Source organism: Vicugna pacos, chromosome 1 (assembly GCF_048564905.1).
Source record: "Vicugna pacos chromosome 1, VicPac4, whole genome shotgun sequence".
Lineage (NCBI taxonomy): Eukaryota > Metazoa > Chordata > Mammalia > Artiodactyla > Camelidae > Vicugna > Vicugna pacos.
Genome location: NC_132987.1, coordinates 101,258,385 through 101,330,473, shown reverse-complemented (window position 1 = coordinate 101,330,473; position 72,089 = coordinate 101,258,385). Strand labels below are relative to the sequence as shown.

At 33.7% G+C, this 72,089-nt stretch overlaps 1 non-coding gene across 1 annotated transcript; it reads right to left on the bottom strand.

Moving 5' to 3' along the window:
* Positions 1 to 32,171: 32,171 nt before the first annotated feature.
* Positions 32,172 to 32,244, bottom strand: TRNAP-AGG (transfer RNA proline (anticodon AGG)). Its single transcript has one exon. It is a non-coding gene; the product is annotated as a tRNA-Pro (tRNA).
* Positions 32,245 to 72,089: the final 39,845 nt, after the last annotated feature.

Sequence of the window (72,089 nt, the reverse complement as noted above, 5' to 3'; positions counted from 1 at the left end):
TGAAATTTTTCTCACTTCAAATTCAGATAAAGCATTTTCAAAGAACAATAATCAAAAAAGGCATATTGTCTGTTTTCTTTGTAGAATACAGGACTACCGTTTGTTTTTTATACAACTCTATTGCATAGGAAAAGCTCAGCAAACACAGAAATCAATCAAGAAAACTCCACAATCTATAATATGTCTTCGTTTTACTTCTTCAAATTACTTTGGTGTTAAATTTAAAATTCTATTCCTATTTTTTCTGCTCTAAATTTTCTAAAATAACTTATTTTCAAATCAACATCAAAGAGAGTAGAACTTACACCAGTATTTCTTTGTTTCATCTGCCTTGAGAAAAATCTCAACAATTAATGATGTAATGCTTAACAGTCCCCTTTCTTAACCTGTTTTCAGCTCAGCAGCTTTTCACTGAAAGCTCCAGTTCAGTCATAGCAGGCATCTATTTCCCTGGAATTGACTATACCGAAAGCATTCTTTTAATAAATTAAACGTACTGGGCTCTGAAACTCAAATCATCTACTTAATATAGTCATGAGTCTGTTTTCTTTTCTCCAGCAATATTACAACATAATTAGATCCATGAATTCCAGTTTGTGAGCTCTATTTCATAGTCTCCTCACATTAAAAAGGGCAATGTTTAGTTTTATCTTATGAATTCTGTTACCATTCCCAAGTGCCAGAGCAAAAAGGATAGTAAACTTGACTAAAAGACACTGTCCTTTGAGATGAGTAAATGCTGGTCTCCTTGCCACAGTGTCTGCACGAATGCCCTGTTCATTTTGAGAACTTTCTGTATTTGCTTTGCTCCGGTTAGTTGGCATACTCTATCCCCTGTAAGAAAGTCATTGCTATGATTAGAGTTTATGCACTTGATGCCAAAACTAGCAACCAAAAAGTTAAAAATTAAAATATTTTGGTGGGTTATGTTTTCTTTTGTTTTGGGCTATAGGATTAAAAGAAATGGCCAGTTTAACTGAAGTGTTGATGAAGTACATTGTGTGGTCTGAAGTACTGTGGTCTGGTACCACCCAGTCAGAGCACTTACTAGAATACTTAGAATCTCAGGCTTGTCTGTATTCCTGACTCCCACGCACATTTCCTACACAGTATCTCTCTTCTTCACAAAGCAAAAGTAATTCATAGCAGTATGAGATGAAAGCACTGGAAAAATTTGAAGATGGGAGCTATCACTTCTCTGAGAAGTAGAAAAAGATTCTAATAATCAGGACCCTCCCAAAGGTAAAGATATAAATAATCCTCCAAATCGGTACTGAGAATTGTAAGAGACAGAACTTATATGTTGAAAATACTATCTCAAATTTCATCTACGATAGCTTCATAGATGATGAAAATGGTGGAAGTGGGGCAAAAGTATCAAGGAAGTTTCACAGTGTTGTTCATGCATGCTTATTGCAAGCAGACAAAAGAACTCTATTGCTATCAGGTCTAATCATTAGATGCAATTACGAAGTTTTAGAGGATGAAGAGAAGGGGTGACAGAAAAAGAGACTATGAGACTATGTAAAAAAGAGGTAAATTAAAAGAGAACAGAGATCAAAGAAAATAATGAAACCAGGAGACAGACTGATTAAAAAGAGAAATGCTGTTAACAAAGAAACCAAAAAAGCTAGCAACACATAGCACTTAGGTTTGTTTCAAATGGGAGCAAAAGCAAAAAAATTGAGGTTTGAACTGTTGAAAAGCCAACCTATGAGGCTTAGGATTTAATTTCAAACTCAGCTTTTCTCCATTTTTCTAGCATGGAGGTTTTCTTTTTTCCTTTTTAAAAAACAGTCTTTGATCTTTTGCCTTAACGAGTCCAGTCAATATGTAAAGAATCAAAATTGTGAGTGCTAATGCCCCTATTTTGTTAAACCAAGTATTAAACATTGTGCTATTTGTGTGGTCTGAAGACTATTGGAATAGTACTTTGTGTGACTGAGGTGTTTGAAGATGCTGGAAACAAAATGGCTAACCAGGAAGCCAAAGTAATTTTTTTTTTTTGCCAGAAAAACACTTATTTGTTTTAGATGAAGCAAGCTGAATAATATAAAAACATCAATTCTCTCCAATAGAAAGTTAATTGACAATTACATTTAAGTCAATGTCATTAATTAATGTGGATCCTGATAATTCGATATATGCTCTGAGAATATTATCTATGCTACTTTTCACTCTAATTTCACTTAATGCAATAACTATACTTTCTTTGAGTCCACAATCATAAATTAATAACACTTCAAAAAATTTAAATTCTATCTAGACTAGAGCATTAGCAAGTGTATTTCAGAGAAGTGCTTAAAAAGAACTTAAAAATTAAATTACTGATAGATTTCCTGCAGATAGTGTTGTAATTGGACCTACCACTGGTTATTAAAAGGACTATCATTATTTCCTGATTACTATGTGCAACTACTATGTTAAGTAAGATATAAATATACATACAAATGCAAATGTAAATATAAATATATATCCAAATGAGACAGGTGATATTAACAGATGGAAGAAAAAAATCCCTGATTTATTTGAAGTTACAGCCCTAAATACAAGCCAATACAGAACTGATTATTAAATCAATTGCTCTATTTTTCCAGATTAATTGACTTGTAAACTGAGTGCATATATTGATTATCATGTTCTTATTTTTTTCTTTGGGAAGAAACATGTGCTTGGCTGAATGGAAGGCAGATTATCAAAAATGAAACCCATGTATCCCAAAATAAATAGGATTTAATGACCACCATTTGGTGACTATTACACAAAGTTAGTTTGCATAATTTTTGAATTAAACTTAAATGTGTACTTACATAGAACATAACCACCATATGTAAATTGTTTTAAATTATCTTAATTGGTTCAGAAACTTATTATTTATATATCTTTAAGCAATTTTTCAAAGACTCAGCAACCAAAATTTGACAAACTTTTTTGGGAAACTCTAGATATGTAGGCTTGAGGTTATTTTAAAACACAAGATTTAAAAAAAGGTCTACTGTTTTGTAATTAAATCTTACAACAGTAGAACATGCTCTCAAAGGTCTTTTAAAATGTCAGTATTGGAACTTTTCCATAAAATTGAATACCAAGGACAAGAAAATGGAAAACTAAATGCTACATTAGATAGACACAGCGATCTTACATAAACGTTAAGGCATATTTACCAAATATTAAACCATAGGTAGGATGTCAACTGGTAGAATTGGGAGGATAAAAATTATAGGAGGAAGGGGATTGAAAAGTATACCAGCTGGACACAATTACAGGGTGTATAAGGGAGAAAGAAGAAATTTAATGGGGAGAAAGCGGATTGGGACTAGGCTGTAAAGAGGATAACAATCTGGACCACCACTTTGGAAGTTATTTTGTGAGTAACTTGGAATCCCTGGTATTCTTTGCACAATGTGGGCAGGACTGAACTATATGAATAGCATTGGGGTAGTAGTGGATTAAACGTAATAAGCGGCAAGACCGGAAGCCAGAAGATTCTTATGAAAATCGTGTTCAACATTTAAAAACTTTATCTGCTAACTAGCATAAATGAAAGAAATCTAGTTTAAATGATAAATTACAACTTTTTATGCAAACCATTTTATCATAGGACTTTCCAATACTGATGAGAGAAGTATGTTTGGAAGTTTCAGAAATCTTTCACAGTAATATAAATTGGTACTCTCTCTGGAAAGCAGTTTTGCAAAATGAATCAAAAGCTCTAAAATTTCAGGATTATAATAATTTAATTTCTAGAAATATATCCAGAAGAAAAATTAAAAGACAGATAAATGTGTCTATAAATGATAAATACATACATGAAATAAAATATTGAACTATGGTAACATTTTTACATAGAAAGAAATTTGATTTTCATGAGAAAACACTTATTGAATTAACACTAGAACAGTGATAAAACCAGGCAGAACGTGTTTAGTTGTCAGCCAAAAAAATATTGCATGAATACCAGATATATATGAAGGAACTAGTTTAAAAACATAAATAAGAGGTTTTTTTTTTCCTGGATGCTGGAATTATTAATTCATACAATAAAAAAATGATTGAGGATCTAGAACATATCTTTCATCATTTAGTATGGTTTGGGAATACAAAAATAATTCAGTTAATAAAGTATTAAGGAGAGTTTGATAACAGATAAGTGCAAGGCATTGCTCTGGTTACATTTTTCCATAGGGTGGGGGTTCCAGAGGAGACTGTGGGCATGCCTAAGGGGGTCCCTGACCAGGCAATACTGAGGCAAGGGTTGGGGCATGCAGAGTGGGGCGAGCATGGAGAAGGTCGTAAGAAGACCAAAGAATGAGGGCTATGTTGCAGAAGGTGGTGAGGCCAATTTCTGCAAGATATGGAGTGAAGAAAAATGTCGGGGGGAAAAAATAAAGGATATATTTTCATTAAAACAATGGAAATTTCAAATGGGTAAGGAGAAGCTAGTCACAGATTTCGGTAAGAATGAGTTAGGTCAAGTTGAATGGAATGAAAGTGTCAAAGAAGAAAGATGTGTGTGTAAGTTGATAAATGAGAAAATAAACCTCTCAAAAATGCTTTTTTTTTTTAAGCCAAGATCTGATTAAATGGGTTATTAAGAGGAAAGTCTAATTGTTACAAGGAGGAGATTTCTTTTTCTTAATGTAGCTTACTGTCAAAAGTGTTATTAAAATTTTTTTTATCTCTGTGAATACATAAATTCCTTACTTAAAACCTAAGGTAACAAAAACTTTTATTTTCTAATGGGTTATTGATGCTAAAAATACAAACTTTTTTTTTGGTCATGAAATTCTAAGCTGGAAAAATATGTTAGTAGTTAAACTTAAGGAGTGATTTATTTTTAGATACTAAATTAAAGATGTATTCCATAAAATTGAATACAAGCCTCTTGCTAAAAATAGATTGGAGCAATATTAAAATAAGAAAACACTTATTTTAATTGTATATTACATCAAAAAAACTCATGAAAATACCAGTCTTGGGTGACATAATTTTTCGACAGTCCTTCAAACAACCACATTGTCCCATGTTCCTCTCACCTCTGCCCTGTCCTCCTGTAACCCTCAAAGTTAAGCTTTTACAAACAATGTATGATAGTTTAGAAGGTAGGAAGAGAGGTTTTTTGGTTTTGTTTTTTTAATCTCCTCTTTAGAAAGTTAAAAAAAAAAGTTCTTCTTTGGACGCCTTCCAAATTTTTGTGCTATTTATTGACCATACACAGGTCAGAGTTACATGTGGCTCTGTCGGGTCACAAAAATATTCCACCAAAGACAGAAGAGAGATGGGACAGGAAGGGGGACAAGAGGAGAGACACTGGGTTAACAAAGGATCCACCCATCCAATGGGTTCATGAATAATGACTGATCTTCAAACTACCTCAAATGGTAATATGTTATTTTTGCTTGTTAAGCAAATTTTCTAAAAAATCAGTTTTTTAGTATGAATAAAAATGACTGCCATAAATGATAGAGGCTTTATCTATTTATGACTTGGACATGCATGGCTCTCTATATATACATTTTAAAATGATGATAATGATAATATGAAAATGATATAAATTTTCTGACAATAAAAATTTTAAAAAGCTATTATCAAATTAAATAATTAGGTTTTAAATCTGGTTTTGATAAAAGTTAACTGATTTGCTTGAATAATATCTTAACAATGATAATGAAATATAGTAAAATCTGAGTAATAATGAATCCTAAAAATGTTAAGACTATGGAATTGATTCATCTTTATGATATTTAACCTCATATTCTTTTACTAATATTGATCCCACAGAGATCTCACTAATGTGTATAGGAATAATTAGAAGTTACATATTAGCTTGACTAAAATATTACCTTAAAATACATTTTATAAGATTTAATAGCTGTCTAAAGCCTATTTAATTCACAAAGAAAAAAAAAAGCCTTCTCAGACTATCTTTCTTTCTGTGGCCATTTAACCTTTCTGTAACATTGTTTTACAGGGTAGAAAATGAAATCATTCTTTTAGATTATGCTAATTCATATGAAGGTGACATTAAACAAAATAGGAGTTAAGCAATATGTTATTAAGGTCAAATATTTAATTTATTTTTACTCCCATTTATTTTTATGTCATTGGCATTCTTTCTAATGAGCTAATGGAGGAAAATATTGCCATAGCTAAGTGAATTAGATCATCGAAAACTTCACACTTTGAGAAGGTTGTTCTTCTTTAAGTGAGATGGGTGCTATAAAATTAAAAAAAAAAGATCTTGTAGGAAAAAGTGGGATCCTGAGTGCTGAGTAATCTTTGATTATGTTTTTGTGCTCATACTTGAAAGGATGGGTCTGACCACTTGTGAGTTAAAACATAAAGTGGACTGTTTGAAAATAAGATTTGCAGAAATGCAACACATTTCAAGACCTGGGTGCACTTCCTTTTATTTTAGAAAGATTTTTCCTAGAATTTGGATTCTTGTTTTTCAAAATACAAGGCATCTTTCAAAAGAAGTCATCCCACATTAATATTCAAAGATTTTAGGATTTTGGATGAGACTTTTGTCACATCAGCCCTGCATTTGTAATTTCATGCACTCTACTGGCTCATCATGGTTTGAAGGTGGGTTCACTTCCTGCCATAGATGTACATCTGGACTACTCCATTTACATCTTTTTTAAAATTGAAGTATAGTCAGTTACAGTGTGATAATTTCTAGTGTACAGCATTATGTTCCATTCATACATATACATACATATATTCCTTTTCATATTCTTTTTCATTATAGGTTACTACAAGAAATTGAATATAGTTTCCTGTGCTACACAGAATAAACATGTTGTTTATCTATTTTATATATAGTAGTTAGTATTTGCGAATCTTGAACTCCCAATTTATCTCTTCCCACTCCCTTCCCCTGTTACCATAAGTTTGTTTACTATGTCTGTTTACTATGTCTGTGAGTCTGTTTCTGTTTTGTAGATATGTTCATTAGTGCCTTCTTTATTTTTTTCTTTTTTAGATTACACATATAAGTGGTATCATATGTTATTTTTCTTTCTCTCTCTGGCTTACTTCACTTAGAATGACAATCTCCAGATCCATCCATGTTGCTGCAAATGGCATTGTTTTATTCTTTTTTAAGGCTGAGTAGTATTCCACTGTATAAATATACTACAGTTTCTTTATCCAGTCCTCTCTTGATGGTCATTTAGGTTGTTTTCATGTCTTGACTATTGTACATAGTGATGCTATGAATACAGGGGTGCATGTATCTTTTCAAATTACAGTTCCCTTCGATATATGCCCAGGAGTGGGATTGCTGGATCATATGGTAAGTCCCTTTTTAGTTTTTTGAGGAATCTCCAAACTATTTCCCATCTTTTTACTGATTATACACAAATCACTCCTTCTAGTCTATCTTTAGTCTAAGTTTCTGTCTTAAGGGACAGATCTACCTATTCAACAGTCTACTTATGTCACTAACAGACTGTACCTCAAACACATCAACCTCTCAACATGTTCATAATTGACCTCATTGTCTCCCAAACCTTTTCCTCTTAGCCAGTTATTGGCACCGAAATACATACCCTTTCTTGCAAACTTAGAGAATCATTTAAGATTTCCAGCTCATGTTAACCTCCCACACATGAATGGTGAAGTTCTTGTCAACTTGATATTGAAAATAGCTCTTGAATAACCTGCACAACCTTCTTCTCACTCGTCTATTCACTGATCACTCTCCTCTTTATTGATGCTTTTTGCTTGATCAATTTACTTAGCTTTCATAGTTGCAGAAATTTACAGAGATTGTTCTAACAAGTAAATCTGGTCAATTCATGCCCATTCTTATATTCATTCATTTGTTCTTCACCATCTTCAGAACTTAATTCAAAGTTATCAGCATTGCATTGAAAGCTTTGGTGATTTAGCACATGTTGACTTGCCTGGCCCCTCCCCCATGTATTCTCTGTGTTCCAAACATCACATTGTTATTCCTCAAGTGGGTTTTCCTTGCCGTCAATATGTGTGTAAGGTAGCTGGGACTCCCTTAGCTATCTTGTCAGTCTGCCTGACTCTTCAAGTCTCTACCTTCATATTCTCTCCTCTGGGAAGCCACACCTGAGGCTTTTGGTCTAGATTAGGGTTAAAGCCTGTCCTCTGTGCTCTTAGAACTATATGCATTCCTCTGAGGACAGACAATCTGACTTATGCCTACAAGTCTGCAAAGCCTAATATCTTGCCTAGTACAGAGGACATGCTCAATACTAATTGATGAATAAACACTTGAATAGATGAAAATAAATGATGAGAGGCTACCTGCATGCTTTACGAATTTTGGCTGCTAAGTATTTCTGAGTTTTAAAACACTAAACTTAGATTTATATATTTTGGAGTCTATATATTTTAGTACATGAAATTGATAACCAAAAACTTTACATTTGTTCTCACCCACTGTGTTCAGGGGAAAAGGAGTGGCATTACATAGATTTTTTTCTACCTCTTCCATATAAGATAATCCAGAAAGGAAATTTGAGAGAATCATAATTTATTCATGCACTACCTGATCATTCTGGCTTTTCCATTAACTGGGTTGAAAAGTTACTGAGTGAAAGATTAGGGATATAATGACAGCTGTGCTGTCAATGTCTCCAGTTGGTAGAAATCCTTGGGTTTTGGACTGCTATATGGAAAAGCTGAACTTGTGGTTGAGAGACTGAAGTGTAAGCATTCTCTTTCCATTGACTAATCCATTTTGAGTTTCACTGCAGGTGCATGAGTTGCCTGGAGACTTAACCTTTATAACACTGACGCAAACATATGTTCTTGCATTCAAGAATCTGTTTGGTCTCTGGACATCTTAAATTAGGAGATGCTCAAAGGTGACTACTGATAAGACTGAGTCATTGAGGTTTGTTGTGAAAAACAGTAAGAGGTAACTGAACTGAAGACACGATGATCATGAGGTGACTACTGGTCAACTGCTTTCCCTTTATTCATTATGTTACTCTCTAAATACAGAGGCTAATAAAATATTACTTCTCTGAACTGTAAAGTATATTTAAAATTTTTTTTCTGGAGCCACCAGTAAAGGAAGTTAATTTTTCTTTCCAATAACAGTAGAACATGGAAATGCACCCACAAGAAAGGTAAAGTAGAGAACTAAGACAATTATAAGGGTCAATTAAGCACAAAGGTTGTTTCTGCCTCAATAATTCAGGTAATTGAAACTGAAACAGGTTCAGGCATGTAATTGGCATAGTTCTCCTCTTGGCTTTGGTAGTGGAGACACATGATGTTTTCACAAGTCTGGAACTAGTTTTAAGCTACAGCATTTTCCCTCTGTGGTATGTTTTAAAATATGGAATGAATTACTAGAATTTCAAATGATATATTTAAGCAGTAAGTTAATCTGACAGCAATAAATTAATGAGAAAGTAAAGTTTTACATGACTCTGTGAAGACAGAATTGACAAATGAAACCCTTGCTATATATGCATACCATAATATTACATATATATAAAAACATACATATATTTCTCCAGCTTTGATCTTTTCTGTTCCTCAAAAAGCACCTCAATTTAATGTCTGAAACTGGGTTCCTTTTTGTATCTTTCCCTATTTTCCACTTATTTGTCCTCCCATATATATACCTTAGCTTGATCTGGAATATCATCATTCATCTAGGCACCCAAATCATAAAAACAGAAATTGCCCAAGCTTTCATCTTTTTCCTTCACACTGTGATTTACCCCACCCCTTCCACTATCCACTGAATCAGTGAGATATTCCACTAATTCTACTTCTCAAGTGACTCCTGAATCTGTGTACCTGCCCCTCCGCCATTCTTCACCACTCCTTCATTGCCGTCTGTTAGATCTTCGTCTTTTCCTGTCAAGACTAGTGAAATGGCCTCTTAATTAGTATTACTGTATCTATCCTGTCTCCCCACACTTAGTCATCTACAATCAAACTACACTACACACATCACAATGTCACATCCCTATACCCACAGAAAAGGCCTGGGGCCTTAACATTGCAGGGAAATTACCTGGCTTCTACTTAAGCCTCCATCCTCAGCTCATCCCTCTCTGCCACACAGATTTTACTCCAGCACGGGGGGGCTGCAGCTCTTTCCCTCTCCCCGGCGCACCGTTGCTGTGTTATGCTTCCATGCCTCTTTCTAGTTCCTCTTTCTAGCATTGCACTTCCCTCCAGTTGGTCAGCTAATTCTAATTAATCAAACTGTTCATTCATTCAACAGACATTTATTAAGCACTAACAATGTACCAGTTCCTCGACTGAATGCTGACTATCAAATTGTGCTTCTTCCCCATCCTGTTTTTTTCAATTTAGTTTCATTTTCATCAAGAACCTTCACGGGCATAGTCTCCTCAGAGAAGCCAGGGAGGCTGGACTGTCACCTTTCCCCTGAGCCTGTGAACACCCCAATGAGTGTCCCAAACACTACCTGGAAATCATATTTGCTTATCTGTCTTCCCCAAAACACTACAGTCATGCTAGGGTAAGTTCTTGTGCCTTATTCTTCTTTTTATTTACCGGGTCTCGTGTCTGGTCTATGACAGTTTCTTAATAAATATGTTTTGAACTGAACTTAATGTTACTGCCCTTGAAGGCTGCCAGGGTAAGTCAAACTTGATGCAGTCATGTGTTTCCTTCCTGTTATGTTCTTTTCCCCCTATCATTATTTCTTATGCTTATTCTATTCTTTCTCTCATCATTTTCCCTCTTTTCTAACTACTTCTTTTTTCTTGCCATTTAAATATTTGGAAAGTTGTGCATAAGCTCTGTCATCTAGAAGTGGTCATAGCAGCGCTGGCCACTTTCTTGATCAGAGGAGCTTATCAGTGTTTTGTCAGCAATGGGAACTCTAGGACTTTGGTGGTCAAGGGAAAGAATGTGTTCATAATGAAAGGGAACACAAGAATGTTCAACAGAAGGCAATGCTCCTGGAACTGTTTCAGGATGCAATGCAGTCAGATGTGGGAAGAGCTGGCATTACCCAGGATGTGAATTATGAAGTCTTACTGTCTTTTGAGGTTCCTGTCTTCAGATACCCATCCAACATCCACAAACATGCAAACAAATGCACATTTGCACATGCATGATACACACACACACTTACTCTTACACTTTGTTATGCCCGAATTGTCCATTTCTCTAGTTTATAAACTAGTAAGAGTTTACCCATGCTTCAGGTGCAAGGTCAAGTGCCAGCATGTTCTAGTTCACAATTATCCCACTTTACTCTGATGAGAATGACCACAAACTGTGGTAAATGGCCCATCTTCAGTCTCTAATTCATTGTGGATCAATAACATGGCAAACAATGTAAATTAATTACTAGATAAGTAGGTTAAAAAAGAAAAAGAAAATATTAGATAAAATATATCTAATATTTCACTTCAGAATAGTTAGATTCAGCAGAAACAGAATCACTCTGTCAAAATGCTAAGAAGGTTTTCTAAATGCTTATCCTCAACGTCTCAACTTACGTCATCATGAACCAGAAGCAGTGTGTAAACTGGAATAGTCCAGACCATGCTTTGAGGAGCACTGCTCCAAAGAAATGTATTAACTTACATAACAGCCAGTGTATGCATGCCCACTAAATGAGTTAAAGAACAGATCTCAACATCATTACCAGAATACATCAGAGTTTGTGATTCTTTTCTTATTGTGGACATGTTTTATATTTTTATCTTTACAGTTTTGAAGTTCTTGATATTAGCATTATGCAAGTGATTCAGGGTTTCTCAGCAGAGGTTTTCAATCACTAATTTATTCCTCAACTAAAGTTTACTGAACATCATCTATGTGCCAGACACTGTCCTAGATGTTAGGATCCAAATTTGCATAAAATATGATCCTTGCATCAGACGAACCCAAATTAAAGGCATGCTATGAAACAACTGGAATGTAATCTTCAAAAGTATCAGGGTTATGAAAGTCAAGGAATGTCTGTAGACCATTTCTATACTCATGGAGCCTAATAAAATGAAACTACTAAATGAAGATCATTTGAAAACAAATTCTTACACGCTAAAGGACAGTAGCTGGAATTTATTCAGACAATTGAAATTTCAATGGCATCTGAGGATTAGATGGTAGTAATATATCATTGTTAACTTCCTGATGTATTAGTCAGCTCCAGCTGCTTTAACAAAATATCATAGCCTGGGCAGCTCAAGCAACAGGAACTTATTTCTCCTATTTGGAGGCTGGCAAGTCCAAGATCAAGGAGCTAATCAATTCCATTCCTCAGTGAGAATTTTCTTGCTTGCTTTTGCTCTCACATGGCAGAGAGAGAGAGAGAGAGAGAGAGAGAGGGAGAGGGAGTGGGAAAGAGAAAGCAAACTCTCTAGGGTATCTTCTTATAAGCACACTAATCCCATTATGAGAGACCCATGCTCATTACCTCATTTAAATCTACTTAGGTCCCAAAGGCCTCTTCTCCAAGTACCATTACATTGTTAGGGCTTCACTATATGAATGGGGAGGCACAATTCAGTCCTCAGTATTTGATATTATTTTACTGCGGTTATTGGAAAATGTCTTTGTTTGTAAGGAAACACATGCTAAAAGTACTTGAGGGTAATGAGGCATTAGGTTGGCAATTTCCTTTCAAATAGTTCTGTGGAAAAAGTTCTCTGTGCTGTACTTGCAAATTTTCTGTAAGTTATGATTTTTTTTAAAAAAAACTTTTAAAGATATTATTTCTGACCTTAAGAGTCTCAATTCTACTTGGGAAGAGAGACATGTGAGCAATTGTAATTAGGTACCATTAAATGCAGTGAAATATGTGGTGACATAATAAAGAATTAAAATAGAAGAAGGGAGGGTGAATCTGTCCAGAGGAAGTCAGGAGAGGTCTCAGAGAGTAAAATATTAAAGGTCAAAATGTAAAACAAACCAGGGTCCACTGACCCATGTTTATTCATTAATGATTATGTGACAAGATTTGCACGTTTGATTTTTATTTTCCCCATAGGCTTGACTTCCCTTTGATCCATTATCTTTAGTCATCATTTTCTTTTAAGATTAATAAAAGACCAAAGGTTTGCAGAAAGCTTGAGTAAAACAAAAAATGGTAATAAATTAGTAGTGGGGGTTAGAAAAAATTATGTTCAAAAAATGATGTCTCTTAACCATAATTCTTTTGCATTTCATAATATATTTTAATTGGTTCAGTCTTGCTTTCCTCTTTCTGGAATCCAGAGATAGACTGAAAAGGCTTATCTGATAAGAAACAAATTTCTTCTGTATAGCCCAGGGAACTATATTCAATATCTTGTAGTAACATATAATGAAAAAGAATAAGAAAACAAATCTATATATGTATATGTATTACTGAAACATTATGCTGCACACCAGAAATTGACACATTGTAACTGACTATACTTCAATTTTAAAAAAAAAAAGGCTTATCTGGTAGGTCTCCATATTTGTTGCTAATGACTTGTGCTCCTGCCTAAATTATTACACAAAATTTCCAAAGGACATGGGAGAACAAGGGTTACAGTGCTCTTTAATTTCCCTATTTCTCAGTGATCTATGATTCACTCATGGATTGAGCAAGTATGCATGGCATCCATGAAAAGGTAGTAAACTGCCCACCTAAGGCATGTCATGACTCCTTTATATGGTTTTCTTGTTTTTTTTTTTCCCCAATATTTAAAATTTGAGCACACATTCAAAAACTGTGAGACTTCACACAAAAATTCCAATATTCAATTCCACCTTCAGAAGTTACGGTCACTGGAACATACGATCAGCTAGAAAATTGACTGAAGTGAGTAGAAGCAGCCCTTGTATGTTGTGCATATGATCATCTATCTGTTCCTCAGTCCACACCACTTCTTATTGTATAATACTGGTCTGTTACACGCACTTTTGTTGAATACATGGATTCTTAAAACACTTGCATTTGCAATCTTGGCCAAATAGATAACAATGACTGGGAGAACTTTGAGAAAAAAAAAAAAAACGCATCAGTTTGCATTTGAAATACTAAATTTCAAGCTCTAGTCAAGCAAAGGTCAGCAACAAGCTCAGAAATCTATTTAGAGAAGACTGACCAAGATCCTTTCCTCTTTCCTGATTTGCCCAGTAAAATGTACGTGCAATCAGTTGGAGCTAGTGACTTCTGCAAGTAAGATGAAAAGAAAAACCATTATGCACCAGGCATTACATTCAGTTTCAAAAGAGACTTTTACACCCACTAATTTTTCACTTTTCTGTAAAAAAAGAAAAAGAAATCGGTGCATCTGTTCAGATATTTTAAACTTATACTACCATTGAGTTCAGACTTAATGTGGAATCAGAGATTCTTTCAGTCATGATTCAAGTTATTAATAAGTCTACTTTTGCTGGTTGAGATAATGTCAAAGATGCATCTAAATGGCATGAGCAGCAACTTGTATTATGTAAAAGTGCTAAAAACAATATTCCCTTTCTTCTAACAGAATTCACATGAAGAATTGCTTCTTTTATGTATTACTTCTATTTTGTCAATAATCATCCATAGTTTTAATTCACAGAGCCAACTTTGTTACTGTGTTAACAGCAACAACGGTGTCTTATGTGTGCATAATGCCTTAAGACTGACAAAGTGTTTTTAGATCCATATGAGGTAATATATAAATATGTTCAGTACCATACAAATATGTTTTTTTATAAATTTATAAATATTTTACTGAAATACTTAACTTGTAGGTATATTTTAAGCATGAATGCCACTAAGCATCATTAGAATTCAATTTTAAATAATTTTTATTTTATATCAAAAACTTATGTTTATATCATTTGTATCTCACTCATCAGAAATAATGATTATTATTGAATTTACTCCAGAGAAAATAGACAGGCAAATAGTGGCATCTTATAAAATTTTCATAGGATCAAACATTTCCACTTGATTTCTCCCTATTTTCACACTTTAATTCACTTTAACTGAATGACCATTTATTCAGCACCTACTAGGTTCAAAGATAAGTAATGCACAGTCATTATCCGCTAAGATTCAACAGCCAAGGTGAGGAAAAAAGACAAATAAAAGATAAATTTTTATATGCAGCAAATGTGATGAGATCTATTTTTTCCCAAAGTGTCATGAAGATGTAAGACAATTGGTGAGAATGAGGATGAAGGGGAATGCCTGTTTGAATGCTTATGGAGGAAGGTGCCACTTGGTATGAGCCTCGAAAAAAATGGAATTTTAGTTTTACATTCCCACAACCCAGTTATATGAACATCTATGTTACTAGCTTTTCTTTCCCCTGACCGTTTATGTACACTTACCTAAGAATTTTTTTTAATGCCTCGTTACTGTAACACTTTTCCTTTGCTCCTTAATTTCCTAATTCAACGTACAAACAAGAATTATTCTTTTGTATGCTTGCCAGAAATGTAATTAAGGAAGACTTGCTTTCATTCTATTTTAAAGTTCTATTAAAAAAAAATTCCAAGAGCTATTAACTAAATCATGGTACACCAAAAAAAGTTGTTCAATATGCAGTTATTAAAAAGGGTGAAATAGATAACATATATTGACTTAGAAGGATGTTCATAATTAAAATGTTAAAAAAACAGAATCATGCATATAGTATGAAAGCACTAGGTATGCAGATTGATACTGATGTTTATGTATAGAAAGAAAAGAATCTGGAAGAATAAACACCAAAACTTCAGCAGTAGCTAGCTTTGAGGGAAATACCACATTCTACTTAGTATAATTCTCAATTTTTAAATTTTAAATAATTCAAACCATAAAAGTATTTATATTAAAAGAAATAAAGTATATACCATCTATTTTCCCCATTCAAAGAATTAGAAAATCATTCTAAGTCAGTAATTTAATTCAACAATTCTTCCATAATTATTCAAGAACAAAAAATTTAACTCAAAACACATTTTAGAAAATGGTAAAAATCATAATTTATATGAAAATATAAATTCAAATTCTTAAATAAAATTCCAGTAAAGAAAGATAATTTCAAAAATCATTTACAGTAAGGCATAGAATCTAATTTTATTAATATAAAGGCCAATATAGTTTTTTGTCAATAACCAGAAAGGCTCACTATTTTCTGTCAATATACCAAAAACATCAGTGACAATTATCTAAAGATAAAAGACAACAACTGTCACAAACTCCTGACTCTGTTTTATCATTTTTTGATACTTTAGAAACTGGAAATAAAAATTTTTCTTTCAAAGTATAGTAGACCACGTATAAAGATCTAGCAGAAGCATAAAACCTCCTCTGTTCATCAGAAAGTGATACAATGACTCATCACAAAGGCAAGTGGAGGTTAGAACCAGAATGCAGCAGCCAGAAAAATAAAGGATTCCTATCTCTTCTACAACTGCAGTACATCTCCGCTGGCCTCCCCCAGGGCTACACAAGGTATTCTGTCCCATCCGTGAGGCCCACCTGTGCACTTATCCAGATCACCGAAAATAAGTACAGATGAGGAAACAGCGTCCTAGAGGCACCGTGATTTGCCAACAACAAATCTCATGAGCAGTGAGCAAACCGTCGTACACACATAGCAACCATAAGAGACCATCGGCAGAGGTAAAATAAATGCAGCCGCCCATGCCATTTTTTCCGACTCCTGGCCCCCTGTTGACTTTTACGTTACCGTTGTTTGTGTTTGTCTTATGTCCTTAATCAGTGGTGTTCTGTCTCTTTTAGGCATGGAGCAGCTTTCCTGAATTAGAAAAGAGGTGCTGGAACGCGGGAGTGGGAGGTTGACCTACATCTGAACAATCTGCATATGATTCACCACAATTAAACAATTTGGTTTGAAATAGCTGCAATTAAGCTATTATCAGAGAAGTATTTACTAGACTAGAAATTCTAAATTTATCTTCACATACATCCCAGCCAAGAAAAGGGCCACATTTTCTGGCACTTTTATTAAGTAAAGCTAATACTGAAGTAAATTCTTCCAAATTAACATTTATTTTACTAAATCACTGATAGCTAATTAACTGTATGGCTACTTTGGTTGTTTCTTTAAAAATTACAGTTTTAAAATAGAAAGAAAAATATGTAATTATGGTAGGCCAGAGAATCTCGATTTCTAACAATATATTGCATATATTAATATACATAAGTGTATATATTATAAACTTGTCTTCCTAATATATGGGAATTGTATATACTAATGTCAGACTACCCTAAAATTATGAAGAATGTAATACAAAAATGTAAAAGGATGAATAAATTCAGTCCACAGTAAAACATAAACTATAAAAGTTATAATAAACTCTAGTAGTTCATAATCATATGGAAGAAAAATTCAAAACACATCTAATCATGTGTTAGATGATTTCAAGTTTAGCAAGTAAGTAGACATAACCTATTTTTCAGTTTTTTAGAATAAGCAACATCAGTTCTGTCTCTATCTAAAGAGGAGTAAATTACTGAAACAGCTAAAACAAATACAACATGTAACCAAAAAAGTGTTCTTTTTTTCCTACCTTTATAAGTGCTTGAAAGGTTCTCTGATTAATCCTCCAGGATACCCTAGAAAACAAGTGGAAAATAGATGACATAGAGAATAATAAAATAGCAGGATTGTTTTAACATTATTATCGACAACGAGTGTCAGTGTCAGTGGTCTGTCTGCCGGGGGTGAGGGGGGGTCTGTTTACTGTGTGAGGCATTGGTTGCTCCACCCACAAATGAATCTGGCAACCCTGAAGGACACACAAGCACTGGAATAGGAATATGTATGAAACGGGCATTTTTGCTGTCTATAGCACATGGATATGCTGAGTAAGACTCTTAATATTCACAGCTATTAGCCAATTTCATAATTTTACTATTGACAGTTGGTAAAGGTGGAAAGGAAAAAGTAAAATTACGCCATATTGCTAAAATGAGGCAAAACACCAACTTAAAAACAACAAAAATTACAAAGACTTCCAGATTTAACAACATCTTTTTATATCATTAAAAATATAGGTAGTAAAATTGTCCATTTTGTGGCTATGATCACAGGATTTCAGCTTGGAGTGAAATCAAGTCCTACATTCCAGTTTTAAGAGAGCTATTACCTGACAGGGAATTCCTGTAAGGAAATCTAGTGCTCTTCATTAGCAAAGAATTACTTTTAGAACTAGAAGGTAATTTAATAATCAACTGGTCCAACATCCTCACTGTACAAAGCAAAGCAAAGTCACATAGCTAGCTCATGACAGAACCAAGAGTAGAATTTCCATCTCCCAGTCTCATACTTATCCCACAGTATTGTTAATTATTTGTAACTTCCAAATTGGAAAGGGAGTAGAGAGAGTGGAATTGTGTACTCTGCTCTTGATAAGTTCTATCTTCTTGATGAAGCTTCATACTCCTCCCTGAATAATGACCTGTGTCACTAACATTTATCATTATCTACCTCATTCAAAACTCTTTTCCTTGGTGGAGGGAGACATATACAATACATAGCAATGTAAATTCTATTTATCTGTTGTACAAGACATCCTTAGTACTTCTTTACCTTGTGACTGGAAGTTTGTACCTTTTGACGGCCTTCTTCTAATTCCCCTTCCTCCACCCCAACCTTTGGTAACCACAGATCTGATCTCTTTTTCTATGTGTTTGTTTGTCTGTTTTTGAGGTATAATTGACCTATATAATACTATGCTAGTTCCTGGTACGCAACATAGTGATTTGATATTTCTATATATTTCAAAATGATCACCATGGTAAGTCTAGTTACCATCTGTCACTATACAAAGATATCACATAGTTATTGACTATATTCTTCACACTGTACATTTCATACCCGTGATTCATTTATTTTGTAACTGGGGGTTTGTGCCTCTTAATCTCCCTCATCTATTTCTCTCCTTCCATAGACTTTAAATCATCTCTAGGTCATTTATAATAACTAATATAATGTAAAAGCTAAATAAAGAGATGTCTGTGCAGCAAATTCAAGTTTTAGTTTGTGGAACTTCCTAGAATTTTATTTCAAATATTTTCCAAACCCTGGTTGGTTGAATCCATGGATGTAGACCCTGTGGATGTGGAGGGTCAACTGTGCCAAAGAGTGAAATGGCAGGATTCCAGTCTTAAGCTGCTTTCAAATCAGTGAGAGAAAACAGGAAAAGCAAATAAAAGGAAACAGCACAGGGGCTACAAAGTGGACAAAACCATCACGAATGGATGTTTACTAGCTGGATATGAGAGAAGTCACACAGTAGTATTTTCACACAAAGTCTGCTTTCTGGGCAATATCTAACATTGCTCTTTAACAAATGCTTTCCCTCTCTGCATTGATCTGTACTATTATAAGCAGTAATGAAATTATCTGTTTCTGGCTACACTTCATTACACACACACACACACACACACACACTAAATTATGATTCTTAATTAATAGAATGTAATTTTTGTAAGAACAATGGCTTATTAAACCATTTCCTGTAAATACTTTCAAAAGACACACAATAACCTCTGGCCCAGTTTGTTTTGCTGTTAACAGTAATTTCAACGTTTTCATAAAGTGCAATAACAGAATCAACTTTACATAAGCATAGAATCCTCCCCTGGACTATCAAAGTCTAGAATTTTCAGAGTGGAAGCTGAGCAAGGAGCCATGCAATAGCTGTGGGGATGTTTTCTTGTGCCGTGATCTCAGGAACAGCTTGTGTGGGCGGCCACGCTGGAAGCTCACAGTGTCAGCTTAAGATGCCTATACTCTTGCTGGACAAACTCAATGATTAATTCATGTTTCCTTTGCAGAATGTCAAAGGATGAGTGTCATAAGTTTAAAAATTACATCAGATATAAAAAAAGATAGTAGATTAAAAAGTGTTTCCATATTGTGAAATTAAATAATTTGAGAGTTTGGAGTGTATCTAGCCAAAGTAACTAGCGTCCCTAAGAAGATAAAGCACTATTTAGTAATAAGATGTATTTGATGGCTTTTATTGCTCCAGTTTTTCGATTCTGCTTATAACATGAAGAAAGAATGCTGACTGAGAAAATTTTGTCTGTCTGTGCCAAAGTTTAAGCAACTTAATCTAACTGTATTTGAGAGAGAGAAAAGACACAGAATGAATTACAAGGAAATATGTTCTTTGAAATTTCAGTGAAGTGTAAAGTATTTCTATATTTTTCTGCAAGAAGTCATATGATTATATAGTTCAGCACTCTTATAGATATATAAATATAAATATGCATTATTGTGGGCAAACACAATTCTGTTATATACAAGCAAATATAGCTAAATACTGATATATACATACTTCTAATCCATTATGTATTTTTTATTCTCAAATATCCTTGACTAGAGACTAGAGTATTGGCTTTTTAAATATCTCCAATATCAGGGTTGTGGTAAATAAACATGTCTACAAGTTTCAAAGTGACATACATGGTACAAGATGACTGCCAATTTAAGGCAAGATTACCAGACTGTGAAAGGCAAGATTTTAAAGACAGTTGGAGAAGGACAACAAGTGAATGTCAAGTTACTATTTTTAATATAAAATTAATTAGAAACTGTCTTGCTTTTTGCTCTCCTCTTCCACTGAGGAGACAACTGCTCATTAAGATGCAAACAAAAACACCAAAGAGATACCCTGTTCTAGAAGAATGCAATTTGAACAATCAAGAGAATTTTAAATAATGTATAAATGTATCTAAGTTTTCATCCATAAAGGCTTTAGTTCTTTCATTAGAAGTCACAAGTGTACATTCTACAAAGACAGAAAGTCGTTCAATGCTTTTGAAGAATAAGAGCAAAACCAGAACTTAGCATGTCTACAAAACTACATCATAACAACCAACTTTATAATGTCTACACTTCACGCCTCTAAATGTGCATGCTTTTTATAATAAACATATAAAGAATTATAGTTCACATGCTTATTAAAATCCAATTTGAAAGTATATTAGTACCTATAGGCCAACTGGGTTTGATTGTCTAGATAAGTTTTCATACTTTCTGGGTATATAAATGAATTAAGACTTATACTATCATATTTATGAGTAAAGCCTAATTTTATTATCACAGCATATACTTTCCTTTGATTTCCACTAAGCAGAGTATTGCCATTTTAGGAATAATGGACATTAAAACTTTCACATTTTGAGCTTTAAGTTTCACTTCCAGTTTTTCTCAGAGATTCATATTAAAAAATATCTACCTGTAGTATATTTTTACTTGAAAACCCACATCCTTCTATTTGATCAACACAGAAGAATATAAACACAATTAAAAAATAAAGCTCCTTTTTACAATACTAAGTTTTCTGACATTACTAACAAGGCGTAAAATTTTGTGCAAAATAAAAAGAATCTAATGTTTCCGCCCAGCCTTTTACACACCTTGTTCTCGCTTCACCTCACAATTTGAATAACCAATTCTACACCTTGAATCCAAGTCCAGGGGAGAGTAAGGGTTACCGCTGGTCTCTTAGTTTTGGTCTCTTCAACATCAGGAAGTTATGGTTTAGTTAATGGCACACAGATTCTTCTCACAAGAGTAGAAGACCCAAAGCTTTTATTATTATAACCACATTTACTTCCTATAAATCTTAAGACGGTCTAATTCATCATAAGCCTCCTCCTGACCTTTCAAAAACTGCAGCTTCCCTGCATGGTGAGAACATAGTTTGAGAGTAGTCCTAACAGTAACTTCATGTCCAAGGAATCTGATGAGGACTTCTTCCTCACAAAGGCGCTATTGGAGAGGCTGATACGACTGGTTTTCTGCCAATAGACCCGCTGCAGAGATTGGTCTCCAGTGATCATTTTTCCCCCAAATGGCAGTTGGAACATGCCCATTAGAATGGCTCTGGACGTATTCTTCAGTAACTTGCAGAGGCCCAGCTGAGGTCTTGTCAGATGATCTGAGAAAAGCAGTGAAGTCATCCCAATGACAGGCTGTCAGATTGTCATGTCTGATACCTTTCTGCAGTAAAAATCTCCACGCTTGTAAAATACGCTGTATTTTAAAAATCACACAGATCTAGATGTGTAATTTTTAGCTATGTTTATTATATACAAGACAAGTAAGTTTAACATCCTTTATTAAAAAGACATACACTCTCTTTAAATGAACTTTCTTTTGCAATAAATGAAATGCGCAGCATTTTATTCCTAAAATATTCCAACTTTTAGTTTGGAAAATTTAAAAAAATTAATAATTTTAATTTAGAGAAGGTTACATCCAAAATAAGAAGTTCTTGTCCATACAGAGTTTATATACTACCAAAAATAATAAACTAATTTATAAATAAATATGTAACATGACAAATGATGGTGAGTGCTATAAAGATAAATAAGGAAGGGGAATAGGGAAGTGAGGAGCTGGTGTTCAGATTTTAGAGAAGGTGGGAAGATTAGGTAGATCAGGAAGGCAAAAAACTAAAGGAGGAGTTCACACTGATTCTTGAAGACTATCAGGTATCACCCTTAGCTCTGCTACTGTGGTATTACGGGCATTTGAACCTGAGATTTTCCTTCATGTCACCATTTGATTTTTCTGTAAAATAATGACATACACTTCTCAAATTTTAACACATAATTGACTGCAAAAATATTATTGGTAAATATCTGAAAAGAACACAGTGATTAAAGTGAATGCATCAGACAGGAACTTGATGAGCTTCATTTAGCTTTGGACATCAACCTAGGTCATTTACCCATATTAGTTAAAACTCATAATTATTATTTCCATTTATGGATAAAGAAATGCATACTTAAGAGGATTAAATGACTCCCTAACATCAGAAAGACTGTAAATGGCAAAGGTAGAGTTTTGATCTGGGTTCCTGATTGAGATTATTTAATAGTCTACCAAGCTCCAGAAAGAAACTGCTCTTGTTTTACGATGAATATAAGGTAGCTTATTCTATATGGTGTCAGTTTGTGTTACTTAAATAAAATCTAATTTGCTATGAAATTTATGCCTAGGTCCATAAATCATTTGAGACAATGGAGTAACTTGGTAGCCCTGTTCTCTACACAACTAAAGACCAAGTTTGACTAACACCAATTTTCCCTCTGTGGCAAACAATGAAGCTCATTTGTCTTGAGAAGTATATTAATAAACTTTTGTGGAAAAATGATAAAACATCTGAGAAATGATATCAATCTGTGGGAAATACCAAAGCCAGAGGCAAGTATTCAAAAGAAGAACTTAAACCAATCTTTTGAACTGTTTAGCATCCTTTCATATACTCACATATTCTCATCAAGAGTTAGTCTTTATTATCTCCTCAGGCCTTTGACAGTGGTAAGTCACTTATACTATGTTTCTTGGACAGAAGACAACAATACCTTTAAAACATTAAAAGTTCACTTATCATTGATACTTGAATTTTAAATCCCCTTTTTGGCAAAATCTGTTAAATTCCAATCCTCAAATGACACTCCAAAGGGGTGATTTTGTTTTGTTTTGTTTTGCTTAAGCAATGAACAAGACCCTCATGTGGTTCTTCTGACCTTTACTCAGGATTTCTTGACCCTGAAATATTAGAAGCCTCAAATTTGGAAAAGGATCATATTTTTGTGTGGATACAATAGAAAACTGGTAAAATGGTATACAGAAGCTACTCGATTACACTAAAATAAACTTTTCTCCCCAATAAAAGAACTAGGAAGTTACCAATATTCTCAAAGCGATTAAAATCAAAATGATTGACTAACATTTGTATAACATGCGGTTTGCTGAAAGTGTAGAATAAATAGCTTACATGGAGATCCCAAAATATCTAGTGAGTTCATCTGCAGATGACAGCAAAAATTTCATCCACGTCTAGACTTCAAGTTCTTTAATTGTAAAAACCTATCACCACTATGTCTCTGTACCTCGCACAGAACCTGGCAAATAATAGATGCAGCTTAAAATGTCTTGACTAAATGGAAATTTCTAAATCATTCAATATACAGATCCAATCCCATCACTCCTACCCATGCTTAAAATCCTTCAGTGTTTTCCCATTGCTTTTGGAATATAGACTGAAATTCTCAACAGAGTCTGCCAGGACCTGCTGGCTAAGCACCCACTCACTTCTCCAGGCTTGTTTCACATGAAACTCCTACCTTACTGTTGCTGTTAACTTAGATTTTTCCTGGACCTTGGAGACACCATCCTCCCTCCCACAGAGTAAAACATATACATTATATAATGATTTTTAAAATACTTCCAAATACAAATGTACAGAAGTATCAAGATTATAAAATAGGCTCTAAATATGTAACCCAGATTAAATCAGCAATACCATTCGGCTAAAGCCATCTTTTTCTCTGGCTCTTAAAAAAAAAAAAAATAGGGCAGAGCTCACTATCTCACTTCATTCAAGGGTCTGCTGAGAAAGGTCTTCGCTTACCACTGCCCGGAGATGACATCCCTCCCTCACCTTTCCGTCTTCTTGTTTTGTTTTATTTTTCATTGCATTTTTAAACTACCCAACATATTATATATTTATTTGCTAAAATGTTTGTTATCTATTCCCCTTTTTAGACTGTAAGCTAAACGAATATGTTGCTGTAGCTGAAGGTCCATCCAACATATTTCATTTCCCCTTCACCCCACTTCAGCTATCAATAATGCTCCAAAGTTCGATGTGTGGCGTTTGCTTTTTCTAAAAACGTGTGTTTTGATGACAAAGATACTACAAAGTCCTCTTCCCCCCTATTTTTTTTGCCTGGTTAACATCTATCCATCCTCCAAATTTCAACTGATGTGTTGCTCCCTCAGACAGGCTTCCCCTACTACCCTGTTTATTCCTTTGTACTCCTTCTCCTCTGCAGTTGTGATAGTTATCATTTCACTGTTGTTTGTGTGAATATTGAATAGTCTGCCTCTCTCTGCCACTAGACTGGAAGCTCTATGAGGTGGGGTCAGTTCTGTGCTTGCTTATCATCCCTGACACGTTGCAGGTGCTCAGGAAACGCGGGGGAATGAATGGATTGAGCTGCAGCATCATTCAGACGAAATGATTCCTGTCTGAACTCCTGCACATGAAAACTCTGACTCACTAAGGCCAGGAATCAGTCATTTCCTTGGCCAGATTTCCCTTCTCCATTTTCCTACAAATGAAGTTGGTTTGCCTGGCTGACATGAAACGAGGATAAAAAGGGAACGATTTCTATTTGTCATACAGATATTTTTTCCCGCAATTTTTATTATACTTCTGGAGAGCCTCCCATTCATCTCTGTGAATTGGCCAGTGCACATACTGTTTCATATTTTAAGACAAACAATTTTATTTCAACACATTCCAGATCTAGGAGTCACCAAATTATATTCAGACACCAAAGAGAAAACTACTTTGCGCTATTTACTGATGTTTCAGTGAATCAAGTGGAAAGATTTCATATTGCTGCCTCAGGACTCTCAAAAACCTTCCATGTGAAATATGAGACCCAGTTCCCTGAAGTTCCTGCTCAAAGCTCGTGTATTATTGGATCAAATTACATAGCATTTGTATTTTGAAACTGAACCCTTTTTCCTCTGCCTCTATCTTCTCACATTTTCTCCAAACAATGTGTACATACACACCTACACAAACACACACACACACACCCCTGAATCAATAATTCAGACTCAGACACTTTCTAATTTTTCATCAACAATATGGAAATATTTAATCCTATGCCTAATTAGCATAAAATCATTTGTTTAGTTTTACAAAAAACACACAAATAAAAGCTCAAAAAAACTTAAAATTTTTTTACTGAGGACTCTAAACATATATTGCTACATAAAAGTAGATTTCAACAGAAAATTTCTTCAGGCCACATAGAACTCTTATACCTACTTTCACTGAAGGCACAATTATGTCTTCAGTTTATGACTAAGAAGACCAGAAAAGTAACATAAATTATGTTATAAAAACAATCTTAAAAGTTTTATTAGATGTTCTGCAATCATATAAAGGGAAAACATGTTTTTGAGATGAATAAATAGTACTTAGATTGCACAGATCATCAATTCAATACGTATTCTTTTAAATATGGGCAAAGACAAATCAATATAAAGTATATATAACTTTGATATATAATGTATACTAACAATCCATGACAAAACTCCAGAATTCAGATATTTAGAAGCAATTTCCCAAAGTGTTTCTCTGAAGTCATTAACTCAGTCATTATTTAAACATACATTTTTATGGAAAATGTATTTAGTGCTTCTGGTATTTATCCAGATGTCTGAAACTCTAATTCCTATAGCAACATGACAACATGGATTAATTACATGAACTAGGGTGGACTGTATTGGGCTGGAGGGTCCACAGCAGAAGTCTGTGACTTTTGCTTTAAAGAAAGATGAAAACCTCTCCTACATATACCATTTTTTCCCCCTTTGTGGCAATACTTTTGAAATTAATTAATTCATCTTATACAGCACTGTGCTAGGTTACGTGGTTAGGTACTATTTAAGCTGTCCCCAAAGTGCAAAGAATAACAAAACTGTGTTTCTGCTTCTAGGCACCTATTATCTAGTGGGCTAGACAGTCACATAATTGGAAAAATGATAAGCGAGAGTAATAAGAGCGATGACAGACATTGACAGAAGTATGCGCAGGATATCACAGGAACATGGGTTAGAGTCACATCGCTCACTGGAGTCAGGAGCTCTACAAGACAGGTAAGAATTAATGGGAGTCAGAATTGGCAAAAGGCTGGGGATGGGAAGAGAAAGCCTCCAGACAAAGAGTTCAGCAGAAGCAGAAGCCCTGAGAGAAGAAACAGCTTAGTGTCAGAAAGAAACGACTATCGCTGAAGTGTTACATAGAATACAAGACATGGAGTGGCTGGAGATGAAACTGAAGAACTTGACAAAGGCCAGGTCATGGATGAACTTGTGGCATACTAAGGGGTTGAATCCTAATCCATATGCCAAGTGAATTTACTCTTACCGCCAAATGTTACATGATGTAGCTGGTGGCTCGGTTTCTGTTTTGAGAAAGATTCTGAATGAATATTAGGATTTATTAAAACAGAATATTTTAGTTACTAAATTTTCCATAGATGCAAGGGAGTCATGGCACTGATGCTGTATTTGCTATTCCCTTACACATAGTTGATACCTTTCAGGGTATGTGTGGGGCACCATGTTAAGAGTTTTATTTAACTGTAGATTGCTCAGGCAAGACTTGGAATGGAGAAACAAACTCAGAGGGTTTTGTGCAGTTCACAAGGAGAGCTGACGAGAGTCCTAACCTAAGAGCAGTGGGAATACACAGGGAGAGGAAGGAAGGTTTCAAGAAAAGTTTAGAAGGCTGTATTAGGAGGAGTCAGATATGGGTGACAACGTTGAAGGAGGAGGCACAGATGACTCAAATTTCACCTTGGAAAACTGGTTCATTCTGATGCCATCACCTTGGAGAGAAAGAGTAAGAGTAACAACAATTCAAAGAGGAAAACGCTGAGATATGGCTTTGAGATTTAAGATACTGGTAGAGCCACCGAGAGAGCCCGGGATTTGTGGCTCAAGTGAGAACTCATTTTGTGGGAGATGAAAACTGGGGAAACTCCTATAGTAAGAGTTGATATTACGGGAATCAGTTTGCTCACCTAGAAACACTGTGTAGAGTGTAGGGAGAAGAAATTCAAGGATGATAGAAAATAGTGTTCCTGGAGACTTAGAGGAGGAATGGTGAAAGATTAGAATGGAAAGAATGGGGAGAGTCACAGAAGTTAACAGAATCTCAAACTGGGTGGTTGTCCAAGTCAAATGTATCAAGAAATCCAATAAAGAGCTACATATGCCCCTTGGATTTGCAACTAAGAGCCCACTAGGTGTTCACAGTAGCAGAGTAGTTTCAGCAGCATTATAAAGGCAGAAATTCTGTTTTTAAATTAACTTTAAAGCTTTCCATATGTTTATTCAATAAATGAAAGCAAGGTTATGATTTCTTCCTTGTACATATAAGATACAAATAAAATATAAATTTGAAAATAGGCCATGTCCATACTATTTTAAATATACAGAGGATGAATTACATTTTAATTAAAATATGTATGAGCTTCAGGATGCCTATAGTCTAACGGGTTAGACACTAGATATAAAGGTGTTCTATAAGGAAAAACTATTTTACATTTATTTATTATTTACTTACTTATACATATGTTTATTTCATTATCATTGCCTTTTGCAAATATTTCTCTAAATTATTATTTCTCAAAGAAGCATACAGGGTTTATTAATACATATTACTTAAAAAGGATTCTTTTAAAATAGATTAGCAGTTGGAGATATTTTACATTATATGAAATTACCTTTGAAATATTATTTAAACATGGGCAAACAAATTAGGGCTTTGCTTTTGAGCAAGGCGTGAATCATAATTTAAAATGGGAAGTGGGAAGAAAAGCAGGGCAAATTAAGTTAGTCTACTTCCCAAACTCATACGGTGGCAGGTCCTTGTCCTAACGAATGGAGTCTTTTAACATCATGTCCAATAGGGAACTCTCCAAATATTAGGGACCCTCGTAGCATGATGGTGAGGAAAGGTCTTAGATCTGTGATTTCTAATCCAGAAACTACATTGGGCTTACCTGGGAGTCTTTTCAAAATACACATGCCAAGCCTCCACTCCAGACCTACTGAGGCAGAATATCCAGGAATGGGTCCAAGGCAAGTGCGCTCTGAAAAGGCTCCTGGGGTGATTCCGATGCTGTACGTAGCTAAGAATCACTGTCTTACTTACATGGGAGTGAGAATTGCTCAACCCACAGATTATGGCCTCCAGTCTCAATTTTGTCTACTTCAATAAAATGTCATGATGCAGACAGAATTACTCCTGAAGTTCCTCCATCCACCAGAAAAATGTAACTTCACCTGTACTAGAAAAGCTTCACGGTGGGCAACAGATAGTTATGGGTTTTCCATTTCTCCACCAGGGCATGGAGAGAGATCCTAGGAGTGCCTCTGCCAGGTTTCAGCTCCTTTTTCTAAAACTTCAGTTTATGAGTCTATGTTTTTCAGTTAAACCAGAGTGTAAAGGGTGGTACACCCAGATTTAAAAAATTACAATTTTAAAAACTGAACTTGAGGTAATTGAATTTTGTTTATTATATCAGCTATTTAGATACATAATACAACTGTACAAACTATACACAAGTATAAAGTGGCACATTTTCAAAAATAAGAATATTGGATATAACATGAAGATCTGATATTAAATGGTTAAAGTGTTTAAACAGTTTGTTAATTATGCTTGTTTCTTACCTACACTCTCCCTTTTTCAGTTAATAGAATGGAACCTGAAATGAGTAGAGGGGAACACTCAGCTGCATGCCCCATCCTCCCTCCCTTCCTTCCTCACTTACACTCCCACATATGGCCAGACATCCCTCTGCCTTCAAAGAGGGCTACTACTGTACCCTTGGGAGTAGCGACTGACAAAATATGTGTGTATGGGTGTGTGTGCACGTGTGTGCATACTAGGGCATATTTTCCTTCATGATGAAGGAAAGCTACAGTTCCAGTAATCACGGATGGAATGAACTGCTTACAGTATATTATTGGAGAGAGAGACAGACAGACAGAGACAGAGAGAGAGAGCTTCTAATATGTTAGTGCTTTTGCTGATCCATAATAGGTTTTAAATTTTCACAAGTGTAATCACTATCAGTCTTATTTTTACCAGGTATAATTCACAAACTGTTTAATTCTTTCTCCATTGCTAAAGAAGAATGGAAAATATTTATAATGTAGGCATCATTAAGAAATGAGTCAGAGCACAACACTTGAGAAAGTAATGTTCCACTTTTCTGGTTGGATGCAAATGGCAGGAATAGATGGTTGTGCAGCTTTTTTGAAATAATCATCCTATTTCTGCTCTAGCATCTTACCCACGCCCCAAGAACTACGGCTCTAAGGAACTAAGTCCCTCTCAGAGTTATCTGTTCTTAACATACAAAATTGTCTAAGTCATTAAATGATTCTTCTCTGGTGCTCTTGATCTAGACCACAAATCTGAGAACTTGGAAAACAGAAATTAGCAAACACAAAAATGATAGGCTGAGTATATTTTAGACTTCTTTGAAAAAGGAGTTGGATTTACTTAAACATGTATAACATGTTCTTCAATGAGAACAGAACAAAAAGAAACTATATGAAATTTCAGGAGAAACAATTTAGATTTTACGTACAAAGTGATTGAGATTTGCAAATAGATTTTAAATATCTATAAGCCCATTCTCATTGGTTTTCTCTGTGGAACCATCCTCTTGCTTGCTTTGATTCCAGACTCACTAGTCTCCTTTCAGCTCCTACTTATTCTAAGCCCAGACATTTGAATATGCTATTCACTTTTTCAGGTTGTTACTCACAACAAATTCATTTACCCTACCAATATTCATGAAATAGAGTCGATCCTCTGTAATCACGGGTATCACATCCATGGCTTTAACTAACTGCATAGTATGCTCACGATTCTTGGTTGGTTGAATCCAGGGATGCAGAATCCGCCCATGCAGAACCCACGGATGTGGGGTGACTACCGGACCTGACCGTCCATGAATTTTGGTATCTGTGGTGGATCTTGGAACCAGTCCCCTGTGGATACTGAGGGATGCCTGTACCTATTATATGACAGGCACATTTCTAGGCACTGGGGATATGTCAGTGTAAAAAAGAGAGCCACCTTTGCCGTCATGGACTTGTATTATGTAAAGGGTGGTGGAACTACTTCATGGTTTCTCAAACTTGGCACAGTGGGCATTCAGACCCAGATAATTCTTTATTGTGGGTTCCTATACTATGTCTTGTAGGATATTAGGTAGCATCCATGCCCTCTACCCATTAGATGCCAGTAGCACTCCTTCAGCTGTGACAACTCAAAAATTCTCCAGACATTTCCAGTTGTCTCCTGGGAGGAGCAAAATCACTCTCAGTTGAGAAGCACTGGGTTACTCAGTAGCAACTGTTACAGTTGTGACTTTGTTTATTGTAGTAATTATTAGAATACTCTCTTCTCCCACAAAATGATACCTGTTCCTGCAGAACACACAGTATCTGTTTTTCTTGGAGAATGACTAGTATACAATAAGCACTAAATAAATACTTGTTAAGGGATGAATGATTAAACCAATGCTCAGCTCTCTTAAATCTGAGTCAAACATTTTTATGTTGTTAGCTCTTTCTGCTTACCCTTCAGCCTACTCATTTAAACTATTATAATTGCCTACCACTTTGGTCTGTCCCATCTCTCTCTCGTCCCCCATGTTGAACATTCCTTAAAGGCAGAGAATGTGTCTGATCCATCTTCATATTCTCACTTCCTAACACAGTACTTGATGGAAAAATACCTAAAGAATGGATGGATGAATAGCAGCCCTAATAATTTCTAAGTATCCAGCAAGGGGTAGGTATCAAGCTAGTTCATTTGTGTGACACATATCCCTTTTCTTCTTTACAAGAAATTTGGAAAGAAATGATTAACCTCTACTTTTATAGAGCAGGAACCTCAGAGATAAAATAACATGCCCTAGGCATAATGTGGTACAGTTAGAAGCTGAGCTCCCAAGGTCTCATGCTAAAACCCAGAGAATTACCCTGACTATACAGGTGGAAATTTCTTTGCTTTGTCTATGAGAACCAGTAAGTGAGAGAGTTAGGAAATGGGAAATTAAAAATAACCCCATATTTTTCAATTCACAGATGAATATTATTTCAAATTACTATTTGGACCCAAGTAACTTAAGAAGAAATGAATAAATCATGTTGTGAGTAAGATGAGTTCCTAAACCTAGGTTTTTTTGGGGTGGCCAAAATTTCATTTGAAAACTAAATATACAGTGCATGGACACTGACAAAGGAATGTCTATTTAGTCAAAATTAAATTTTTAGTCAAATTTATCTTTATTTAACTAATAATATATCTGCCATGTAACACTTTATTGTGGAATCAATGGTAAGTTTTAAATATAAAATGATTTTTAAATCTTAAGATATTCGTTCCTCAACTTCTTCAACAGACTTAGATTTTAAGAAATAACATGGTTTTGGAATGCAGTGCTCAATAAACTATCAAAAAGCTCACATATTACATTTCTAGTGACAGATTTTATAATTAGTTTATTTTTTTCTTATCTTTCCAACTTTTATTTATCTTCTTGTTTATTTAGTTTGTGGGGTTTTTGGGGGAGGAGGTAATTAGTTTTATTTATTTATTTGTTTATTTTTTTATTTTAATGGAGGTACTGGGGATTGAACCCAGGACCTCCTGCATCCTAGGTATACACTCTACCACTGAGTTATACCCTCCCCTCTATAATTTGTTTAAATATGCCTTCACCTCTCCTCCAGCCACAGATTAAAATAATAAATTTATATATCAGACAAAATTTTAACCAACTTTATAAGAGGAGAAAATACTTCAGAAATGCAATTTCTGCCTACAGGAAATGTATTAAAAGGTAGAATTTAAAACATACTCACTCTTGACTATTTGAACATTAGGACAGAAGTATCATAGAACAAAGCAGGTAATATTACAGTAATGCCAATGTCTCAAGTGTAGGCTTTACCATTTTTAGAGCAATCTCATTTACTTCGTACAAAACCCTCACAATTGTAAAAGATAGGTTTGGTAACAATTATTATTTTACATATTGTTCTGAGAAATTGGAGATTTATATGATTTAAAACACATTTTGAAGTTTACTGAGAGAGTTAAAAATGGACTAACTTAAAGCAATTCACATATGAATGTTGGTTCCAACCTAACATCCTGCTTACTCAGATGATTATGTAGATGGTAACTAAGAAAAATGGGAAGATGTAAGGGCTATTAGGTTAATATTTTATCCAAGTTCCAGTCTAAAGGTGCTGTTGTATTTCCTTGGTACTTATTAATATTCTTTTTTCTTGAAATACATTTAATTCCATGACTGGTTTTAAAATTTCTAAATAATATTTGTTCCTAATTTTTACAGGGTGTAAGTCTGGCAGTTTTCTTTGACAGAAATCAATTGACCCTAATGAAGAATAACTCAGGCTTCCCACCAGAAATGTCTTTATAGAACTAGTTTTCTAACTTAAGGTCATACCTACAGGAAATTATTTGTATCTTCTGAATGGAGGGTTTTTTTCATGTTATGATAGTAAAATTTATTGTAATCTACCCATTGCTCCAGGTTCAGTCACTTTTTATTAAGTGATTATCTGCGCAAATTGTTTCAACTACTTTCATTGCTTGGAGCAGTGGTTTTCAACTTGCATCTGTTAAAAATGCACTGAAGGGCAAATTTATCTTGAGTTTTCTCTCATTAGAAAGTGGTGCCAGTATTGCCTAGTTACAAAGCCAGGACTTACATAAGTTCCTGGTCTCTGAACGTCCAAAGGACTTCTTATACCTTGTCACTCATTTGGCATTCATGTACTTAAGACCATAAATTGGTTAACTTTTCAAAGATTTAATATTATTTCTCAACATAAAATATAAGCCATCATGTCTGAAGCTTTGTTATATTTCCTTTCATCTTAACAAGACTCAAAGCTAATGAATATAGTTGGTGCTCAGTAAATATTTGTTAAGAAGATTAGCCAATTTGACCATAAACTGATTTAACCAAAATGAGCTTAAACCATCCCCACTTAAGATCAGAACCAGAATTAAAATGATCAAAGCACTGCACTGTTGCTGTAAGTGGGGTTCAATTTAATTCAAATCACTAAAACAAACCTAATAAATTCAGCTCAATTTCAAATAGATTGGAATCAAATAGTTATTTACTAAAACATACTACTTTAGGACATAAGAGAAACAGTGAGATGGAAAATGAAAGAGTCTGGGACGCTCACAACATCCAGTTCCCCCTGAACGTGCTTGGCAGCAACAATGGCAGGATGGAATTCCATCCAGGGCAATTCTATTCAAGGAAGAGCTCCCCACTAATATCCCTTTAATAGCCTTTGCAAAAATTATGAGAAAAATTATGTTTGATTTTCTTCTCACTCTAAATTCAAACAAAACACTTCTCTCTCTTTGTTCTCTTTTCTTGTTTGGGAAGCAAAATTAGGGGAAAATGTTGACAGAAAAAAGATTTGAAGTCAGGAAAAAATAATTATTGTAACATTCTTTTAAGTTCTTGTGTTCCCTTAACTTGTTTACATGCATTCATGCATGTGCACAAACGTGAAATATATTCATTTGATATATACACATACATATATGTCATTGATACATATTTAATAAACATTGCCAAAATATTGCTTTGAATATTTGAGTTATAGGCTAGAAAAGTAGAAAATACATGAATCTATTCAAAAGCATTTGAATACTATAAAAATGCCTTTTTATTGATGATTTAAATATCTTATATTCCCATCTCTCCATTTTCTCCAATAGCTGAACTACAGAAGCAGATACTATAAGAGAGTGCATAATCCCCAAATCTTCCATTTATCATGGACTTAATATACATTTACTTTCTTTTTATGTGTTGATTAAATTATTATAAGAATTATTTTCCATTCCAACACTAAAAGGAAGCTAAATATGGAAAAAATGCAAGTTCTCCCCCCCAAGAAAAGCCCTGCTGAAATTAAATTTAGAGCTTAGACTAGCCAGTTAAACGCAAATAACTTATTAATATATAAATATCTAGATATAGATATCTAAACATTTAGATATGCTTTGTATCCTGAGAATAATTACCTACACACAGGTTATATAATTGGTATACACTGAAATCAGCTACTTCTAGCATTTTTTTTTTGTATTCTGAAAAAAATAAAAATAAAAGTATTATAAAACAGAAATCCCTAGAAGAGTTTTCATTGGTTACTTGGTTCAAACCCTTACTTTGGAATGAAGGAACGGGGATCTAGACAGTTTAACTGATCTCTTTTTGAAACCTGAAATATCACCGTGGATTCCATTTCTAATAAGTGAGGAGTCTGGTTAGCAATTCTTCAAATAGTGGTATTATTTACAGCATCCATTTCATTGAAAGGGGTGTCTTTTGTCTGTTTGGTAACTTGTTTTCCAGAGTCATAAGGTTTCACCGGCGCTCACCCCTGTTTGTAGTTCCTGCTTTGTTGCTGAGCCTGTCCTTCAAAGGCTTGCTCAAATGTTACTCCTTCTTAATTTATGTCTTCTTTGGTCATCCCAGCTGGAAGTGATCTTTATCTTCTCTGATCCACTACAGCAATTACCACATTTTGTCTTGTAATTCAACATGGCTTAGCGGAAGTGAATGGATGGATTCTGAAGTTAAGCAGATAGGGGTCAAATTTTGGTTTTGCTGCTTATAAGCAAACAAAATGTGGGCATGTCAGTCAGCTTCTCTGAGCCATAGTTATGGACAATTATAACTACATTAACACTATTTGTTTTTACCCTTCCTGCAATATGGTAACAAACATATTAATCAGCTAGAAAAGTTTAAAATCAGTATGTCATATACACTTATCAAATATTTACTAAGTTTCTTCAACATGCCAAATCCCAACTAGATTCCTTCAAAATTTGAAAGTCACATGGTCATTTATACAACTCTATTTCCAATCTCCCTAACTGGAATGCTCACATCTTCTTAACAGGGACTACAGAAAAAACTATGTATTACTTTATATTCCACAGTACTACAGTAAGTATTTGACAGATAGTTGAAAAAATGAATGAGAAATTTAATTGATAAATACTCTTATTGGTAACTTGATTGGCAAGTTGTCAGAAAATGTTACAAACTGATTAAGAGCTAAGTACACATTCTACACAAGAATGAACTATTTTTATTACTAATGTTACTCTACCTAAAAATGAAAACTAGATTTGCTCTTTAGATGCAATGAATGCATATCTTTTCAAGAAGAAATATACATTTGATTCATTAATATATTTCATTGGAAATTTTATTAAGCGAAATAAAGCTTCTATTAAAATTTCTACATGGCTTGAATGGTTGACAATATAAAGATATCTGAACCCTCTGCAAAAATTGTTAAATCAATGGGAGAAAACATGATTTCTACTTATTAAAAATATCTATGATTTATTTTTTCATATCAGCATATTATAACTCCTTCAATACCCAAAGCCATCAAAGAATTAGGGCTAAATTACAAATGTCTGCCAAAGCGTGGCACAATGGTTTGCATACTTAAATGCTTCAACACTCAAACCCTACAACTAGAAAGAAGTATGGTCAACACAAGCAAATTCATCTTTATTTTATTCTCCAAAAGGGTTAATGCTCAAAGAATCCTTTGTTTTATGACAAGTGTAATGTGAGGACCCTCAGAATCCTGATTTATCATTGCTCCTTTTTTTTTTCTCTTTCTTTCCTTGTGTAATTTTTAAGTGCTTGCGATCCACATTGGATAAAAAAGACATTTGAGGTTGAGAGCTGGGGAGGTTCAGGGTGGGAGGGAGAAGGCTATTTTGAATCTTGTGACAGTGAGGTTTCGTTCAACTAAGGAGCTCTCTGTGGGTTTCTGGCATTGTAAGTGTTTTGTCTGCTTGCAAGCAAGCAGCTGATGGATGGGGAAAATGTTCATTGATTTGTAGTGCCTGCACTGCAGCCAACCAGCACTAGAATGAGGTGGCACCATCATGAATCTCTCAACTATGCATATTTATATGCAGCTGCTGTACTTCTAAACCTCCAGTGAATACAAAGTACTTGTGTGGCCACCAGTTCACACAATGCGGTCCTGCCGCATGCTCTGATTTAACTACTGTATGCAAGAATAGACTTGGGGGGGCTCGGTGGGATACAGAATGGAGAGGTAAGCATGGAGAGAGAAAAGACCCCTGCACAATTCCTTTTTCTTAGATAGTCAAGAGAATGAAATGAATGTGGGAACAAGTAGGGAACATTGTAATAAATGCTTTACGTGCTTGAATCTCAAGTTGCAAAATTGATTAATGGAAATGAAATCCTTTTAAAGATGGTGTTTTCAGTGAGCAAGGCTTTGGGACTACATGATAATGATGTGGTTAAAATATGCTGGCACCATTGAAATCATCACAGCACTGAGCTGCATGCATGAGAAAGTCCCTCCCTTGGGTAAACCACAGCTTCATATAGAGAAAGAGATGAGATGCTACACTTGGGTAGGGGTAGAGAGGGGTGAGGAGGAAAGGAGAAATAAGAATCTTTAACAGCACTGGGAAGAAAATTTAAGTGAAGTGAAAATATGAGGTTATTTTAAAAAGACAGATGAAAGAGAATTCATTTTAGAATAGAAAATGGAGCAGGAGGGGTGGTTTAGAAGCATGAAAGCTATTGGGAGAGGTTGAGAGCCGAAAGCTTAGAAGAAACGAAGAAATATAATGTGAGCAGGAAAACAAATGAAAGGGATAAAAGAAACAGATAGGAATTGTCAGGTGAGAATCCTCTCTTACAAAAAACCCAAAATAGTTATTTGAGATATGCACCCGTATATTTAGAATTAGAGAGTGTACATAGTTTTATAAAAATGTCATTATGTTACTGGACTGCAAAATTTGAGGCACAGTAAATTTGTAAGGCTGGAAATTTTTAGACTTGATCAGTTAATTTCTTTTTCCCAGCATCAGAAAGAAAGAATTAAAGAGACAAGAGAGGAATGGGGGAAATTGAAAATCATACAGAACCAACACCTACTAACTATGAAATCATTCTCATTCATAAAGTTCTGAAGACCAAGTTCAGGTAAACGCTACCGAAAACAATAGTTCCACAGTGCATCTGACAGTTCATTTTATTATCAGATTAGGGCTCAGCTCCAAGATAAGCTGTATCAGAGCAACATCAAATGAAAAGTCAAATTCAGTATCTGGGTACTGTTTGATTCCATTATCAAAAATAAGCTTTATACTTTTCCACATAGAGTTAAAGCACTAATTCAGCCCAAATTACAGCTGCTCTTTTGACCAGTACATAAAATGGCCTTCTTCCAAATAATTCTCTTTGAGTGTTCTAGGCAGGGTGTCAAACCTTATCTCCCACGAGTCTAGAGAAGATGGATTGAACATTGAAAGTTATAATGCCAGAGCATATTCAATGTTGATATTATATTATAGCCATTTAACCTTCATTAAACATGTCCAGATTTTTAAAATAAAACACAAAACCTCAACATTGATCAGGAGTTTCTCTCGTCTGGCGTAGAAACGCCCTGCAATACAGTAATATTAGACTCTGGGTTAGCCATGTACTCCACCCAGTGGCTTGTCAGAGTAAAAATGCCTTTTATAAAGGCTAAATCTGACCTAATTTCCTTCTATTTTTCAGCCCTGAGTGTAGTAAAATGTTAGATAAATATATGAAATGTAACATGAACTTTACTCTTCATAATGACTAAGTAGGAAGGCACATTATCGTTTTCAAAAAGATCATGTTTTCGAATTTTTCAATTAAAAACAAGCAAAATCTTTAATGCAGCTCTCATATAAGGATTATAAATTAGCTAGTGAGTGTGTGTGTATGACATGTATACATGCCTTGATAAGTCACTGTTTCTGGAGTCATACAAGAAAACATTGATTTACACAAATAAATGATAAACAGCATTTTCCTGATGGAGAAACCAAATTGGAATGCTAAACAAGCAAGTAAACAGAAAAGGCAAGGCAAACCACTGATGACTACTAGAATGCATAAAAAAATGGGCTCCTCAGATTAACTACAGTTCTGGTGAAATGTCTAACCAGAACATTTTTCCCAATCCTGCTGAAATATCTAAAATTCAGTTCATTCAAGCCCTTGTCCTACTTGGCAGAGAACAGATATAATGAAATCTGTCTTTTGTGATTTACCTTTATGATGATCAAAGATCACTAGTCATCAGAGATATTGTGACTTGGATAAATGATGTTCTGAGATTAGGTTTCCCCCAGGAAGTTACATTTTAAAAATTTTGGTGGTCATTTGCTTCTTACAAAAATTGAGCAGAAATGAAAACTGAATTAGAGTTTAGATATCTAATCCTGGGTTGGAATTTCCCCCCATTAAGCATGGAGGCATGTAAAAGCCCATATTCCCATTCAGCAGACGAAGGGAAAGCAGGAAAAAAATGTTTCAAGCTATATGGCTAGCCAACATTTTAGAGCTTGAGCAAAAATTAAGATAATATTAATGAGGTAAATACAGGGTAGGAAGCAATTCTCGACTACATGAAAGGCAACTTATTATTCTTATCTTAAATTGCCATTAAAACAGATATTTGATATTAGGCAAGTCACAATGCTTTTGAACCAAAATTTCTTTACATATTAAAGAATGTACCACTAAAACTAATTAACATTACCAAGGAGGAAGAGGATTAATAATTCCTAACTTTGTTTACATAATGAACCTTTGAAGAATCTAATGAAATCCATGAATACCTCCCTGGCAAATGTTCATATCTATAGACCCGCAATGATTTTCATATAATTTTAAGATGTCAAGAATCCCCTGCAAGATCTATATGGAAACCATGAACTTCATCTAAAAAGCTGTGAATAATGGTTTATTAATTTGTATATCTCAACTAATAGACTAAGTCATTTATTTCTGTCCTCAAGTCTCAAGCAAGGTACCTGGCCCAGATCTGGTGGTACTCAATAAACTTAGGGCATATAAATGTTTTCTTAAAGTTTTTTTTTTTTTTTGGAAAAATTAAAGCTCTAAGCTAAGGACTTTAAAATCACAATTTGTCTGAATAACTTGAGTTACAATGAAAACTAGAAACCAGAAACTAGAAACCAGAAACTAGAAACCAAAACTAGAAACATTAAACTTATTTAATTCAATGAACATTCAGACTTCCTTGCAGTAAAATTAGACAAAAAGAGAACATTGGGGAAAATAGTCATGGGTATGGAAATGTGAAGTAGGTGGCATCTTTACTGAACTTTATATTGTCATCTCTTTAGTTTTTATATAATGTGAATGCTTCACAATCTTCCCACTGGAAAAAATACTGTAGAATTACTCCATCATCATCTCATATAATACAAAAGAGTTTTCCTTACGAAACACTTTTAATAAAAGGCAATGTAGAATGCTTACAGTCATTGTTCATTAAATAACTGCCTCATGTGATGCACATGACATTATCTGTAAGATCACATTTATAGCTACACCAGTGTGACTCTTATCAAATATTCAGTCCCATTCGCTATGGCAAAGTAGAAAACCAGATACAACCAAAGCCCATTACAAAGAGGCTCACAATTACTTTGGGCCCAGTTATACTCAGGGTGAAATGATGTCCCCAATTAGAGTATATTATCCTTTCTATCATCCAGGAAGTCCAAAGAGTTGGCACTACTCTTGTAGCATTACGTCATGATTACATTGCATGACCATGGCAGGTTTTCAAAGATTTAGCTTAACCAAGGAGAGAAGACATTTGCAGAAATGGGTATAACTTATGGAGAAGTCTAACCTTGGAGAGGTTAGCTAATTTTCCTGAGAGTGGCGTCCGCTTATGCAAAATGTCCAAGAGAATAGTAGTTGTATAAATGTAAAGGGCATAGCAACATGCCTGGTACAAAGTAAATGTTGAAAATATGACAACGGTTAGCATCATCATTACAGTTATACCCCTAATTAGGTATGATCACAGCACAGCTTAGATTGACTAAAAGTGTCCTTTCCTCATCTGGTAAAATTAAAAACTCTCAAAAAAACTCTCTAACAGATACTGCTTATTATAAATCTGGAACATCTATTTACCAAACTAACTTTCAAGAATAATTCTTACATGACCAAATTTAGTTCAAAGGTGCTTAAAATCGTATTTATTTTCTTCTTGCCTACAACGTTTGTTTTTAAAAAAAACCAATAGGGATAAAAGCCACTATCACGGGGTCTTTCCATGTGATTTAGTCCCTTAAATACAGTTTAAAATGTGTATAATATTATTATAACTACAGTGTCTGCCTTCTTTGAACCAGGATCTGATGACAATGATCTTAAATCAATAATTGTGCAAGTAGTTGTTTACCAGGGCATTTTTGACACATTCAAAACTCTGAAATAAGTGCAATTTTTTTTGTTTGCATATATCACTGAAAGACATCTGTGCAACAGCAAAACATTTGTACTTCAACTGATATTTAAATATTTATGGAGATGCATGATTACCTCTTAAGTGCAATAATTTTATTGATTCTCCTTTAGTCTTATTTATAGCAAAGAATTGTAATAAAATAGTGGTTGGACATTTCACATTTTCCTTCAAAAGATAAAAAGATCTTGTAGTTTTTCTTTCGCTTAATACTAACATCTGTTATGTATATGACTCTCTTAGGGTATTTTTTATCTTCCAAATTGACGTAAAAACTGACAAGATTTACTTTACCTACAATGAATTAAGGTGTTTCCATTGCATAAGAACAATTTTTGCTGATAATTCTTCCACAGAGTTGCTTTGGAAGAAATAGGAATACCATGAGAGGATGGGTTCAGGAAATAGAAACATTATCAGAGGTTATAAAATGACTCATTGATAAACTCAAACTGTGCCCTGCTCCCGGGCAATAATAACTTGGTGATTTTTCAAATTAGTCAAATTCTCCTGACTTTTCCTTTGCCTCCAATAGCAGAAGGTGAGGAGTCCGGAAATAAAGACAAAGGTGGCTCATAATGTGTTTATACACATTATGAAGGGAAATCAAAGGCTACATTTAAATCTAAGTTGAAAATTAGCCTTGTAGAGAAATCTTGGCCTGCAAAATGAAGACAGGCTTGAACTTTCCCAGCCTCCAATCAACTCAGAGATTCACACTGACAGCCTGAGGCAGAGCATTCCCTAACTCTCTGTCTCTTATTCCACCTCTGGAAAAATAAGATGAACGCTTTCAGGCTTCGACTCCAGCTACAGCAGAATAATTCTGTAAAAAATGAATGTCCCTGTGCAATGTGTAAACACATAGTATCAATCTCAGAGGATATATGAATAACCTCTGAATTGCTACACTGCATCTATTTTGCAATCGAAGGAGATGATAAATAATTCACCTACCAGCTCAACAGAGAAACTACCAGCCAAATGCAATGTTGTCAGTAACATGACCTATTCTTTTCCTTTGCATTTTGTGGAAAATTGCAGAGATAAGATGCTTACTTTGTCAGTTTGGATGAGATTTTAGTCTAACAATTTTGCAACCGAGGCTCAGTTGAAATTGAGCCTGAGGCTTTAGCAAAACAACTAAAACCTAAGAACAAAGACTTTTCAGAATACTGCCCCACCTGACATTATGAAGTGATGTTAGTCGTTCTGAAGTCTAGGAAAACCCCAAATGACTAGATCTTGGCTTCTCACTAATATTTCTGTTGCTTGAATGAACTCAATGGTCACAGTATTGTTGCATAATTTTCCAAATAATCTGTTTTCATGTCCCTTCTTTGTATTTTCCTTATCATTCACAATCTTTATGAAGTGCCCAGATATTTATGGTATACAAAAAATGTTTTTTGGTTTTTTTTTATTGTGAACAAATTTCTTAAGTAATCACATCCATCAGTTTTATTTACAATTGTTAGGTCAGATGTTAGTACAGTTCCTGACTCTTTTTTGGTCTGGGAAGAAAAGAGTAATAGACTTAAGGAAATGTTTATATTCTATCCAGGAGAGGGTCTTAATATTGCCTGTTTTCAACCTAAGTATGTTTTAAATGGTTGAATATGTTTCATGATGCCAAAAGTCCCTGAAAAGGGACATTTACCAACAAAGCAATAAAGCAAGTTTGAATGTATCTGAATATATCAAAGCGAATGGGTGAGGAATTAAACACTGTTTAAGAGGAATACTTGCAAAATTAGAGGACTCCATCAATGATTTCCCTGTATAGTTCAGGATTTTCTGCTTCAGGGTCTCGTCCATATCCAGATATACTGAACCAGAGTTCCTTTGGTAGGGCCTATGCATCTGCATGACAAGCTCTTAATATGAAGCACAGCCAAGTCTGGGAAATATGGCTACATTTCATGAAATGTCACTAGCTTAACAGTCTAAAGTATGCAGGACTAAATATCACAATAAAAAAATTTTCTTTTTAAGACAACGTGTTTCATAATAATATACATAGATAATTCTCATAGTATTACCTGATATAGAATTGGTACAGAATTTTTTCTGAGGCAGGATGGATGTGTTTTGAACTCTATCAAAGGGATTTATATAATTGAAGAACCAATAAAATCTTATTTTTCACACAGAGCAAAAGGGTAATTCCAATGCATTCTACCATTTCATTAAATGAGAAAGGTTTATGAATCATCTACAAAGTCAGGCAGCTGGAAGAGGTCTAATGAAATCACAAGATAGCATCTGTGAAGCAAAATCTATAAGAGATGCAAGAAGAGAAAAATGCTAATAATACAAGGCTTTAATATGCCACTCTTAGTACAAGACAGAAGAAGTAAACGAGAAAATAAGAGAAGAGATAGAAGATCTAACCAACAGGGTAGATCGTATGCATGCATATTTAGCTCTACCCCTTGAAAATAGAGAATACATGTTCTTCTCAGGTACCCACAGAATGTTCACAAAAATCCATCACATATTAAATTGCAAAGAAAATATCAGTAACTTCCATAAAGTGAAACTACTAGAAATAATACTCCATAATTATGAGGCAATAAAATAAGAAATTGTATATTTATATATATTCAAAGCCAACAAGGAAGTCGTTCCACTTGGATGCTAAAAAAATAGCCAAAAAACTTTTAATTGAATAATTCTTAGGTTAAAGGAGAAATACAAATCAAAACGGCAGAATGAAAAAAAATATAACAAAGAAAACACTACATATCGGGTAAAGGAAATTCACTGCACCAAATACTTCAATAACAAAGAAAGAGCGAGGGAGGGAGGGTATAGCTCAGTGGTACAGTGAGTGCTTAGCATGCACAAGGGCATGCTAACAAAGAAAGAATGCAAGTAAATGAATTCTTTTCTCAAAAAAACTGAAAACAGTAAATGCAAAATAAAAATAAAATATAAGGATGGAAATGATAAAACTAAAAGAAGAAAATGATCAGAGACAATAGAAAAACAGTAGATCTAATTTATCAATTAAAATCTTGCTTTTTTAAATAGTAAAAGAGAAAAAAAGCATGAACTAATCTGATCAAGAAAAAGCAGTAAGACTGTATAGTTAACAAAATGATGCAAAGTAAGAAGTGACAAAAGGGAAATAACCACTGAAACCAAGGAAATTAAAAAAAAAAAAGCAAATCGACTATTTATATACTATTACTCAGTAATGCATTCAAGATACAAGCCTGACAGAAATTAATTAGTGGCATGGAAACAGTTAAAGAAGCAATACTATCTCTGTTTGCAGATAATATGATAGAATTCAGGGAAAATCTCAGAGAATCAACAATAAAGCTAACTCAAACAAATAACCCAGTAAGTATCATGATAAATACTAACATATAAAAGTAAATAATCTTAGTATACCAATAAATAAAGGATATAAGAATGCAAAAAAGCCTATTTACAAGAACAATAAAGATTAAATACTTAGGAATTAATTTAACAAGTAATATGGAACATTTAAAATTTTTAAAAATACTCCTTAAAGACAGAAAAGTAGGCTTGAACAAATGAAAAAACATATCCTGTTCTTGACTAAGACAATGCAACATTAAAAAAAATGTGGTCTCTCTCTAAGTTAAATTATAAACTCAATAAAATCCTAATAAAAACACCAGCAAGCTATTTTATGGAGTTAGACAAGTTGATACTAAAGTTCATTTTAAAAGCATATATAAAAGAATAGCCAGGGAAGCACTAAAAACAAAAACCTACAAGAGGGAACTAGCCCTGCTCCATTAAAATACACTATGAAACTTCTACAACTAAAACACGTAGTACTAGCACAAGGGTAGACAAATAATCCAGAAAAATGGAAGACAACAACCAGAAGCAGTCTAAAATTTGGCACCTGTTGAAAGCGGCTTCTCAGATCTCCGGAGTAAAGATAAACTTCTCACAATAGGTGCTGGAACGACAGAGTGGACACTTGGAAATAGATAAAATTAAGTCCATATCTCATAGTATACACCAAACTAAATTCTAAATGAATTAGGGATCTAGATTTTAAAATGAAACCATATAGATACCAGAAGATAGCATGAATAAATTTCTCTTTATCCATGCATTATGAAACAGCTTTCTAAATCAAATCAGTGACTCAAAACCCAGAAGCCAGAAAAGAAAAGGTTCTAAAAGTTCTCATCACAAGGGGAAAAAAGATTTGTAACTATATGTGTGACAGACATTAACTAAAATTACTTTGGTAAACATTTTGCAATATGTATGTGTCAAGTCCTTATGCTGTACACCTTACACTTACACAGTGCTGTATGTCAATTATATATCAATAAAACTAGAAGAAAAAAAGAAAAGATTGGTAAATTTGAATAAATGAAAAAATTTAAAAATATGCAAGAGAATGTTTGAAAAGTCAGAAGACAACTCACAAACTGACAGAAAACAGTCACAGTACATACAACAAAGGGCCAGCATCCACAGTACACCAAGGACACTTTAAATCGGAGAATAAACACAAAAACATAAAAAGTGGAAAAACATTTGAAGAGCAACTTTTAAAAAAAAGTATAAAAATAATCCCCAAATATATGAAAGTATTTGAGTTCAGTCATAATCAATGAAGTGCAAATTAAGACACCAAGTTATCACTTCTTAACTCAGACTGGCAAAAATTAGTGATGTAACGTTCTGTTTATGATGGTAGAGGGAAACCAGCATTCCCAGGTACTACTTGTAGGAATAAAAATTAGTCCAACCCTTCTGGAGATAAATTGGTTAATACCTAACAAAACTGCATGTGCAATCACCTATTGATTCAGCAACCCAACTTCTAAGACCCTATCCTCATTACACCTCCAACATTTAGAAAATACTTATGCACAAGTTTATTCTTGCCTCATTGTTTTAGGTGCAAAATATTGGGAACAACCTAATGCTCATGCACAGGAAAGTCATTGAATGTATTATGTTAGAGCAACACCACAAAGTACTACGTAGCTGTAAAGAGAATGGAGATCGCTATGAACTGAGTTGGAGTGGTTTCCAGAAAAAATTGTTAAAGAAGCAAATTACAAAAAAAGTATCAATAGTAGCTACTTCTCTTATAAGGAAAAAAAGGGAGGAATAAGAAAATTAACATGTATCCCCTCATTTACATATCTGCAAAAGATATACAGAAAGGGTAAACCAGAAAATTTAAAAAGTGGTTATCTATAGGGAATGGGAGAGAAAGAGAGTGGGGAGAAAGGGGAAATGGGACACTGGTAGTAAGGATGTAGTGGGAGCAACATTTCTCCAATTATAGCTTTTTTATAGTTTCACTTTTTAGATCCGTAGCAATTTCCATAACCCCCCAAAATTAATGAAAAATAAAATTTTAAAAAGTAATTAAAACATCAAAATAAACCAGGATATGAGGTGAATACATCAGTAACAAATGAACCTAGTTATGTTTTAAATGAATAACACAACCACACTGAATGGAATGGAGAAGAAAATAGTGAACCAAAGTAGCTTTGGAATAAAAATATCTTGAGATTCTGTGAGACAAAAGTAATTCCATGTAATCACTTTACTTTGATTAGTAAATCAGTTTCTCACAGGGGTGAAAGGTATTGACTTCGTAGCAAATTGATGTGTATACCAGAAGTGAACAAATCAGTAAATGTATTGTAGATAATGAGAGCCAAATTTTTTACTGTTAGACAAAAAAGTTACAAACAAGGAAACCTATGGGCTAGAATGAAATTTGTTATATTAGATTAGAATCAGAGATGTCAATTAATTCATAATTGTTCCTACATTTACAGATAGATGTAGAAATAAATATGATGAGTGTCTATGTATGGATTGGTATATATACATATACTCCCTAACATTCTCTATTAAGAGGGAGTAGAAGTAATAACATTCCAGTAGCAATAAGTATACCTGGCTTGCAGATCTTGGTTTCTTAATCCATTCGCCAATAAAAGAAACAGAAAATTCCTTGGACAAGTGGCTTATTTCATGGCTAAGCAGGAATAACATAAGGTGAGTCTGGAATATCTTGTGTTGCCAAATCATAAGAAAGTGCTCAAAAAAGTTGGAGTGTATCAAACAGACATTAAGCCAACCTGAAAAAGAGTCCCCAATAGCCAATGCTGGTGGACTAATCTGAACAAAATATATAAAGACAGTATTGAATTGTAACTCTTAAAGTAAATACCCCTGTGTCCACATAAATATAAATATATAATTGAATAAGCAAATGAATGGGGTAGAAGAAACATTTCTTCTTTTGAAGAATTCCAATTAATAAATGTAGAAGGAATGAGGGACATACAAAATCACATTAGGCAAACAAAATAGTAACAATTGTTATAGACAAGATCTACCAGTAAATATTAAAATTGGTGGGCAAAAGATTGAAGAAAAACAGGATATCTGCTTAGTCTACGAGTATCTCTTCCATGACATACACACACATACACACGTAAAATTATGAAGGGAAAAACTGTAATCCTACAATGGAAAAACCTAGCAGACACCACCTTCCTCAAGTGATAATGGTTAACAATACCAGTAATCAGATACATTGACATCATGGATCCCCTGATATGATGCAGTGAGAAGGGCACATCACTTTCTCTTGCCCAAAATGCATAACCCCAATATAGTCATTAAAAAACCACTAGACAAACCCAAATTGAAAGACATTCTACAAAATAACTGATGAGTCCTCTTCAAGGTTATAAAAAAAGTTAAGAAACTATAAAATATTGAGGAGGCAATGAGACCAACAACACAAGGTAGTGTGGGATCCTAAATTTGATGCTAATTTCCCAGTTTTGATAATTATTCTGTAACAACGTAAGTTGTTAACACTAGGGAAGACTGAATTAAGGGTATATACATGTACTCTCTGTTATTTTTGCAACTTTTCTGTAGGTCTAAAATGATTTGAAAATAAAAAGTTTTTAAAAACCACAGAATTTTGAAAGTCAGGAATTTTACTTTTAACTTGACATTCTGATCTGGGCTCTAGTTCTAGCATTGTTGATGAAAGATGTGACTTGAGTATGTCACCTAACATCTCTGGGCTTTGCTCATTTATTTATTCAATATACATTTATAATGTAATTGAGTACAATATCCTCCAATAATTTTTCTACTTTAATATTTTATTGTCTAGGAAAAACTAAGAAGCAGCGTGGAAAAAAGTTATCAATTTCTCTTAATACGATATTTATACTACTCTGGACATTTTATTCAAGTTACTCAAATTAGTATTTTTCCAACAAATCTTGTTTCATTGTTAGAATTGGTTTTTTTGTTTTTTTTTTTTGTATCTTTTTGGGGAAAAACATGGTAGGTAGCAGAGAGCATAAACTACTATTTGGGATCATATATCACCTCACAGCAAATATATTACTGTTCTGAAAGACTGGTTTAATGCTTAAAAAGATCAACCAGCTTTTCATTAAATGCCAGCTATGAAAGGCGTAATAGAAGGTAGAAGGAACACAGAAATGAGTAAGAAATATTCCTGGCTGTAAGGAGCTGACAGTTTACCCTGAGAGCAGACTTGTATTTAAATGAATATTTGTAAGGCAATGTGAACAGCATTGTGATAGAGATATGTACCATCCCACAGAAGAACAATCAAACCCTGCCTAGGGGAGTAAGCAAAGATATTTCAGAGATGTCAGAATATTGGAGGACCAGCAGATGCTTCTCAGGTGGAAAAGAAGGGAAGAATTCTTCATGTTGAAGATAGTATGTGCAAAGGTAGAGTGTTACAAAAAACTGGTGAGGGTTCCACACTGACTGAATTACATGCTAAAGAGTAGTGGCAAAGGCTTTAAATACTAAAGTGAATGGAAAAGACAGAAAAACTGAGCAACTTGTCTCTGATTCTCGTCCTCCTTCCTACTGCTCCCTTGCTTGCTTGCTCTTTTCCTATTATTATACAGTTTATCAACAAACACAAAAAACACACAAACAAACAAACAAAAAATAAACTCAGGCTTGTCCCATGAGTTTTACCTTAATCTGCAGACAACAAGAAGCAAAAGACTTCTTGTTCTAGTATCACATTTTATTCTATAAATATTCATGAGGAAAGGATCCTCTACATACAAGACTCTGGATAAATATAAATAAAAACTGTCTTTACCTTGGAGGTATTTATGTAGGTCAGAAGCACAGTCAAAAAAAATTTTTTAATAAAAAATAACATCTTCAGAAATAACTTCTCCCTATATACATCCTCAACCAATACACATCCCTTCCTGAAGCATATTAATGGAGATCTATGAGCTAACTTGTCACTGGGGGCAAGATATTGGGCAGCTTGGTGGGCGTTTTAAGGCAGCTCCCTGAAATCATTCATCAAACTGAGATGTAGAAAATTGTCAGAGCTCATTAGGAAGCAGAAAGCTGGCTGGATATTGGGTAGATGGACTATTTTTCTCACGACCCACTTAAAGAGCAAAAAAAAAAAAAGATTGTGCTTGCCCTTTTCCCATTTCTTCCAGATCAGTATTTTTATCACGCATTTGCTCAACTGTTCATGCTTCATGCTAAAGCTACTTTTGTATTTTTTTAAAAAAAAGAAGACAGACATTGATGCATATGGTCAGCTATCAATAAAAATATACATAATTACTAAACAATGTCTAATACTAAATCCAGCTCAAGATTTGAAAGTCAAAGTAAAACATTTTCTTTGGTATATGAAGCTGTGGTGATGTTGTAAAATAGGTATCTTGAGGAGTTCTTGCTTTTGAATGAAGCATATAAACGATTGTATCAGTAAAAAGGAAGAATGTCACTTCTAGGTTCAATTAACAATGCTTAAAATGCTAAATATTTGGCTTTACCAAATAGTAATAGGTCATACCATTACACACATATAGTTGTCTAAAATATAACTCACAAATAATCCTGCATTGCGTATTACCACAATTGCATTTAAACTGCCTTCAAAAGCCAAAATCAGATAAAACAACTTGTATAGTTTTCAAAAATCACTGCAGCAATCATAAAGGAGGTAATGGCATTATTTTGATCATGATATAGAAATCTGTCATTATTCTAGATAGAGCTCATTGAAGTTGCTTTTGTTTCTTGCTTAGAGTGACTACAATTTCTGAAGAACACCATTTCCTCCCCTAATAACATACACTATATTAAGCATTTTAATATATAAATATGATAGTCCAGAATGGTAAAAAAACAAGAAAGTTCAAATAGTGGTTTTTACAGATGTTTAATAATACAAATTTGTATTTCTCTGTTTTCTTCATTTTGTTCTTTTACTGACATAAAAATTTGAAAACTATTATCTTCCAGTAATTTTTTGAAAGTCTGACTTTATTCTTTAACTAGAATATTCATTTATTTTAAATATTATTGTCAATATTTTACCATGGCTACCAGCAAAAATACTTTAAAAACAAACACAATTGATGTTTTTAAATTTCTTTAAGAACATTCTGGATGGTATCTGTATAATGAGTTCAAATAATAACTATTTTAATATGTTACAGTGGTAGTTATTGTTACTAAAACAATTTAGTAACAATAATATCATCACAGAGTAATTAACTAGTAGAAAATCATTACTGAAATAATGAGAATTTTATCTCTTTATTTAAAATTTACTTTTTAAAAAAATATACAAAGCCACATCATCTAATTTCTATGTTTTGGTAACTAAACAGAATCAGTTTCTTATTCTTTTCAATTTTTAAATACACATTGCTTGGTTTATAGACGTTGATTCTGAAATTTTAAAAGCTATGTTTTCAGTCAAGCAATGACCATGCAGGCCTAATACCTGGCTTGTACATAGAGGTGTTTTCTTTATTGTTAATTGTGGTGGTCATATTTTAAAAGGTGGAATTTCTGAGAAAGTTCAGTTTATTCAATAAAGTAGGTTAAGAAACATAAATTCTACATAGTGTGTCTTGCTCTGAGAATGCCATCACTTTCATCTCTCAACTCTCTTCTTCACCAATTTCCATACACCTCCTAAGATCCTGCAGAATCTTTCTGCAAAATTTCTATTGAACCATCTAAGGTGCCTATGCATTGTAACTTACAAAACAACACTAGGAAATGTTTCCTCACAGAAAGTTTCTCTAAGATCAATTCAGTATTAATAAATTGATATGCAAGTTTTGGGGGAGGAAACTTCAGGTGACAGAGTCATAAAAGACTCCTAGGAGACTAGAAATGTGATCTTAATTTTTGAAAGAAACTTCAGGCAATAGGGGAAGAGTACAGAACATAAAGATATAAAAACCTGGATAAGAGCTAAACAATTGCAGCAACAATCTAGCCGCCATTTATAGGATGAACTAGCACTGTGGAAGTCTGTCTTGTAAATAGCCCTCACTCTGTGAAAAGAAATTTAATTTCCTAACAAGCATAGTTAGAGGGTGGTTTTGAAAATGAAGTGGCAGTAGATAGTAAGAGATGATTTTGATCCCTTATTACTTTGGATGGATAGCATACAGATGTTCTGAGAAATCAGTAGGTCCACTGAAAGACATTTTTTCATCTTTTTTTTTTTTTTTAAAATCAAGCAACATCCAGATTCTATGGGAAGTCCTCTGCTGTATGTTTGTTTTACTGTACTCAAGAATTCTGGGCATCTTTTACTGTACTTCAGCACTCTAGTTTCTGAGACCTGGCTGCATTAATCGAATCGATGACTCTTGCAGCAAAGGATTTCCTTTCCCAAAGCATCGATTCTTTTTCCTTTTTTAAAAAAAGTTTTCTTCCAGTTTTTTTCTGATTTATGTTTCTGGTTAGATCTTGAAGGAATAAAGGAAAAAAATCACACCATCAGGGATGATATTTTTGTGAAATTTTGAGAGAATGGAAGCATTCATCGATGCTTTCTGTATCTGCAGTGCAAGAGATCCTACTAGAAAAACTTCTGAGATTTAGATGAGCACAGATTAGACACTGTGCTCCCCACTAATAGCTAGTCATCTAAAGAAGGTCAATTTTGCTCTTAAATGGAATTATTAGACTTTTTATAAAGATATTGGATAAAAGAAAGTAAGATTTTCCACCCTGGAAATTTCTAAACATTTTTAAAAATTCAATAGATCAAAACAGAGAGTATAAAGACATTTTTAAGCAGAGCAAGATACACAGACACTAATTCATCTCAATGAAAAATTGGTTAGCGTGACTTAGAACTGTATTTCATGTGTTAACAGCTGAATTAAGCTCAAGGGCTGTTTCAAATATAAATATTCAAACCTGTACATAAAAGACAACAATTAAGCTAAATACTGATTTCCTTTCCAAGCCTTAACAATCATACCAGGCTTCAAATCTGGTATTCCTTTCCCTTAATTTACTAAACAATAGAAGTAGCATCAGAAGGAAGAAGACAATTGTGAACACCATTCAGCTTTTTGACAGTAATTAAAATAACTAGTTACTTTAGAAAAGAAGACCAAGAGAAAGTGACAATTGTTTCCAGAAAGAAGTAAGAGAGTTGAGGAGGTATATTTCATCACCTCCCAACTGGAAATCTGGGAATATATAAAACTTGGATTTTAAGTTAATTACTTTTTCTTATGTGAACTTATACTATAAGAAACAAAGTAGATCCTTTGAAGTTTTACTCTGATTTAATTAATGTGCTTATGGTTCCTTGAAGAAATGTTTCAAAAATATATATAAATGGAAGATAAGGCTGGCATACCCCCCAGTTAATGTTGATTTTATAAAAAAGAAGCAAGGCAACATTCACTACTTTCCAGTATTCTTAGAAACTTGTCCCTCTGTTCTTTGTTTTGACCTCCATGATGGCAAGACACTGGCTACTATGCTGCTTCTTTCAATGACATTATATTTAAGAAAGAGTAACATCTTGAAAGAACATGACTTCTCTCCCATTTCATTCATATTCATTCCCACATTGGATCAAGTTCTATATATCTTCATTCAGCTGGAAGAGATGTTACTAATTTTTTTTAAATAAATGCCTTTAAATCAGCTCTGTTATGATTAGCAATTTACAGATAAGAAAAGTAAGGCAAGAAAGGTACTTTATCCAAGATTTGATAACAGTAAATGGCAGATGTGGGTTTGAACTTGAGCAGTCTGATTCTGGCATCCATTCCTTTAACAATACTCCGCTGTTCCAGGAGAAGCCCAGTACAGACCTTAAGAGGTAGTAGCAGTAGCTGTTAGTATTATTTTTTGAAAAGATTTTTGCTGTTAAAAGTTATTTGCTCCCAACTCTTTTCAATTTTTTTTGAAGGGGAAGGAGGAAGGGAAAGGTCACCACTTTTATATCCATGTCAGGAATATATAATAAAATAATTCAATCACTAGAAACTTGGCTTCTTCTATATCCCTAGTTGTATATTTGTTGGGAACTAAACTGATTTCGATTAAATCTTCCTTATGATTACTTAAGAAATTTCCTGGTGATAAGTTGGCACGTAGAGAGCCAAAGGCAGCAGCCACAAATGGGAAAATCAGGATACTTATGAACTGTAAGATTTAGAAAGTTATTGTTAAATTAAGAGGAAAAAAAACTTTTAGGAATAGAAATCTGCTCCATTTACTACACCAATTACAAGGTGTAATAACGTAGGTGCTATACCAATTTGCTATAATATTTCTGTATGCATCCTCATTAAACATTAAAATTTCTTAATAATTGAATATAAAAATATGCAAAATGTGTTCATTTGAATCCATAAATGGCAAAAATAAAAGTTTTCATTTTTATGAAGATATGTCATATTTTATATGACATCTAAAATATGTTCTAAGAAATAATTACACAGAGACCCACACAACTGTATTTTGATACAATACAAGGAGGCCAAAAAATAGTCTGAGTATGTTTTTTACATCTCAGTTGTTAACTGATTTTTAAACTGTGCAATAAACTAGATTACTAAATGCTTGGTGACAGTCTTCATTCTTTCACAGACCAGATGTAGCCACGATGATTACAAGTTCACACACACACAGATTCTCTGAAATGATCAATTTCATTGGCTGATATTACAATGAAAATCAGAGTAATTTCTCTGAAGACTTAAGTTTTAACTAGATGCTATTCCTTTGCAAAGTAATTGAATCATCGAAAGATAAGAACTCCAGAAGCAGCTTTAAGAATCTTAGCCTTCAAGGAAATGAGCCCTGTTGAGAGGAGGAAACCCACTTAGAGATACAAATATTCATTTCACTAGGATCATTCACGCCTTTATTCATTCAACATATATTTGATGAGCATCTATTACATGTCAGTTCCTGTCCTGCAACAGAAATAGGAGTAGGGTGCCCAATATATTATCAGGGTAGCCTTCACACAGAATATCAACTAGTGGTTTTGTTGAATTCATTTACCTTTTCAATAGGCTCTTATGGAATTTCAAAGTCTATTTTTCATAGAAAGTTACTCAAAGAGATTTTTACTGATTTTGGTTTGATTATTTTTTCTTTTAAGTAAAGCATATGATTAAATAAAAATCTATTAGTTCAGCTAAATTAATTTAGCATATTTTCTATTTTTCTCATGTGGTTCATTTGTCTTTAATATTCTCCCTTAAGTTATAATCTTCATGGGGACAAAAATACCCGCAGGTATCTTTTTAATAAGGGTAAAGAAATGTGTATTTATTACACGGAGGGTAGGTAGCTGATGAAGCACTCTGATTGCAGAATGATTTTTATTATTCCAGCGATAAGGTAGGTATTACTACAGTTTATGCATATACCATAGCCTTTTGTTCATCTTTTCCTTCCTTGAATCGTTTACCTAACAGCTAACACGTATCAGAGACTGGAGGAACAACACAGGGTAAAAGGTTATCTATCAGTCAATTTTGCAACATTTCCTTTTTAAAAACTTTCTGTTTTTATTTTGTAATCAAAACAATTAGTGCAAAAGAATGGGATAATCTCTACCTCTTAAGTCCTTTATGGCCTGAATTTTATTGATTTTTTTAAAAATACAACTCAAATGACAAATTAGTCATGCATCAGAATGGAATGTTATTTCCTATCGATGAACATTAAGGTCTACAGTAAATAAGGAATAACTAGTTCTACTGGGCAGGAGTACAGTCCTCCATACATGGCAATTTTCTTACTGAGTTTGGGTATCGTCGTGGTCCACATTGGCCAGAAATGCCATTTAGTTTTGCATAAGCTAGAATTTCTGACAAACAAGGCAAGAAAAAAATCAAAGAAATATCAGATACATCCCTTCTCTTCAGAAGAAAACATACTGATAAATTATATTCATTACTATGATTACAGAAAAATAGCTATTATAGAGAGTTCTGTGCATTTAAAACATGTTATAATTGATTGGAAATTCTGTACTTTATTATTTCACAATAAGTCTCAACAAAATAAAAACATATTTTGCTCTTGCTGTTGTTCATTGAAGTTAAATATAAACTCAGTTTCTCTTAACAATAACATATGTACTGGGAAAAATATAATACTGGTAAAAATGATCACATATTAATGTATCACTTCTTGCTTTATATCACTCTAAGAAATGAAAAAATAGTGTTTTCAGAATATAAATATCATAATTTCAAAATAAATTATTATTAATAAAAAGTCATATTTATTGCTATTTTCCCCTGGAGATCTTTGTAAACCCACCAAAAATAACCTGAGATTTAGACTATTCCAGATGAAAATCCCAAAGCATAAAATAATTTTCAGGAAATAAGTCCATCTCAGTAAATATATATCTATATGTAAATACATACACACATATATGCATTATACTATATATACTACTACTACTAAATACATGCATATACTCTACTATATTTTTACTTATATCTCTGCAAGACATGCTAGTTTTGTGAACTGTATATACTTATTTCTGATAACCATGGTTGATTTTTATAGCAGCTACATTAAAGCAAACAAACAGAACTGCAAGAAGACAGAAATAAGGACTGATGAATTAAGCATTCAGCACAAAATCTTTAAGATAAAATGACTTAAATATTACAGCAAGAAGAATAAGTATGATCTGTGGATTAAAAAAAAAGGTTCTAGATAGAGAAAAGTTTGATGCATTCTTCATGAGGAAATGGCTACAAAGTTAATGTATTTAGATAAGGATACCTAAATGGAGGCACTTTAAAAATGTCCTGAAGTAATTCTGCAGTTGTTTCCTTCTCGATCTCTACCTATTTCTGATGAGCTTAATGCAAATAAACATTTGCTTTTTCAAAACCAGCTTCTTCCTCTAAGGTGATCCCTTCTGCTGTTCTCAAATCCAAGCTGTGAACCTGACCTTCTCCATAGTGAGATCAGAATAACTCTATCCATTTTCACGGGTCACTAAAGGCCAGTAGCTACAAGGTGACATCCTGATTTAAAGAGGACAATACTTAGAAGTCAACCATATTTTCAAGCTGAAGATACACAGCATAGTAGTAATGACAAATCAGTATGTTTTTGCATTCTTTTTTATTGAAGTATAGTCAGTTTACAATGTTGTGTCAATTTCTGATGTGCAGCATAATGTTCCAGTCATTCAGGAACATACATATATTTGTTTTCATTTTTTAATTATAGGTTATTATTATAAGATATTGAATATAGTTCCCTATGCTATACAGTATAAACTTATTTATTTTATGTATAGTAGTTAGTATTTTCAAACTAGTATTTTTTAAATGTCCACATTAATTTGTCTATTCAGAGGCCTTCAGACATTGTGCACATTTATATTTAATATCTAAAATAAAATTATGGGGAAAATTTTGCAAGAAGTTGGTTTTTTCTATTAGATGCAAATACATCTAATTAAGCAGAAGAACAGTAGTGGAATTTTGTAGTGTCCATCACATGTTTGAATGGTGAACAGACCATCTATGAATTCATCTGAGAGGGAAGCTTACTGTCAGCTGGTGTCAAAAATGGAATCATTATCGGGCATTGTATAGTTGTCAAAAATAATAAAAAGCATCATTGACCTTGGCCAAATTTGGACTGGTTATATAAAAATGAAAATACTAGAAAGTAGTACTACTGTTTTTAGGGGCTATAATATCTTTAAAATATAACACTAAAAGACCTGTAAAAATTATTATTTATTGTTGATAAATTTCCAGATTATAAGGGAATTTTGTAGTGTAATAAATATACATAAAACAAATCAATATTTTAAAAACTACATTTTGGAAAAATTGTAGTAAACTGCTTGTTCACCCTGGATCTCTTAAATGGGGTTCCATTATTTACAGAAAGGTAGCTTCTTATAATAAGAGACAACAGAATTAGAATAGGAAAAAATCCCAGTGCAGGATACAGATCAGTCTTAACTAACTATGGGATACTAATTATTTCACTGTTGGGGGTGGGGCAGTGTTAATGTGTATATTATGTGAAAGGGCTTTCTTTGTAAACTACATTTTTAACATACTACGTTAATGTTATTTATTTTATTTAAAGTAGCTGCTTATTAGCAAAAGTAAACAATCCCAGATGACAATCCCAGATTATTTATCAATATAGCCAATGTGACAAATACATTCATTAGCACTGAGGGATGTAGCCAATAGAAGCTAGCAAATGACTCAATAGATGAGTTGGTTAATAATATCTAAATAACAATCTAATCTTATTTTATTCTATAACAAAGAACTTTTCCATTTTTATTAGTAACATTTGTATCTTCCTAGTAAAGTAAATCATTTTAAATTTGAATATAGTATCAGGAACTGTGGAACAACAACAACAGAACAAACCTAGTAACAAAAATCTCTCTAAAAGTCTTCTCATTACTTTCAAACAAATCTTATCCCTATTGTCAAAATATTGGATATTATTTTATTCATATATGAAATTATGAAATTAAACATGTTCAGAATCATTCCAAATTATTCTTTGTCAAAGACAATAGTTTAATTTATTTTGTTTTACATTAGAAAAATTCAGCAATCCATAAAGACTCTAAAAAAATGGATAATTGAGTTTAAAAAGATACATATGTGGGCTGACCTGTAATTACAGTTACATATATATATTATATATATATATATATATAATATATATATATAATAAATAACAAAAGCAAAGGAATAATGGTTAAAAGTTTAAATATTTTAGGAATTCTTCTTTAGCATCTACTTAGAACAACACATACTAAATCTCTTCAGAAACTATTTCCACTAATAACAGTGATATCAAGTCCTCATTTCACATGGTTCAAATATGCATGAGTTAGTTATCATATAAAGCAATCACTGCCCTTATGGTTTAATTAAAATGATCCTGTTTTCATATTTCATTTACTAGATAGAAAAACTGACTCCTACTTTTTTGACACCAGATCTACATTTTAAAAATTATGTAAAAAGACAACTGGAAACAACAAAAAGTATAGAGTTAATAAGTGAGTTGTGTTATATTCACATAAAAAATTACTACACCACAATAGAAAAGAACAACCTACTGATATGCACAAACAGGGAAGTCACAGGGACAAAATGATGAGTACCATGAGCCAGACAAAAATGTGTATATGTTGTGTGATTCTATTTATATGAAATAAAAAAATTAGTAAACCTAATCCATGGTGATAGATATCAATAGTGCACGAGATGGTCTTCTGGGGTGCTAGAAATTGCTATATCCTGATCTGTGAGATGATTACGTGTATTTATGCGTATGATTACATACGCTTACACATATGTAAAACATTCACCCAGTTGTATGGTTAAGAATCATGCATGTTACATCTCTCCATTAAAAAAAATAAAAACCTTTTAATCTCATGAAGAAATAAAAAATTCAAAGGACTACCATCAATTTTTCAGCAAGGATGCTAAATGAATATTTCAATAAAACTTAAAGGATCAGAGTACCCTAGAATCAAGTATGAAATTATAAACTAGAAACTTTTAATAATGTGACTTTACAGAAATGATAATTCATGGGCAAGTTTATATTCAATTATATACACTTTTTATTAGTCTTTTTCATGTTTAATAATGAAGTTAAATTCTCCTTCTACTCTGTTTCCATACCACTAAAGTTTTAAAAAGAGTGAAACAGAACATTTGCTAGCTGGATATAAATGACTTTACAGGATAAGAGGGCCTCATGTAGAGAAAGGAACACAAACCCAGAAGGAAGACCTACATTCGAAGCCAACTCTCCAGGCACTAGTATTAATACTATGAGCAGAGAGACATTTTTTTCCCCCAAGTCACCATTCTGTCCTGCATAAAGTAAGGGAGTTAAAGAAATAGCATTCAACAATCACAGCTCTAAAAGCCAATGAATCAAATATATGAGTATTGGAAAAGTGACTTTGGAACAATTTTCAGTGTTCATCAAGATATTTTGAATAATAATACCCAACATTACATGGAAATAAAATAAACAATTTTATAAAATGTATTTTATACCCATTCCTCATTTCTTTTAAGTTTTAGACTTATCAACAGAGATTAGAAATTTAACTTTAAAACATTTACCAGTAATTGGTCTGTAATATAGTTCTGGTTTCTTCCTACACATTCTGTGACATGGACAAACTGCAAATTTTCAAGTAAAGAGACACCATCATCTAGTGGGAATGCCCACTTCAGAGCCTGAAGAACCATGGGAAAGATTCTGAGTTGGCTTCCATGGGACGCCACAACGGTGCTCTGCTCTGGAGCACTGGGTGTTACTGGTGATCACAATGAAAAATCTCTGCACCTCTCCAATTCCTGTAGCCTGATTACAATAACGTATGTTCACAAAACAAGCTAGTGAAATGTCTTTAGAGAAAGCTTTTCTCCCTGATGTGCTATTCCACAGCTCTTAATATTTCAAGCCACTGATGTGCAAAAGAGCCTCATATAAATGCAGTCTTTGCCCACATATATTATTATATTTTTCTGGAGAAAAACTGCTTGTGATCAAAACTGTTTTATTGGTCACTGGCTATTGTTTAACTTAAATAATATTAAAAGTACTTCAAATGTTAAAAATATCTAATGTATACAGTATCTATCACTATTCTCCAACTGTGACTGATTTTTAATACTTTTAGAACTCTGCTTCTTCAACTGTTTAAAAAAACAAGTATTAAATCAGAGGATTATATTTAACGTTTGTCGTATCTTCAAGGTCAAGATCATTAAATATAGTGCAACAGATAACGGCATGAACTAGAAGCACCATTAACACTTAGTAGGCCAGGAATTCTAAGAAAATTACTTAGGCACTCTAAGAACTCCCGTCTATACAATAGGGAGAATTGTCCCTACTTTTGATGGTTATTTAAAGGATTCAGTGAGATGAGATGAGATGTATGAAGAACTCTGCACTGGATCTGCACCACTACAACTATGACTGGTCATGCATAACACTTTCAATGACAGGGGTCAATCATTTGAAAAAATGTTGTAGACAGGATAGAGAAAGGGTTCCATCAGCATGCTCATAACCAATGACTCAGTTTTCTAATTACCTCCAAGGTCAAATTTTTGAAATTCTTTTAGTAATACTCTTACAAAAGCAAACTATTGTTGAAGTATTAATGGACTGATTATAATAAATCTCTGATCTTACACAGAGTATAAAAGCTCTTTAATTCCCTGATCCAATGCAATCCCTCCCCTTCCATTTCCCCTTCTTCCTTTAACCATCAACATACCTTTCCAGAAGAGTTTTAGAAAAGCTTGGCTATTCCTAACTGCAAAGAAAAGAAGTATATTTCAAGTCCAAGAAAACTTGGTCAAGAATAGGTCTTTGCCAACCCAGAATTACCAAAGCAATCCTGAGGGAAAAGAACAAAGTTGGAAGTATAACCCTCCCAGGTTCAGACAATACTACAAAGCTACATTATTCAAAACAGAGTGGTATTGGCACAAAAACAAACATATGTCAATAGAACAGAATAGAGAGCTCAGAAATAAACCCATATACCTATGGTCAATTGATTTTCAACAAAGGAGTCAGGAATATACATTGGTTAAAGACAGTCTCTTTAACAAGTGGTGTTGGGAAAGCTGGATAGCTTTATGTAAGTCAATAAAATTAGAACACTCCTTCACACTATACACAACAAATAAACTCAAAATGATTTAAAGACCTAAATATAAGGCATGACACTGTAAAACTCCTAGAAGAGAACATAGGCAAAACATTCTCTGACATAAATCATAGCAATGTTTTCTTAGCTCAGTCTCCCATGGCAAAATAAATAAAAGCAAAAATAAACAAATGGGACCTAATCAAACTTAAAAGCTTTTGCACAGTGAAGGAAACTATAAACAAAATGAAAACGCGACCTATGGAGTGAGAGAAAATATTTGCAAACGATGTGACCAGCAAGGGCTTAATTTCCAAAATATACAAACAGCTCTTATAATTTACTATTAAAAAAATCCAAAAACCCAAACAACCCAATCAAAAAATGGGCAAAAGACCTAAACAGACATTTCTCCAAAGAACACATATAGATTACAAACCAGCATATGAAAAGATGCTTAACATCACTAATTAGAGAAATGTAAATCAAAACCACAATGACTGTAACCTCACACCTCTCAGAATGGCCATCATCAAAAAGTCTACAAATCATATATGCTAGAGAAGGTGTGGAGAAAAGGGAACCCTCCTACACTCTTGGTGGGAATGTAAATTGGTGCAACCACTATGGAAAATAGTATGGAGTTTTCCTTAAAAAACTGAAAATGGGGCTACTATATGATCCAGCGATCCCACGCATCAGCATGTACCTGGAGGGAACTCTAATTTGAAAAGATACATGCACTTCAATGTTCATAGCATCACTATTTACAATAGCCAAGACATGGAAGCAACCTGAATATCCATCAATAAATGAATGAGTAAAGAAGTGATGTATAGACATATATATAAAATTAAATATTACTCAGCCATAAAAATGAAATATTGCCATTTGCAGCAACATCCAGCTACAGATTATTATAATAAGTGAAGAAAGTCAGAGATAGACAAATGTTATATGATATCACTTGTAATGCGGAATCTAAAAAATATACAAATAAATCTATCTGCAAAACAGAAAAGGACTCACAGACATAGAAAACAAACTTACAGTTACCAGAGGGGACAGGGAAGGGGAAGGAATAAATTGAGAGCATGAGATTAACAGATACATACTATTATATATAAAATAGGTAAGCAACAGGATTTACTGTATAACACAGGGAAATAGTCAATATCTTGTAATAACCTCTAATGGAAAACAATATGGAAATGTATATGTATATAACTGAACCATTTTGCTATATACCTGAAACTAACATAATACTGTAAATGAACTATACTTCTATTTAAAAAAAAGAACAACTCTTTACTGGTGGGATAATATTAATGATGGTAGCTTATTGCTATTGAGCATATAAGTAGCTCCAAGAGAAATGCATGGATTGAAGAAAAAAAAAAGCTTATTTTCCACAAATGTAGGTTCATGGTCATTGCTTATAACCCAGTACACAAAAACAGTTTACCAGTATTCCCTATTTTTACCAACATACCGACATCTTACTCTTGGTATTTTCCTTACCACTAGGAAGAGAAAACAAAGATCTCTTACACACACACACACACACACACACACACACACACCATCCTATAAACATGCACGCACACGTAAACACACTTTTCCACTTATAGCTGAATCATTTTGCATGCTGTCAGGGAATATATCATATAAATAGCATAAAGGCATAGAGTGCATAGAAGGGATCTACAAACTTAATTTTCACAAACTTGCTGTATGTTTTGGTCTGGTAGCAATTTCCAATACCTTAATGGTTCTGCTGCCACCTAAGCAGAGATTGTCCCAAGTACTCATAAGTATTCATTCCCTTTAGCTAGTAAACCTAGTAATGCTGGTTCCAATCCAATTTTAAAACCATTAAAATGTAGTAACTTTTAAATCCATTGTAATTTAGTCCATTTCTGTGAAATTTAGTTAGAAGAAAGCAGCTGTACATTTCATATATCTGTAAATTACTTTTAATTGCACTTTTCTCAAGTGAGAAAAGAGGAACTCTACCTGCAATGCAACTGTTTATCTGACTGCACAAATGCTAGTAAACACCTGCGCTTTATACATGTAATTTCATTTTCGGCTACATAATCTCATCTCACTATTAATCCAGACTTTTATGTGATTTTGCTTCTGCAAGTTTCATCGTGAGTAGGCGTTAAGATGGTAAATGGAAATTGTAAGATATTTGATTACTCTTAAGTTAGTTATCTAAGAGGAGGGAACAGATTTCATAGGTAGATATGGCTAATTCTGAAAGTAGAAAATACACAAATACTATTACATTCATATTTAATGATTTGGATATTGAAAGTTAACACAAATTCCAGCTCTGAGGTAACCTAATAGCTTACATTTTATCTAAGACTAATTCATTTAAGTCAGCCCTTTGTCTTATATCAGGCATTTTGAACTATTGATTACTAAAGTCATTACCGCTTTCTAGTAACAAATAGCAGTTTCCAAATTAAATTTCTTGACACAAAATATGTCAGTAGAAAAATGTTATCCTTCTATAAATATTTTGGACTGATTATTGCTGTTTCATTTGCCAAAATTACAAATCATTCTTTGTTTCTATGTCCTTGTTGATTCATTTCCTGACAATCGAACATGTTTTAGAACTAGCTAAATCACACTCAGATAGGGATTTTCTGTGTAGCAACCTTTTTGACTGTCAAGCTACCTGAATTTGTCTAGAACTGGCTGTTGACAAAAAAATCTCTCTAGAGAATATTTATGAATGGGCCCTAGGAATGGACAGGAAAGAACATGTGATCAGGTTAGAATTCTACAGAACAAGCAATGGCAATATACATATAATTTTCAAAAACTGCTTCACTAGCAAAAAAATTATATCTAAACATCATTATGCTTCAAGAAGAACGTAATAGAAAAAAGTAAAGAGTGCTTTTTTAAAGTAATTTGCAGACTACATCTCAAATAAAATTATAATAAAGTTAATCCTACAAATTGAATCTCAGAGCAATTGCTTCTACCATTGTTTAAATGTTTTGGATACAGCATATATTGATATAAACTATTTTGATCACAAAACATAGTTTACTAATTCAGAATTAGAATACGCATGCTGTACAGTTTTCAGCAACTCAAGCACAACTGCCCACATTCTTCAGGAAAGTGCCTAGGTTTAAGGGAAGAATGAAAAACTAATTATCCTTGTTAAGGCTGAGTTGGCTTGGTTATTATGCTCATTTGGCCAACTGATTGAGCCCACCTACCCAAACTGTGATTTTTTAAAAATCACTATACAGAGAAAAACACTGCCTTTGCCAAAGAAACCCCAATCACGGACCCTCCAGTGAACAGCAAGAATGAGTGTTCTGCAACCCCTCCCTCCATAAAAATTTCAGAGATTAGTGTTAAGTAGGCTCTGAAGCAAGACCAGAGGATTTAAATATGGGAAATGATTGCATGGGCCTAAAATATCACAGATCATACAGACTGGACTGAAATCATCTCTTTGCCACCACTTTCTCAGCAGTTCTTAAGTAAAAGGTAAATGAAGGCTGCTCTCAGAGTCCACTGTGTATCTTTCCAGTTTGTTGTTTACGTACGAATAGCAAGTTGCAATTAGTTGCTATAAAAATACACCATGCCATTAATCTTAATCTTATTTTCTATTTCAGTTTTTTAACTTAAGTCCACAGAAAGCCCATGTATTCCTCACATTTATATAAACATTCAAAAAATACACAATCGCTCCTTTCAAAATCTTTGCAAAGAGTAAAGTAGTTGACAATCACAGGAGAGAAAAAATTTTTGAAATATTTTCAGGCATCTCCCCACACACATATGTTAACCTCTTAAGTTAATGAGAGGAATGAAAAGTAAGGCAGGGCTTAGTCTCATGGTAATTTTAAGGAGCGCTATTATGTAACATTTCAATAATATCAGAGCAGAGGCAATGATAAAATCAGTAAATTTTAGTAATTTTTAAGCAAATGATGGCATTTCACATTTTCTATAAATTAGTAAAGCTTTAAAACCAGTAATAGTCAGATATTTAGAATCACTACACAAATGTGTAAATGACCACTTAAACAGAATATTCAGTGCTTTAAATTATCAAAATCATCAGACTTAAGCATGATTGTGTATACTGATTTGTATATAGATTAGCTTTCAATAGGAAATTCAAGGTCAGTCTATCCAGAGTAGTATGAAATAAGAGTAAACTCAGAACCTGCCACTACAGTTTCCAGCCTAATGCTCACAGGACGGATACTTCAGAATGTAGGCAGATACTCAGGTTGGCAGACACACCTGGACAAATGAACAAGAGAAAACTGAAAACTAAAACTAAAAACTACAGAGGTTTTTAGAAAAAATTTTGAGCACCAAAAAAGAGAGCCTTTTGCTGATCATATTGACCTTGAGAGAAGAATATACAGCTAGTAAAAATCACCATTGTTTAAATACATAATAGGTCAGGTTGCTTGTAAAATAAACCCTACCATGTTTAAAAACTATATCAAATAGCAATATTTACTTTATGATAACTTAAATACTAAATCAATATTGAGTAAAAAAATGCAACAAGTGCAAATCAACCATTCTTTCATACAAAAAAGACAAAATCAGAGAACATTATTCTTTATTCAGTATTAATTGTATTTAAATAAAAGCACATTTAAAAAATCACTTGGTTATCTAATCCATAGTTAGATATTGGCTGGTTGGAACTATGACAGTTGTTCATGTCATAAAACAATGACAAAAAAAAACTGCAGTTAATTCTATGAAAAAAGTCTTACAAATGCATTTTACAAATTGTAATTACTTTTTTAATGTTCAAGATTTATTGTGTTAATTAAGTGACAAAATATGATTATCAGCAGTTACATGAAAAGTGTCTTTTTACTTTCAGCACACACTTTCTCTAAAACAACAAAGGTTCGTGGCTCACGTGCTTCACCATCCACTTTTGTTATTGCAAATCCAGGATCATCCCACATATACTAATCTTTTATGGCAGAGGTCACTGAAGTTGTGCCAAAATTCAATAATTACATTCTATCTAATGTAGCAACACATTTATCTCATTGCTGGAATTTACCATTTACCTTACAAAACATTTCATTTAAACGATAAAACACTCATCAAAAATGCCCTTCTGTAACATTTCCAACATTTTAAAAGTTGTGCACAAAATCCTGCAGTTTTAAACTTTTCTTTTCATCTAGAATTAAAGTTTATAGTTAATTAATATCTCTTTTAATTGAGGGAAAGCATTTTATGTGCCTGTTGCATAATTGAAACAAACCAAAACACTGTCACACTTAAGCTGGTAAAGGCCCATAATCTAAATTGACAACTGCAGTTGAATTTCACTTTTGTTGAAGAGTGAAGTTGTTTCTATATTGTAAAGTGGAATAGGTTTTAATATTTCCAAAAGGATGGGAAAAATGATGAATGAAACAAATTATTCAAACTGTTCTTTGCAAATACATTAAACAAAAATATTGAAATATTTTGAAAAAGTAATTAAAAGTAATTCTGAATATTGTTTTTAAAATGCCAACTCAGTGAAGAAAATACAATCAGTGTTTTGCTTTTATAGTTCCAAGGAAAATTAGCTAATAATTCTGCTGAAAAGCCTATGCTTTGGAAATACTCAATCACAATTTGTAGCCATAGCAAAAGAAAGTAAGTTTCTTAGCTTTTTCAGCAAGGAATATAACTTAAATTTTTCTCAATTCTTATTTGTTTCTACCTCAAATCAAAATTATTTGCCAGGAATTTTGTACAGTTAAGCTTCTTCTGACCCCAGAAACTAACATATCTGTGTACACTAAAAGTTCTATATTCTATGGCATTTATTTCTCTATGACCTCTAATTAACCAAAAAACTAAAATCACTAATTGAAAGATTTTTAGTATATTTTAGAGAAACATTCTGCCAATTTCAAATAAGAAAGATAATAACTAAAAAATTAAAAGATGAAAACAGAAGATAAGGTGCATAAGAGCTAAGATTACTATAAAAATAGAATTCAAAAATAATTTTTAAGTAAGAACTCTGCTGAATAAGCAAGCTATCCTCTTTTTCCTGCACCTGTTTGATGATAGTAAATGATAAAATGTTCCCTTTTAAATTCAAATCTTGAACTGTCTACCTAATATATTAACTTCTTTTTAAAGAATATTAAAGATTACATTAAATGAGAATTCAACTGTGAACTCACATAGAAGTATAGAACTTACCCAGATAAATTTCTATAAATAGCAGATACATATTACCCTTTCCCAATTTATAACATCTCTGTACTTTAATGTTCACTGAAATGGTAACTTCAAACACTCCATGCCTCAATGCAACTAATAGCAAGGTAAATACAGTATCATAATTCAGTCCACAGGAATACCAGGAAATATTTTATACATACACAAATTACATATACACATAAATTGATGGAAATCAAGGTGCATCTTCTAATGCTAAAATTTCCTAAAAGTAAATCTTCATTTTTCCCTACGACCCAAATTAGCAATATTTTACACTGCATAATAAAAAAGAGAAGATAAACCTAGCGATAAATATATGAAAAACATACTTACTAAGACAGCTCTAAATCATGTTTCTTTAAAGAATAAATCAAGTTCTCATCAATATGTTAAAGAGAAATATGATTATTCTAAAGTGAAAAATAAAGTTTCACTCTCGACTTCTACAGACTAACATAACCAGGCAAAACAGCATTTAGGATAGTGATAACAGGATTTCTCAAAAAGAAAACAGCAACCGAGATACTACTTTTCTGCTTTTAAACACTCTGCGGTGTGTCTATTTTTAATGTCTAAGATATTGCTGGAATGGTTATATAAAATCTGAGGCTGTTAATATCTGATTACTAAGCTATTTCACTGCAACTTGTGAATTTAATTTATGCTAGGGTATAAAATAACATAATGGCTTACATGACAAAATTCAGTTGTAATAAAATCAAAATTGACAGTTTCAAAAATTAGATGGAAGTGCCTTTGAATTTCAGAGTCTCTTATATTAAAAAAATATACTTTTTATTGCAAAACAGTAATTAAAAACAATTAGTTATTCAGTTGTGTTAATATATCAAGAACCTTTATTAAAATATTTGGTAGGAATACTATCAAGGCATTAATAAATTTTCAAAATCATACAATAAGCGCTAATGTTTTTTAGAATCCCAAACATTGTAGTATTTAAAATATACAAAAATGCCATTTAAAAAATGTTAAGCTTAATTGTGCGCACAGTGAAACTTCTAGAAAACTTCATTACTTACTGCTCACTGAGTATTACTTAAAGAGATGAACAGTTTTAAGAATTCATCTGTTACTTATCCTGAAGTGTTCTGAATAACCCTTTCATACTGTATATTTCTCAGAAAGATAACCACCCCTACTCTGGTCTGCTGAGAAAAACAAAAAAATCGATAAACCTTCTTTAAGATAGTTCTTGTTCTAAAGTATTTTAGGTGGCCACAAGCAGAAATTCATAATTTTAAAAGCAACAATACAAGGAAAATTTTCTTAAATCGTTACATATTTACTGTATAAAGTCATTTTGGCATGGCTTCACAACTGGTTATGGCAGCTTTCAGACATGATTTCTAATAAATGTTGTTTTTTTTTTTTTTTTTTTTGCTCCAGGTTCTTTGGAGAAAGCTTGCCGCTGGGAAGTTGATTTTGGCCAAGTGCCAAAATCATGTGCAAAGGGGCCTCATTAGGGATTCATGGCAGCCTTCAGCACTAACAAAAAATGTGACCCAACAGGCTAAATCAGCGACTAAAATTAAAAAGTAAGAGACAAAGACAACTTACTTAATATTCCTTCCAAAGCAACATTAAACTATTTTTGGTAATTAAACCCTTGTTAGTCTAATGCAGTGTTCCTCTGTCCTCAAATGATTGTACAATTACTCTTTAAAACTTGTCAATTTCCCTTCTAAAGACACTTTCTTTCTGTGGCAGTTTACAAAGATTTTGCTATATAATAAAACTCTATATCCACTATGATCAGCCCAGCAGCAGAGAACAAAATCGTAAAAATGCAGACTACAGTATTCCTTTAAGATTTCAACAAACAAACAAAATATAAGCAAAATAAATAGTACCTTTTAAACTTCTACAAGTGAACAGGCACACTCCAAACTCACGTCGCTTATGATGAATCATTCTCACTGCCCAACTTTCCCCCCCAAAAAGTAGATTTGATACGCAGCCTTACCTAGATGTCTTCTGGCTTTTCTGCAGATCAAAAAGTTTCCTGCCTAAGCACACAGATATTCTTTCACAAACCATAAAGGCCCTTTTATGAATCCAGCACTGTAACAGGCTGCCTTCCACACCACGTTGAGAGCCCAGTGCGTCAGCTAGCAAGATAAAATACATTGCTAATACACAATTAGCGGGAGAGGTTGTCTACTGGAGAATTTATCTTAACGAAAGAAGGGAAAAGAAGCCTTTTTCCTTTTTTTCTTTTCTTTTCTTTTTTTTTTTTTTTTTTTTTTTTTGGAAAAAGCAAAGAGGGTGCGGTCAGATGTTAGGTTTTGCCTGAGAAAGGGCCCTACACTGCACTAGTACCTAAATACTAGCAGAAGCTGCCTGGGAAGAGAGCCAATGGAAGGACTTTGTTTGACCCAGCTGCCAATCTCCCCTGAAGCTGTGCGCCAGACTAAACACTCACACTATTTTAACTCAAATCAGGCTAGAGCAGCTGTTTGCTTTCCGGCTCTGAGCTCTGCACCCACCGTGGCCCGTGCAGTTCACCCAGCGAGCTCTGCTAGCTGCCTGGCTAAAATCTGTTCTGGGCTGGGATTTGTCAGTGGAGAACAAAATTTAACCCTATTCCTCTTGGTAAATATGAACTGTTTGTTCAGCATTTGGATCTGGTAACTTGGAATCATTTTATGCCCTATTTAAAGAAGAGTAATATTTTATATCACGGAGGAGAAGTGAAATATGAAGGTAACAAAGATTTGTACATTTGTGTGGAATTCTAACCTAATTCTTCTGACGTATTCAAACTAACATTAAAATAACCCTTATGAGTAGCAATAACATGGCCCCTACCATGCACCTGGAGCACGTGGAGAACTAAGATGGTACCCACTCAACCCAAACCAAACCTCTTTGACCATACCAAGATAGAAAGCTGTATCACATGACCAGAGAGACTCATATCACTCTGAGAGTTAGTAGTGACTGCCTAATGCTCTGGATGTTCCTCCAGAAGCATTCCCTAATACACAAAGAGTTTGTTTTCCTTATATGAAAAAATACCAAGTGGTCCAATTTACTTTTCCTAAATTTCTAAGCTTATTTAACTATTACGCTGAGTGTGAAAATAATATCCTGAGTTGTAAAATATTAAAATTTGCCCATTCATGGTCTAAATTGCAAAGGAAACCAAAGTCTTTAAGTAATAATCAAAATTATCTGATGTAGCAGGAAGAAAAGATCTGATAACTTAGAGCTATTGCACTCAAGACTGGGGCCAAACATTACACATGTGCGGAGAATGGATCAGGAAGTCATTCCACATGTGGAAGAGAGAGAGAAGCTGAGAAGAGTGTGATAACATGGACTATAAACAAGTTATTCTTACTCCCGACCAAAGCCCTAATTATGGACAACAATGGTGAGAGAAGACAACATCTTTTCATTTAGGGATTTTAGTTTCAGTTGTTAATTCGGGGTAGAAGGATGTCTCCTCATTTAGGGCAAGTAGCCAAAAAGACATTTTTTTTTTTAACATAACTGGTTGGTTCACACTGTAGTCAGAAGCTGACCAAAAAATGTTTCTAATATACTGTAAAAGTATGTCAAGGGATTGTTTCAGAAAGTTGTTTCTTCTGCTTTCGCAAAGTTTCCTTTGTTTCTATTCCTGCACCCAAAAATGATAGGTTTGTTTTCTTATCTTAGAAACTAGAGATCTAAGCTATAAAAATTGTAATTTTATAATAAAATGTCATTTTCTCAGATAGGAAATGGTGAAGATGGTTACAGAGAAGTTCAACTATTAGGTTTGATGGGATATACACTGAAAAGACCAAATTCATTAAAAATGCATGTTTACGTATTATTGTATAACAGGTGAATTACTGTCTTATTCTGAAAGTAGTACACGCATAAACCAGAAAGATTCCCATTGGATCTGACTTCCTATGTAGCTGAGTACAATTGGCTGCTCAGAATTCTCATGGAATCAAATAAAATGCTGGGAAATGGTTTCTTTTGTGCCTCTTTCTTTCAATCCAGGAAGACATTCAACATGTTTCTCTGAATGGTCTGTCATTACAATCTACCAGGAAAATTATCCCTCACAATTACACAGTGATACGTATCCTGCAGGAGCTATAAAATAGAGGCCCCGAAGTAACATTTGTTCATCTCAGAATTACTTCTCTTACTCTGCCATTCTGCATTCCTGTCTTCTCCTTAGACACGCATGCACAAAGCAGTTAGTTCAATCATGAATGTCAGGGGCTGAATTGTGTCCCGTTTCCCCAAAATTCATATGTTGAAGTCCTAATTCCCAGTATCTCAGAAAGTGACAGTATTTGGAGATGTGAACTTTAAAGAGATTAATTCAGTTAAATGAGGTCATTAGGATGGGCCGCAGTCCAATATGACTAGTGTCCTCACAAAGAGAGATTAGCACACAGAAATACACAGAGGGAAGATCATGTGAAGACACAGGGAGAAGTCCAACTGCAGCCAAGGAAAGAGATTCAGAAGAAACCAACCCCGCGGGCACCTTGATCTCAGACTTCAAGCTGCCAGAATTGTGAGAAATAAGTTTCTGTTTTTTTAAGCCATCCAGTCTGTGGAATTTTTTATGGCAGCCTAAGAAAACCAGTACTACGTCTAAGTAAAAAGAAGTGAAAAAAAAATCACCTCGTTGTTGATTACAGTTTGTTTCTATACTCAGGTGTTCCAGCAGAGCATGTAATTTATGAAGGAAGTGTACATTTTTACATTTTCCAGAGAGAGGAAAATCTACATGTGCCAGAGTTTTATATAACAGCCATATATATTGTTAAGAATGAAGGAAAATATAACAGTTGCTA